This window comes from Mus caroli, unplaced genomic scaffold, assembly GCF_978045245.1.
Source record: "Mus caroli unplaced genomic scaffold, Mus_caroli_1 scaffold_8, whole genome shotgun sequence".
NCBI classification, from domain to species: Eukaryota; Metazoa; Chordata; class Mammalia; order Rodentia; family Muridae; genus Mus; species Mus caroli.
This window is the reverse complement of record NW_028227263.1, coordinates 122,351,778-122,423,866: the sequence shown is the minus strand read 5'-3', so window position 1 is coordinate 122,423,866 and position 72,089 is coordinate 122,351,778. Positions and strand designations below refer to the sequence as shown.

At 43.0% G+C, this 72,089-nt stretch overlaps 2 protein-coding genes and 1 pseudogene across 3 annotated transcripts; 2 read left to right on the top strand and 1 right to left on the bottom strand.

Annotated features, from left to right (window-relative positions):
• The first annotated feature begins 21,011 nt into the window (after positions 1-21,011).
• Positions 21,012-59,644, top strand: LOC147003412 (NACHT, LRR and PYD domains-containing protein 5-like). The gene is made up of 16 exons (XM_085842469.1): positions 21,012-21,081; positions 21,690-21,767; positions 24,386-24,466; positions 25,077-25,154; positions 26,182-26,259; positions 27,286-27,363; positions 30,671-30,721; positions 34,568-36,143; positions 38,665-38,835; positions 41,748-41,915; positions 44,558-44,728; positions 47,767-47,937; positions 51,639-51,809; positions 53,546-53,716; positions 55,693-55,863; positions 59,482-59,644. Exons 1-16 carry the CDS (start codon positions 21,012-21,014, stop codon positions 59,642-59,644), a joined length of 3,447 nt encoding a protein of 1,148 aa, XP_085698595.1.
• Positions 59,645-64,230: 4,586 nt separating this feature from the next.
• Positions 64,231-65,204, bottom strand: LOC147003411 (uncharacterized; annotated as a pseudogene).
• A 3,317-nt stretch (positions 65,205-68,521) lies between these two features.
• On the top strand, positions 68,522-70,596 carry LOC110288423 (vomeronasal type-1 receptor 4-like). Of its 2 annotated transcripts, none has more exons than XR_015047764.1 (2): positions 68,522-68,548; positions 70,437-70,596. XR_015047764.1 is itself a non-coding variant. In XM_085840986.1 (2 exons), the coding sequence occupies exon 2, from the start codon at positions 69,422-69,424 to the stop codon at positions 70,349-70,351; it is 930 nt and encodes a 309-aa protein (XP_085697112.1). In that variant the 5' UTR covers positions 68,531-68,548; positions 69,296-69,421. The 2 variants fall into 2 exon arrangements, 1 of the variants encoding a protein (XP_085697112.1); XM_085840986.1 differs by lacking the exon at positions 70,437-70,596 and adding an exon at positions 69,296-70,351 and having other exon boundaries at positions 68,531-68,548.
• Positions 70,597-72,089: the final 1,493 nt, after the last annotated feature.

The window sequence follows — 72,089 nt, the reverse complement described above, 5'->3', positions numbered from 1 at the left end:
CAGACACTACCTCAGAGTGAAAGGCTGGAAAAAAATTTCCAAGAAAACGGTCCAAAGAAGAAAGCTGGAGTAGCCATTCTAATATCGAATAAAATTGACCTCCAACCCAAAGTTATCAAAAAAGACAAGGAGAGGCACTTCATACTTATCAAAGGTAAAATATACCAAGATGAACTCTCAATTCTGAATATCTATGCTCCAAATACAAAGGCTACCACATTCATTAAAGAAACTTTAATAAAGCTCAAAGCACACATTGCACCTCACACAATAATAGTTGGAGACTTCATCACACCACTCTCACCAATGGACAGATCCTGGAAACAGAAGAGACACATGGACACTAACAGAAGTTATGAAACAAATGGATTTAGTTGATATCTACAGAACATTTTATCCTAAAAGAAAAGGATATACCTTCTTCTCAGCGCCACATGGTACCTCCTCCAAAATATAATTGGTCACAAAACAGGCCTCAACAGATACAAAAATATTGAAATTATCCCATGTATCCTACCTGATCACCATGAACTAAGGCTGATCTTCAATAACAGCATAAACATTAGAAAGCCAATATTCACATGGAAACTGAACAACACTCAATGATTCCTTGGTCAAGGATGAAATAAAGAAACAAATTAAAGACTTTTTAGAGTTTAATGAAAATGAAGCCACAACATACCCAAACTTATGGGACACAAATGAAGGCAGCCCTAAGAGGAAAAAATCATAGCCCTTGAGTGCCTCCAAAAAGAAACTAGAGAGAGCATACACTAGCAGCCTGACAGCACACCTAGAAGCTCTAGAAGTAAAGGAAGCAAATTCACCCAAGAGGAGTAGACTGCAGGAAATAATCAAACTCAGGGCTGAAATCAACCAAGTGGAAACAAAAAGAACTATTCAAAGAATCAAACAAACCAGGAGCTGTTTCTTTGAGAAAATCAACAAGATCGATAAACCCTTAGCCAGACTAACTAGAGGGCACAGGAACAGTATCCTAATTTACAAAATCAGAAATGAAAAAAGGAGACATAACAACAGAACCTGAGAAAATCCAAAACATCATCAGATCCTACTACAAAAGGCTATACTCAACAAAACTAGAAAACCTGGTTGAAATGGACAAATTTCCAGACATATACCAGGTACCAAAGTTAAATCAGGATCAGATTAATAATTTAAACAGTCCCATTTCCCCTAAAGAAATAGCAGCAGTCATCAGTAGTCTCCCACCAAAAAAAGCCCAGGACCAGATGGGTTTAGTGCAGAGTTCTATCAGACCTTCAAAGACCTAATTCCAACTCTTCTCAAACTATTCCACAAAATAGAAACAGAAGGTACTCTACCCAATTTATTGTATGAAGCCACAATTACTCTGATACGTAAACCACACAAAGATCCAACAAAGAAAGAGAACTTCAGACCAATTTTCCTTATGGATATCGATGCAAAAATACTGAATAAAATCCTTACAAACCGAATCCAAGAACACATCAAAATGATCATCCATCATGACCAAATAGGCTTCATCTCAGGGATGCAGGGATGGTTCAATATACGGAAATCCATCAACGTAATCCACTATATAAACAACCTCAAAGAAAAAAATCACATAATTACCTCAGGTGCTGAGCAAGCCTTTGACAAAATACAACACACCTTCATGTTAAAAGTAATGGACAGATCAGGAATTCAAGACCCGTACCTAAATATAGTAAAAGCAGTATATAGCAAACCAAAAGGCAATATCGAACTAAATGGAGAGATACTTAAAACAATCCCACTAAAATCAGGGATAAGCCAAGGTTGCCCACTCTCTCCCTATCTATTCAATATAGTACTCAGCGTCTTAGCTTGAGCAATAAGACAACAAAAGGAGATCCAGGAGATGCAAATTGCAAAGGAGAAGTCTAGGTATTAGTATTTTCAGATGCTAGGATAGTATACATAAGCAACCCCAAATATTTTACCAGAGAACTTTTGCAGCTGATAAACAACTTCAGCAAAGTGGCTGGATATAAAATTAACTCAAACAAACCAGTAGCATTCCTTTATATAAATGATAAGCATGCTGAGAAAGAAATTAGGGAAACAATACTCTTCACAATAGTCACAAATAATATATAATATATTGGGGTAACTCTAATCAAACAAGTGAAAGATCTATATGACAAGAACATCAAGTCTCTCAAGAAAGAAATTAAAGACCCCAGAAAATGGAGAAATCTCCCATGCTCATGCAATCCCCACCAAAACTCCAACACAATTTTTCAAAGCCATGAAAAAAACAATTTCATATGGAAAAACAAAAAATCCAGGATATCGAAAACTATTCTTAACAATAAAAGAACTTCTGGGAGAATCACCATCCCTGACCTCAAGGTGTAGTGCAATGCAATAGTGATAAAAAAACAAACAACAAAACACCACATGATATTTGTACAGAGACAGACAGGTGTTTCAGTGGAATAGAATTTTATACCCAGACATAAACCCACACACTTATGGACACTTAATCTTTGACGAAGAAGCAAAACATATACATTGGAAAAAAGCAGGCATCTTTAATAAATGGTGCTGATCTAATTGGCAATCGGTATGTAGAAAAATTAAAATTGATCCATATTTGTTACTATGCACAAAGTTCAAGTTCAAGTGGATCAAGGGCCTCCACTTAAAACCAGATACACTGAGTCTAATAGAAGAGAAATTGGGAAAGATCTTCAAACTTATGGGCACGTGGTGGTTGGGAAGTTTCCTAAATAGAACTCAAATGGCTCAGGCTGTAAGATTAAGAATTGATAAATGGCACCTCATGAAACTGAAAAGCTTCTGAAAGGCAAGGGACACAGTAGAACAAATAAAGCAACCTACAGATTGGAGAAAAAAAATCTTCACTAATCCCACATCCAATATAGGGCTAATACCCAAATTTATAAAGAACTCAAGAAGCTAACCTCCAAAACAAAACAAAACAAACAAACAAACTAACAAACAAATAAAGCAACCATCCAACCCATGTTCCAAGTCCTTAGTGATTAGGGAAATACAAATCAAAATGACCCTGAGATTTTTACCTTACACCAATCAGAATGGCTAAGATCAAAACCTCAAAACCTCAGGTGACAGGACATGTTGGTGAGGATGTGGAGAAAGAGGAAAACTCCTCCATTGCTGGTGGGATTGCAAACTGGTGCAACCACTCTGGAAATCAATCTGGTAGTTCCTCAGAAAATTGCAAACATTTCCACCTGATGAGCCAGCTATATCACACCTAGACATATACTCAAAAGATGCCCTAACATATCACAGGGATACGTGATCGACTATGTTCATAGCAGCCTAATTTCTAATAGCCGGAAGCTGAAAACAACCCAGATAATCCTCAACCGAAGAATGGATACAGAAAATTTACACAGTGAATACTATTCATTTATTAAAAACCAGGATATCATGAAATTTTGCAGGCAAATGGATAGAACTAGAAAATATCATCCTGAGTGAAGTAACTCAGACCCCAAAGAACATGCATAGTATATACTCACCAATAAGTGGAGATTAGCTTAAAAAGTACAGAATACGCAGGATACCATCCACAGAACTCAAGAAGGTTAACCAGCCAAAGGGCCCAAGTGAGGATACTTCACTCCCACTTGGAAGGAGAAGAAGGTAATCATAGCAAGCAGAGGGAAGGAAGGACCTGGGTGGGAGAGGAGAGGGGAGAATAGGGGAACATGATCAGGTATTGGAGGGGGAACAGGAGAGAAGTTCTGAAGTTCTGCTCAATGAATGGAGACATGCAACCTCTGGGGGTGGGAGGTGGGAGGTAGAGGGACCCTGTAGAATGTATCAGAGATCTGGGAGGTGAGAGACTCTTAGGACTCAAAGGGAGGACCTTAGGTGAAATGTGCAACAATGGGGAGAGGGAACTTGTAGAGTCCACCTTCAATAGAAAGATAGGGCATCAAGTGGAGTGATGGGGTTGCCGTCTCACTGTCAAAAACTGACCCAGAATTGTTTCTGTCTAAAAGAATTGCAGGTACAAAAATGGAGAAGAGATGAAGGGAGAGGAGTTTTAGTGACGGACTCAACTTGGGATCCATCTCAAGGGGAGGCTCCAAGGCCTGACACTATTACTGATACTATGGTGTGCTTATAGACAGGAACCTAGCATGGCTGTCCTCTGAGAGGACAACAAGCAGCTAACTGAGACAGAGGCATATACTTACACCCAGCCAATGGACAGAAGCTGGGGATCCCTATGGTTGAATCAGATAAAGGCTGGAAAAAGCTGAGGAGGAGGGTAACCCCTTAGGAGGACCAGCAGTCTCAACTAAAACAGACCCCTGAGATCTCTCAGATACTGAGCCCCCAACCAGCATACACTAGCTGGTCTGAGGCCCCCTACACATATACAGCAGAGGACTGCCTGGCCTGGCCTCAGTGAGGGAAGACACAGGCACCTAACCCTCAAGAGACTTGAGGGCCCAGGGGATGGGAAGGCCTGGAGGGGGGCGGGGGGGGAGGGAGGGGTGTCCTCTTGGAGATATGGGGGCAGAGGAATAGGATGAGGAACTATGGGAGGGCAGAATGACTGGACTATAAAATCATAAAAATTATGTATATGTGTATATGTAATATGCTGTAAAGATGGCTCAGTGGTTAAGTACTCACTGTTCTTGCAGAGGACCTGGTTTCAGTTCCCATCACCCACGTGGCAACTCACACAACCATCAATGGCTCCAGTCCCAGGGGATTTTAAAGTCTTCTGGCTTCCATGGGTACCATGCACACACATGGTACACAGACACACATGCAGGCAGAACACGTTCATACATATAAAATAAAAACAAATAAATTCTTTTAAAAAATAAATAAGAAATGGGCATGGTGGACCCTGCCTTTAGTTTCAGCATTCGGAAGGCACAGGCAGGCTGAACTCTGAGTTCCAGAAAAACCTGGTCTACAGAGTGAGTTCTACGACAGCCAGGGCTACACAGAGAAACCCTGTCTCAAAAAACAAATGAACAAAAACAATAAGGTGAACACACACACACACACACACACACAAATTATATTTCAACTCAGGACTCCAGAGGCTGGCAGATCTCTGAGTTGAAGACCATCCAGATCTAAGGAGTTAGTTCCAGGACAGCCAGGGCTACCTTCCCAACTCCCAACCCCCAAAAGATTTTAAAATTTTCTAAATATCAAATTCTCCCCCAAAACATTTAAAATGATATGTAGCTTAACATAGTCATTCCACAGTGAATATATTTAATTTCGTTTTTTGGAAGCCATACATACATAGAATTATAATGGGTCAGCTTGTAGTAAAAATTCTTTTAAAAATTAAATGCCAACGACTACTTCCTGGCTAAACTTTTAAAATGTAAGGACCCTGAATCTATATCAGCAACACCAGGTGGGAGATGTGCTAGGTCCTACTACACCTGACAGGAAGTAGGGTCTTTGGCTAGAAAGACGGCTCACTGGTTATGAGCACAGAGTCTAGCAGAGGACTAAGCACCCGTATTAGGTAGCTCACAAGAGCCTGATGCAACTTCAAGCGATCCCATGCCCTCTCCTGGCTTACATACACACATAATTTTAATTTTTCTAATCTAAAATATATTAAGAATACAATCTAATTAAGGGGAGGGGCGGTAAGAGAGGATGAACCTCCCCTGTGCAGCTGCAGGTCGAGTGGCTGGTTGCCAGTATTGGGCGCAGCTGTTTCCAGTCTACCGGGGAAGGGCTACTCAGAACTTGCAGCCAATGGGCACTAAGCTCGTGCTAGCTGAGAGTCCTCAAAAGCTATCAGCCGCGTGTGGGGTAGAGACAGAATTGGCTCTCTTTTTGCGGTGGTCACCGGTTTGCAGAAAGTAGGATCTGCACTTAGAGGTGAGCTCCTGGGTAATTTCTGTCTTATTCCCACCTGGATTTCTTGGTTGCCTTCTCTTCACTAGCTACAACCTCTTTTTCAGGCCAGTTAATATGCACGAAAATTCCACCACCCTTCCCTCCCCAACCCCTTTCTCTTTAGACCAGTGAGAGCTAAGGAGGCAAAGATTCTCGTGGAAAAAAATAGTCACCCCTATCTTATTTTTAAAATAAGTGAATCTGAGAAAGTATGTATTCAGGGTCATTTAGGAAGGTCCCTCACCTTTCCCAGACTTGGATGTTAGCGTTAGACAGGGAGCAGAGGACACAATGATAGAAACCTAGGGTGCGCCGATGTCTAGGCCACATTTTGTGGGAGTGTGGATATTGCTGTGTTACTTGGGTGGCTCATAAATTACTGACTGTGGTCGGTGAGATGCTATATGAGCTGCAAGATTGTGAGTTGCAGTTGCCAAATGAGGAAACTGAGTCAGGGGTCATTTATTTACCTACAGAAGCAAGCGGCAGATTGCTTCTACCAGTTTGAAAGAGGGTGAGATTTGAAGCTCTGCTTTTTCTCTGTGTGCAGGTTCCGGTATGGCACCTTGGGGAGGTCAGGGGACAGCATGCAAGAGATGCTTCTCCCCTTCCAAAGTGGGTTCTGGGGATCAAACTTGGGTCCTCGGGCTTGGTGGCAGGTCTTTTTACCCATTAGGCCCTGCAGTCTTGGCTGTTTCTATCAAATCATTCTGCTTCTAAGAGCGGGATCAAGGGCTGTCTCTGTTGCCTGCCTTTGGGATTCCTTTCCCCTTAACTGGGCAGCTTTGTCTAGCTTCCATAGGAGATGCATCTAGTCCTACTTTAACTTGATATCCTAGGGCAGCTTAGTATCCATGGGAGGCTTCCCCTTCTCTAAGGAGAAAAGCAGAGGAACATAGGGATGGGGACTGGGAGAAGAGAAGGGAGAGCAAGCTCAGATCGGGATGTAAAGTAAATAAATAATGAAAAAAATCATATGCTTGGGAATATGACACTTGAGGATAAACGGTGTGTGAGACAGGGATGGTGGGGAGCAGGAATGAGAGTGGAATGATAGGCAAAATTGCTGGGGGGGTTGTTTGCACTTTGCTTTTTCTTTTTTTTTTTTGTACACTGATTTTCAAAAATCAGTCCTCAGCTGCTTGCACTTCCCTGACCCCCTCCTACCCTCAGATTTACTCAACAGCTCTCAGCTGAATCCCTCTTGAGTCTTGGTTTGGGGGAGTTGATGCTTCCATTCTGATATATTAGAGAGTCGGGAATGTTCTAAAGTGCTTTAGCCCAAGACATAGTTTTTGACTTCCCTGAACATCAACTTTGGGACCTGAATAAAAGGACCAAATTCCAGTTTTTCAAGTGGTTAATGTGAAATTAAATGAGATCCTGTAAACACTCCTCCAAAACAAAAGAAAACCCCAGCAAACAGTCTCCTCTCTGGGAGATTTTGTTGATTATTTTCTTTAAAAAAAAAAAAAAACAACTTGCCTTCCACACTGATAATGTATTTACCCAAGAGCTTAGTCTCTTGGTTCTCCAGTTTCTTCAACCCTTCAGAGGAATTGCCCAGGGCAAGATGCTGAGATTAAAGGCTTGCCGCCACCATATCCAGCTATATATATATTTTTTTTTTCTCCGTAGTTAAATTTTTTCTACAGAGTGATGCATGGGAAAAAGTTTACTTCTTCTAGCCTTCCAGGGGGTCGTTAGGTTTCACTTTGGTTCTTGTTTGGTCTCATCTGTTTTGGCTTTTACAGACAAGGTGCTGTGTGAAACACAGAACCCACCCTGCCCCTCCCTGGGTCAGGGGATTACAGGTGTGAGCTACTGCCCACATCTGACCTTCAGCTCTGACTAGCCAGCATCAGTGTTGGATGGTCAAGATGATCAGTGGATTGCTCCTTCACATATAAGCATGGATAAACCGTCTTGGTGAAAAGTGTTTATTTCTAGTAGTATCTACTAAAATGGTGGTTAAAATTAGTTTTCAGAACACATCCTATCTTGGGCTTGTTTTTCCCTATGCCCTCTACCAGGTGTATGTAGCCCAGGGGTGCTCTGCTCACCTGCATTTGGTTATTTAGCTTCTGACGCCAGAGGTTCCTCTTTCTGTTAATTGCTGTGTGTTGCAAGGGTGCAGAGCCTCTTCAGGGTTGAGTGAACTCAGGTGTCACTGATCAAGTCCTAAATAGTGTTTGCTGTTTTCAGCAAGGCTGGTTGTCACATTTGCATTTATAAGACTTAAGTATTGCCCGGCTCCCTAAGGGAGTGATACTGTTTCCCTTTCCAGTGAAATAGTGGCTCCTCTTCACAGGGGGCCACAGCAGCTTTGTCTAATGCAGCATCAAAGATACTCTCAGCTTGGTATGTCAAAAAAATCCCCAGGATCCTTAATAATGATGTCAAATTCAGTTGGAAGCCACAGATAGTTGTTCAGGCGGCTCAATCCTCTGCTTATTTTAAGAAGTTGAACTGTTGGCCATTTTTATGGATTAGTTCAAAGTGTGAAGGTATTCTTTATCCTATGTCTCAAATTTACTAGCTCCAATTCATTGTTTTAAAAAGTTTGTTTTTGTTAGGGGGTGTATTGGGGGGATGCAGAGCCATCTCACCAGCCTGCACACTTCTGTTTATTCCCCCGAGGGAGCTTTTAAAGTTCAGTGACCTTTAATTCATATTTTTAGAATGAAGGGAGTGAGTGGAATTCCTGTAAGTTGTCTTGTTCGAACTATTAGATGGAGATGCTGGACTGGTGATACAATTGAGAGTTTGTCTTGAGCCTCTACCTTGTAATTAAGCAGTAGGATCAGAAGGTCAAATATAATCTTAGCTCCATATCATGTGCAAGCCCAGCTTTCGATACATGAGGTCCTGTTTAGAGAAAGAAAATTTCTGATGTTAATGTTGAATTTCATCTGAGTAGTTTTGGGTTTAGATATAAAGAAATTTTTGCATGCAAACATTTTAAACTCGAGTGCAGCAGTTCTCAACCTGTGGGTTGTGACCCCTTTGGAAGCCAACACTTTCACAGGGGTCACCTAAGGCCATTGGAAAACACAGATATTTACATTAGGATTCAGAACAGTAGCAAGATTATAGTTAATGAAGAAGCAACAAAAATTTTATGGTTGGGGGCCACCATAAAATGAGCTCTGTTAAAGGGTCTCAGCAATAGGAAGGTTGAGGGCTGCTGCTTTAGTTCATCTGCTGTCTTCAACTTTAAAAGTACAGCCACTCTTTAATGATTTTATTCTTTGAATATTTTACATATGTCTGCTGTGTGTTTTGATCATATTTACCCCCTACTACCTCTCTCCGTGTCTCAAGGCTCTGCAATCTGTCTCCCTTTCAACTTGATGTCTTTTTTTTTTTTAAACAACTAGTTTTGTTTTGATTTTTCTCTGGTTGTTCTGAAACTAGTTGTGTAGTCCAGCTGACTTCAAACTCTCAGAGGCAGCCCACCTGCCTCTGCCTCCCGAGTGCTGGGATTGAAAGGTATGCAGCACCACACCTGGCCCATCAGACCCTTGACTCCTGCTACTCAAAAGTGACACCTGCTCCTGGGCTGATCTTGTTTTTCCTCTCTGCCCAGGAATGGTATTTCTAGGCTTTGAGATTGGTTGATTCCAATTTTCTGAGAAATGGCCATATTGATTTCCACAGTAGCTGTACCAGTTTACAGTCCACCAGCAATGGAAGTGTGTCGTCCTCGTTCCACATCTCACCAGCATGAGCTGTCACTAGTGTTTATCTTTGCTATTCTGACAGGTGTAAGATGGAATGTCGGTCATTTTGATTTGCATTTCCCTTATGACTTAAGATGATGAACATTTCTTTAAGACTTTTTGGGCCATGTGAGATTCCTCTGTTGTGAATTCTGTTTAGATCTCCACATCATTTTTAATTGAATTACTTGGTTTGTTAATGTCTAGTTGAGTTATTTTATATTTTGGAAATTAGCCCTCTTTCAGATGGGGAGTTGGTAAAACTTGCCATTCTACAGATTGCCATTTTGTTCTATTGATAGTGTCCTAGGTCTTACCAAAGGTTTTCAGTTTCATGAGGTTCCATTTATTAATTTTATTGCGTGTGCTATTTATTAGTGTTCTGTTCAGGAAGTTGTCTCCTGTGCCAACGTGTTTGGGGCTATTCCCCACGTTATCTGGTTCAGCATATTGTGTTGAGAACTTTGATCCACTCAGACTTGAGTTTTGTGCAGGGTGATAAATATGGATCTGCATTCTTCTTTGCATTTTTATGTCTGGGTCTTCAGTTTGATCCCATTGATCAACCTATGAGTTTTTATGCCAATACCATGTGCCTTTTACTATAGCTCTGTAGTAAACCTTGAAATAAGGGAAGGATGACACCTCCAGAATTACATTTATTGTAAAGGATTGTTATAGCTATCCTAGGTTTGTTTTTCCATATGAAACGGAATACTATTCTTTCAAGGTCTGTAAAGAAGTGTTGGAATTTTTGAGTATTGCATTGACTCAGTAGATTGCTTTTGGTAAGATGGCCATTATTACTATATTAATCCTACTAATCCATGAGCAGGGGAGATCTTTCCATCTTCTTATATCTTTAGTTTTTTTCTTCAAAGACTTGAAGTTCTTGTCATACAGGTTTTTCACTTGCTTGGTTAGAACTACACCAAAATATTTTATATTTCTTGTAGCTATTGTGAAAGGTGGTGTTTCCATGATCTTTCTCAATCCATATATTGTTTGTATATAAGAGGGCTACTGATTCTTTCGTTAATCTTGTATCCAGCCACTGTGCTGGAAGCATTTATCAGCTGTAGGAGTTCCCTGATAGATTTTGGGGTTGCTTATGTATACTATCATATCATTTGCAAACAATGATATTTTAGCTGCTTCCTTTCCAACTTCTTGTTGCTCTAGCTAGAACTTCAAGGAAAATATTGAATAGATATGAAGAAAGTAGAAACTCTTCTTGTCCCTGAGTTTGGTAAAATTGTTTTGAGTTTCTCTCCATTTAATTTGATGTCGGCTTACTGTATATTGCTTTCATGGTATTTAGGTATGTCCCTTGTATCCCTTATCTTTAAGTCTTTTTTTTTTTAATTGGATATTTTCTTTATTCATTTCAAATGTTATCCCTTTCCTGGTTTCCCCTCTGAACCCCTCCATCAGTTCCCCCCTCCTCCAGCTCACCAACCTACCCACTCCCACTTTCTGACCCTGGCATTCCCCACACTGGGGCATATAGCCTTCATAGGACAAAGGGTCTCTCCTACCATTGATGTCTGACTAGGCCACCCTGTGCTGCATATGCAGCTGAAGCCATGAGTCCCACCATGTGTGCTCTTTGGTTGGTAGTTTAGTCCCTGGGAGCTCTGGCAGTACTGGCTAGTTCATCTTGTTCCTCCTATAGGGCTACAGACCCCTTCAGCTCCTTGGGTTCTTTCTCTAGCTCCTTAATTAAGGACCCTGTGCTCAGTCCAATGGACAGCTGTGAGCATCCACGTCTGTATTTGTGAGGCACTGGCAGAGCCTCTCAGAGAGCTATATCAGGCTCCTGTCAGCAAGCACTTGTTGGCGTCCATAACAGTGTCTGGGTTTGGTGATTGTAAACGGGATGGATCCCCAGGTGAGTCAGTCTCTAGGTGGTTATTTCTTTAGTCTCTACTCCACACTTTGTTCCCCCCTTCTAAGATGGATCGAAGTATCCACACTTTGTTCTTCCTTATTCTTGAGTTTCATGTGGTTTGTGAATTGTATTGTGGGCATTCCAGGCTTCTGGACTAATATCCACATATCAGTGAGTGCATAACATGTGTGTTCTTTTATGACTGGGTTACCTCACTCAGAATGATATACTCAAGATCCATCCATTTGCCTATGAATTTTACAAATTTATTGTTTTTAAATAGCTGAGTATTATTCCATTGTGTAAATGTACTACATTTTCTGTATCCATTTCTCTGTTGAGGGACATCTGGGTTCTTGCCAGCTCCTGGCTATTATAAATAAGACTGCTATGAACATAGTGGAGCATGTGTCCTTATTGCATGTTGGAGCATCTTCTGCGTATAGGCCCAGGAGTGGTATAGCTGGGTCCTCAGATAATACTATGTCCAATTTTCTGAGGAACCAACAAACTGATATCCAGTTGTACTAGCTTGCATTCCCACCAGCAATGGAGGAGTGTTCCTCTTTCTCCACATCCTCCCCAGCATCTGCTGTCACCTGAGTTTTTTATCTTGGCCATTCTGACTGTGTGGTGGAATCTCAGGGTTGTTTTGACTTGCATTTCCCTGATGACTAAGTATGTTGAACATTTTTTAGGTGCTTCTCAGCCATTTGGTATTCCTCAGTTGAGAATTCTTTGCTTAACTCTCTGCCCCATTTTTTGATAGGGTAATTTGTTTCTCTGGAGTCTTAACCTCTTGAGTTCTTTGTATATATTGGCTATTAGGCCTCTGTTGGATGTAGGATTGGTGAAGATCTTTCCCAATCTCTTGGTGGCCTTTTTGTCCTTTGCGTTACAGAACCTTTGCAATTTTATGAGGTCCCATTTGTTGATTCTTGATCTTGCATTCCAAACCATTGGTACTCTATTCAGGAAAATTTCCCCTGTGCCCATATGTTTGAGGCACTTCCCCACTTTCTCTTTAAGTTTTTCTATAAGTTTCAGTGTATATGGCTTTATGTGAAGGTCCTTGATCCACTTGGACTTGAGCTTTGGACAAGGAGATAAGAATGGGTCCATATACATTTTTCTACATGCTAACTGCCATTTGAGCCAGTACCATTTGCTGAAAATGCTGCCTTTTTTTCCACTGCATGGTTTTAGCTCCTTTGTCAATGATCAAGTAATTATAGGTGTGTGAGAATATTTCTGGGTCTTAAATTCCATTCCATTGATCTACCTGCCTGCCACTGTACCAATACCAATACAGTTTTTTATTACAATTGCTCTCTAGTACAGCTTGAGGTCAGGTATGGTGATTCCCCCAGAAGTTCTTTTATTGTTGAGAATAGTTTTTGCTATCCTGTTTTTTTTGTTATTCCAGATGAGTTTGGAAATTACTCTTTTTAACTCTTGAAGAATTGAGTTGGAAATTTGGGGATTGCATTGAATCCCCAAAAAATGGCCATCTTGCTTTTGGCAAGATGGCCATTTTTACTATCTTAATCCTGCCAATCCATGACCATGGGAGATCTTTCCATCTTCTGAGATCATCTTTGATTTCTTTTATCAGAGATTTGAAGTTTTTATCATACACATCTTTAAGTTACTTAGTTAGATTCACACCAAGGTATTTTATATTGTGACTATTGTGAAGGGTGTTGTTTCCCAAATTTTTTTTCTCATCCTGTTTATCCTTTGTGTAGAGAAAGGCCACTGGTTTGTTTGAGTTAATTTTATATCCAGCTACTGCACTGAAGCTGTTTATCAGGTTTAGGAGTTCTCTGGTGGAATTTTTAGGGTCACTTATATATACTATCATATCATCTCCAAATAGTGATATTTTGACTTCTTCCTTTCCAATTTGTATCCCTTGATCTCCTTTTGTTATCTAATTGCTCTGGCTAGGACTTCAAGTACTATATTGAATAGGTAGGGAGGAAGTGGGCAGCCTTGTCTAGTCCCTGATTTTAGTGAGATTACTTCAAGTTTCTCTCCATTTAGATTGATGTTGGCTACTGGTTTGCAGTATATTGCTTTTATTATGTTTAGATATGGGGCTTGAATTCCTGAAATTTTCAAGTCTTTTATCATGAAGGGGTATTGGATTTTGTCAAATGCTTTCTCAGCATCTAATGAGATGATCATGTGGTTTTTGTGTTTGAACTTGCTTATATAGTGGATTACATTGATGGATTTCCATATATTAAACCATCCCTGCATCCCTGGGATGAAGCCTACTTGATCATGAAGGATGATTGCTTTAATGTGTTCTTAGATTTGGCATGGGAGAATTTTTGCACTGTGAGTAATTTTCCATTGATATTTATGAGGGAAATTGATCCGAAGTTCTCTTTGTTTTTTGGGTCTTTGTGTGGTTTAGGTATCAGAGTAATCATGGTTTCATAGAACAAATTGCGTAGAGAACCGTCTGTTTCCATTTTGTGGAATAGTTTGAGGAGAATTGGAATTAAGTCTTCTTTGAAAGTCTGATAGAACTGTGCACTAAACCGATCTGGTCCTGGACTTTTTGGTTGGGAGACTATTAATGACAGTATCTATTTCTTTAGGGGATATGGCACTGTTTAGATCATTAGTCTGATCCTGATTTAATATTGGTACCTGGAGTCTGTCTAGAAAATTGTTCATTTCATCCAGGTTTTCCAGTTTTGTTGAGTATAGGCTTTTGTAGTAGGATCTGATTTCTTGGAATTTCTTCAAATTCTCTTGATAACGTCTCCCTTTTCATTTCTGATTTTCTTAATTAGAATGCTGTCTTTGTGCCCTCTAGTTAGTCTGGCTAAGGGTTTATTCATTTTGGTGATTTTTCTTGAAGAACTAGCTCCTGGTTTGGTTGATTCTTTGAAAAGTTTTTTGTTTCTACTTGTTTGATTTCAGCCCTGAGTTTGATTATTTCCTGCCATCTACTCCTCTTGGGTGAATTTGCTTCTTTTTGTTCTAGAACTTTTAGGTGTGTTGTCAAGCTGCTAGTGTATCCTCTCTCTAGTTTCTTTTTGGAGGCACTCAGAGCTATGAGTTTTCCTCTTAGGACTGCTTTCATTGTGTTCCATAAGTTAGGGTGTATTGTGGCTTCATTGTCATTAAACTCTAGAAATTGTTTAATTTCTTTATTTCTTCCTTGACCAAGTTATCATTTAGTAGAGTGTTGTTCAGCTTCCATGTGTATGTGGACTATTTTTTAAAAATGTATTTATTTTTTATTTTTTTAATTAGGTATTTTCTTCATTTACATTTCAAATGCTATCCCAAAAGTGTCCCATACCCGCCCCCCCCCCACTCCCGCTACCTATCCACTCCCACTTCTTGGCCCTGGTGTTCCCCCGTACTGAGGCATATAAAGTTTGCAAGACCAAGGGGCCTCTCTTCCCAATGATGGCTGACTAGGCCATCTTCTGATACATATGCAGCTAGAGACACGAGCTCCGGGGGTACTGGTAAGTTCATATTGTTGTTCCACCTATAGGGTTGCAGACCCCTTTAGCTCCTTGGGTACTTTCTCTAGCTCCTCCATTGGAGGCCCTGTGTTCCATCCAATAGCTGACTGTGAGCATCCACTTCTGTGTTTGCCAGGCCCTGGCATAGCCTCACAAGAGACAGCTATATCAGGGTTCTTTCAGCAAAATCTTGTTGGTGTATGCAATGGTGTCAGCGTTTGGAAGCTGATTATGGGATGGATCCCCAGATATGGCAGTCTCTAGATGGTCCATCCTTTTGTCTCAGCTCCAAACTTTGTCTCTGTAACTCCTTCCATGGGTGTTTTGTTCCCAAATCTAAGAAGGGGCAAAGTGTCCACACTTTGGTCTTCGTTCTTCTTGAGTTTCATGTGTTTTGCAAATTGTATCTTGTATCTTGGGTATTCTAAGTCTCTGGGCTAATATCCACATATCAGTGAGTGCATACCAAGTGACTTCTTTTGTGATTGGGTTACCTCAGGATGATGCCCTCCAGGTCCATCCATTTGCCTAGGAATTTCATAAGTTCATTGTTTTTAATAGCTGAGTAGTACTCCTTGTGTAAATGTACCGCATTTTCTGTATCCATTCTTCTTTTGAAGGGCATCTGGGTTCTTTCCAGCTTCTGGCTATTATAAATAAGGCTGCTATGAACATAGTGGAACATGTGTCCTTATTACCAGTTGGAACATCTTCTGGATATGCCCAGGAGAGGTATTGCTGGATCTTCCAGTAGTACTATGTCCAATTTTCTGAGGAACTGCCAGGCTGATTTCCAGAGTGGTTGTACAAGCTTGCAATCATATGTGGGCTATTTTTTTTATGTTATTGAAGATCAGCCTTAGTCCGTGTTGATCTGATAGGATGCATGGGATTATTTCAATTTTCTTGTGTCTGTTGATGCCTGTTTTGTGACTGATTATATGGTCAGTTTTGGAGAAGGTACCATGAGGCGCTGAGAAGAAGGTATATCCTTTTCTTTTAGGATAGAATGTTCTATAGATGTCTGTTAAATACTTTTGTTTTATAATTTCTGTTAGTTTCACAGTCTCTTTTCAGTTTCTGTTTCCATGATCTGTCCACTGATGAGAGTGGGGTGTTGACATCTCCCATTATTATTGTGTGTGTTGCTATGTGTGCTTTGAGCTCTAGTAAAGTTTCTTAAATGAATATGGATTCCCTTCCATTGGGAGCATAGATATTCATAATTGAGAGTTCATCTTGGTAAATTTTACCTTTGAGTATTAAGTGTGTGTCCTTTTTTGATAATTTTCGGTTGAAAGTTGATTTTATTCCATATTAGAATGGCTACCCCATCTTGTTTCTTGGGACCATTTGCTCAGAGAATTGTTTTCCAGCCTTTTACTCTGAGTTAGTGTCTGTCTTTGTCACTGAGGTGGCTCTCCTGTATGCAGCAACATGTTGGGTCCTGTTTATGTAACCAGTCTGTTAGTCTATGCTTTTTTATTGTTGAATTGAGTCCATTGATATTAAGAGATATCAAGGCCAAGTCATTGTTGCTTCCTGTTATTTTTGTTGTTAGAGTTGGAATTCTGTTCATGTAGCTATCTTTGTTATCCTTAGATTTGTTCTTATTGTATCCTGAATTTCCTGAATGTTTTGGGTTTGAATATTTTTGCATTTTGATTGTTGTGTCAATGTTTTCTATGGTATCTTGTGCACCTGAGATTCTCTTTTTTTATTCTCTTGGTGATGCTTGCATCTATGGCTTCTGACTTCTTTCCTAGGTTTTCTATTTCCAGAGTTGTCTCCCTTTGTGATTTCTTTATTGTTTCTACTTCCATCTTTAGATCCTGGATGGTTTTATTCAATTCTTTCTCTTGTTTAGATGTGCTTTCCTGTAACTCTTTAAGGGATTTTTGTGTTTCTTCTTTAAGGGGTTCTACTTGTTTACCTGTGTTCTCCTTTATTTCTTTAAGTGTTATTTATGTCCTTATAGTCCTCTATCATCATCATGAAACCTAAGTTGAAGATGACAGTCCCCCAGAGGACTCTCCACTCACCAGGTGCCCTAGCATGCCCAGGATCTTAGGATCACTGGTGAGTGGAACACAACATCTGTTCCAACACAACTGGGAGTGTCTGGGACCAGGACACAGGAGCCCTGTGTCCCTGCTCCTGCTGGTCCCAGACTGTCATCTTCAACTTTTTTTTTTTTTTATCATGAAGGGTGTGTTGGCTTTTTGTTAAAGGACTTTTCAGCATATAATGAGGTAATCATGTTTTTCCCCCAATTCATTTATCTGGTAGATCACACTAATAAATTTTTGTATATTGAACCATCCCTGGACCTCATGTCATGATGGATGATTTTTTTGTTATGTGTTCTTATATTCAATTTGAGTATTTTCTTTTTAAGATGGGGTCTCACTATGCAGTCCTGACTGGCCTGGAATTCTCTATGTAGACTAGACTGGACTTGAGTTTACAGAGATCTGCCTACCTCTGCTGGGATTAAAGCTTTATATAAAGAGAAAATGTATTTTTTTTCAATCATGCAATAGATTATTTGGGACTATGTTTAATGAATGAATGAAGAAGACTGTAAATTAAATCTGCCCTCTTGTGGTCTCAGCAGGCATAGCCTACACAGGTTACAGAGACATGTATACAGGCAAAGCATAATTAAAAAAAATTATTTAATCTTATTTTTTTATACTCCAGATTTTATCCCCCTCCCAGTCCTCTGACTGTTTCACATCTCATACCTCCTTCCTGCTTTGTCTTCACTGGAATGGCTCCACCTCCCTATCCCGGACCCCACCATACCTTCCCACTCCCTGAGGCCTCCAGGTTCCTAAGGGTTAGGTGCATCTTCTCTGACTGAACCCAGACCCAGAAGTCCTCTGCTGTATATGTGTTGGGGGCCTCATATCAGCTGATGTATGCTGCTTGGCTGGTGGCCCAGTGTTGAGAGATCTCAGGGGTCCAGGTTAGTTGAGACTGTTGGTTCTTCTACAGGGTCCTCCTCCTCTCGCTCCCCCTCCTCTCGCTCCCCCTCCTCTCGCTCCCCCTCCTCTCGCTCCCCCTCCTCTCGCCCCCCCTCCTCTCGCCCCCCCTCCTCTCGCCCCCCCTCCTCTCGCCCCCCCTCCTCTCGCCCCCCCTCCTCTCGCCCCCCTCCTCTCGCCCCCCCTCCTCTCGCCCCCCCTCCTCTCGCCCCCCCTCCTCTCGCCCCCCCTCCTCTCGCCCCCCCTCCTCTCGCCCCCCCTCCTCTCGCCCCCCTCCTCTCGCCCCCCCTCCTCTCGCCCCCCCTCCTCTCGCCCCCCTCCTCTCGCCCCCCCTCCTCTCGCCCCCCCTCCTCTCGCCCCCCCTCCTCTCGCCCCCCCTCCTCTCGCCCCCCCTCCTCTCGCCCCCCCTCCTCTCGCCCCCCCTCCTCTCGCCCCCCCTCCTCTCGCCCCCCCTCCTCTCGCCCCCCCTCCTCTCGCCCCCCCTCCTCTCGCCCCCCCTCCTCTCGCCCCCCCTCCTCCCGCTCCCCCTCCTCCCGCTCCCCCTCCCCCCTCCCGCTCCCCTCTCCCCCTCTCCCTCCTCCCCCTCTTCCTCTTCCTCCTCAGCTTCTTCCAGCTTTTTCCTAATTCAACCAGGAGTCAGCAGCTTCTGTCCATGGGTTGGATATAAATATCTGCATCTGACTCTCTCAGCTGCTTGTTGGGTCTTTTGGAGTGCAGTCATGATAAGTCTCTTTGTGAGCGCTCTATAGCCTTAGTAATATTGTCAGGCCTAGGAGCCTCCATTTGAGCTAGATCCCACTTTGTGCCTGTCACTGGACCTTCTTTTCCTCTGGCTCCTCTTCTCCATTTCATTCCTGCAGTTCTTTCAGATAGGAACAATTATGGGTCAGAGTTTCTGACTATGGGATGGCAATCCCCTCTCTCATTTGATGCCCTTCTTTGTGCTGGAGGTGGGCTTTACAAGTTCTCCCTCTGTAGGGCATTTCATCTAAGATTCCCTCCCTTTGATTGCTGAGAGTCTCTTACCTCCCAGGTCTCTAGTACATTCTGGAGGGTCCCTCTACCTCCTACCTGCTGAGGTTGCCCGTTTCCATTCTTTCATTTGGCCCTCAGGGCTTCAGTCCTTTTCCCTGATCTAATTCCTGATTATGTTCCCCTCTTCTGCTCTTAGTTTCCTTTTACACCCAGTTCCCTCCATCCCTCCCCCCTACTGTGATTGCTTTCTTCTCCCTCCCAACTGGGATTGAGGCATCCTTACTTGGGCCCTTCAGCTTGTTAACATTCTTGAGTTCTGTGGATTCTATCTCAGATATTCTGTACTTTTTTCCTTTGGTTAATATCCACTTACTAGTGAGTACATACCATGCATGTCCTTTTGAATCTGAGTTACCTCACTCAGGATGATATTTTCTAGTTCCATCCATTTCCCTGGGAAACCCAGCATGTCATGGTTCTTAATAGCTGAGTAGTATTTCATTGTGTAAATGAATCACATTTTCTGTATCCATTCTTCTGTTGTGGGACATCTGGGCTGTTTCCAGCTTCTGGTTATTGGAGGCAAGGCCACTATGAACATAGTGGAACACATGCCCCTGTGGCCTGGTGGGGTATCTTTTGGGTATATTCTCAAGAGCGGTATAGCTGGCCTTCAGGTAGATCAATTATCTGAGGAACCTCCAGAATGATTTCCAGAAGGATTGTAGCAGTGGAGGAATGTTCCTCTTTCTCATGGCTGTCACATATTGATCTTAGCCATTCTGATTGGTGTAAGGTGGAATCTCAGGGTCATTTTGATTTGCAAGTTAACTAAGGACTTTGAAAGTTTCTTTAGGTGATTCTCAGCCATTCAAGATTCATCTGCTGTGAATTCTGAGTTCTGTAATCCATATTTTGATCATGTTGATTAGTTTTTTTGGTGGTTAGCTTCTTGAGTGTTTTTTTAAAATATATTTTGGATATTAGTCTTCTATCAGATATGGGGTTTGTGAAGAATTTTTCCCACTCTGTAGGTAGGCAAAGCATTGTTAAGTAAAGATAAATATTTAAACATAAAGATGGAGAGTATCTGAGAAAGACAAGAAGTCAAACTCTGGTCCATGTATGTGCACACAAATGTGCATATGTACTTGCACACCTGCATGTCTCCAAAGAGAGAGCTCTGACAACCAAGGAGATGATGAGCTCCCACAGAAAAGTGACTCCAACTGCTAACAGATCCTCAGGAACCCCTACCCAATCTCTGATGCAATTTTAAGTGTCTTGATGTAGCATAGGTGTCGAAAGCTGCATGGCTTCATTTGCCCAACAGCTTTATCATGTCCAGAGAACAACAGTTCAGATCTCCTTCCGATCCTCTGTTTCTTAAAAGTTGGGGGATTTGATACAAAATGGTATCTCATCTTTGAGCAAAAAGCAAAGTCATGTTCCTTCAAGGAACCCACATTCACGTGGCTCAGAGCTTAAAAACGGTTCCACAGAGTTTGCTGTCTTCTTCTGGCCTGCAAGGGCACATGCATACATACATAAACATGTACAAAAAACGTATTTTTTTCCTAAAAAAACCAAGTAGGTGTCTATAGAAGAACATGGTTGACACCTGTGCACCCACATGAACACACACAAAGTTGAAGACCACTCTAATCACAAGTATCAAGGGAATAGCTGTGTACACAGGTATGAAATCTGAAGGCATTGAAATAGACTAATGATGATGAACTAACCCTTTGTGCCTGTGACCCAGCACCTCATTGTGTCACCTACTAAGCTACACAGAAAGCTAGTGCAGGATGCACTTTTTAGGTTCCAAATGGTGGGCATCTTTGACTGCCTATCTCTGCTGGTTTTATAATTCAGAGGCAAAGGGCTTGACATCACAGACAACTAGGGGCATAAAATAAGCAGAGGCTTGCCTTAAGCCCCTCTGTAGATTAGACAGCTCGAGTAATAAGACTGACTGACTTATTAACTCTTCCTCTCTGTTGCAGAAAGCACAATGGGTCCTCAAGAAAAAGACAGTAAAGCAATCTTGAAAGACCGTGGATTGGAAGAGGAACAGAAGTCAGGTTTGCAGGCTGGGTGAGGGTGTAAAGATGTGTACACTTAAAGCCACATGTTTTATAGGCTTTGATCTGAGGAATTATTACCCTGAATCCTAATGGGTGTCCATGCAGGATTGGAGTTTGGTTACCCACATCAGGTTCTCAGAGCTACATGTAATTCAGGCTCCACGAAATCCCACACATCTGTCCTCTGCTGGCACACACAAAACCGAAGACACCTGTAATTACAAGTTTTATTTACAAACTCATTACATTCTAATAGCAAGCTGCTAGCACAGGTCTGAAATTTGAAGGCTTTGAGATGACTAACCAAGGACAACCCTTAATGCCTATAACCCAGCACCTCATAGTCACACCTATCCTAAGGCACTCAGAGGAATTAGTGTAGAATGCATGTTATAGGTTGCAAATGGGAGGAGCATCTTTGCCTGCCTATGCCGACTGTTTTACTGAACTTTTGAGGCAAAGGACCAAATATCACAGACTACATGGAACATAATCAGAGCAGGCACTTACTTGCCTTAATCCTTTATGTAGTTTGGACATGAAGCATTCTCATACCAAGCAGAGGACAATGAGACTGACTTATTCACTCTTCCTCCCTCTTGCAGAAAGAAAAATGACTTCTCCAGAAAATGACAGTAAATCAGTCCAGAAAGACCAAGGACCAGAGCAGGAGCAGACATCAGGTTTGCCAGCAGGGTCGGGTGGAAAGATGGGTACACATGAAGCCACATGCTCTATAAATTTTTATCTGAAGAATTAGACCTTTGAATTCTTATGTATGTGCATGCAGTTTTGAAGTTTGGTTACCAGCACCCACAAGTAGTTCTAAAAGCTACATATAAGTGCTCGGACCCTAGAAATCCAACACCTCGGTTCTCTGCTGGCACATGGCTCATACATACGACACATAGACATGTAATTACAAGTTAAAAATAAGTCTTTGTTTTAGTAGTGGATATTTTCTGAGGAAAGAAGCCTAAGGTTGATCTCTGGCACCCACATTTACACACACACAAACACACACACACACACTTAAGACTGATTGCATACCACACAAATATGTACATGAATACTTATACAGTGTCGAGGTAGATGTCGGGAAGGGTTATTTGGGTTTCTGAGCCCTAGTGGACTGTTCTTTATGCCTGTCCTCATACAGCTATTCCCTACTTAAATGTTTTCTTTCAGGGTATATTACTGTATTTGTCAGCAAGTTTTGGGGGATGGGGTTTCTTGGTTCAAATGATTCTGTCATGAATTTTAAAATAACCTTACAAATTTCTTGGAGGTAAATGATCAGCTATGCTCTTTATATTGACTGCATGAAGTTGCATCTGTGTTTGTGTATAAAGCTGTTATTAATAAGGTTGTATCTTGAGGCTTGTCCAGTCATAGAAAGGTTTCCTGCACTCGAGGACCAGAGTTCAATTGCCAGGCTATCTAAATATGCCTGCTAAAGAGGTTGTGCCAATAATACCACCACTGAGAAAACAGAGACTGGAAGATGATCACTTGGCCACTTTTCTGAAGAACCCAGTTTCAGGTTTAAGCTACCACTTGCGAGCTTATATCTTTAAGTAGTTTCAGGGAATCTGCCCTCTTGTGGTCTCAGCGAGCATAGCCTACACAGGTTACAGGGACATGCATACAGGCAAGGCATTTTAAAAAAAATTTTAAGATATTTTCTTTTTATATTTTTGAAATGCTATCCCCAAAGTTCCTATACTCTCCCTCCGCCCTGCTCCCCCACCCACCCACTCCCACTTCTTAGCTCTGGCATTCCTCTGTACTGGGGCATATGAAATTTGCAATATCAAGGGCAGGCAAGGCATTCTTAAAGATATAGACCTCTTTAAACATTAAGATTGTGAGTGAGCAAGAAAGACATGGAAAGTCAAACTCTGGTCCATATGTGTGCACACAAATGTGCACATGGACTTGCTTGTCCACACAGAGAGAGCTCTGATAACCAAGCAGAGGACAAGCTCCAACAGAAAAGTGACTCCAAATGCTAACACTTCCTCAGGAGCCACTACCCAATCTGATTCAATTTTAAGTGTCTTGATATTGAAAAAGGTAGCCATGGCTGAGTGTCTTCATGTGCCCAACAGCTGTATTATGTCCAGGGAACAGCAGTTCACAGCTCTTCTTCCTATCCTCTGTTCCCTAAGGGTGGGGGAGCTGATAAAATGGTATCTCTTCTTTGAACAAGAAGCAAAGTCATGTTCCTTCAAGGAACCCACATTCACATGGCTGAGAGCTTCCCTTAAAAACGGTTCCACATAGTTTGCTGTCCTCTTCTGGCCTGAAAGGGCACATGCATACACACATAGACATGTACAAATTAAAAAAAAAAAAACAAGTAGGTGCCTACAGAGGAAAGAGACCATGGTTGACACCTGTGCACGCACATGACACACACAAACTTGAAGACAGCTCTAATTACAAGTATTAAGCGAATAGGTATGTACACAGTTCTGAAATTGGGTGGCATTGAGGTAGACTAATGAAGATGAACTAACCCTTAAATCCTGTGACCAATACCTCATTGTGTCACCTAAGCTATGCCACACAGAAAACTAGTGCAGGGTGCATGTGTTCTGTTCCAAATGGTGGCTATCTTTTTGCCTATCTCTGATGCTGTATCCTGTCCTGCGGGATTCAGTTATTCCTGGGTGCAAGGGGGACCACAAACCTGGAAGGAAATGGGAGGAAGGGAAGGAGAGGCAGGAGACCAAGAAGGGTACCTATCAAGGTCTCGTTTATTAGGCTGAGGTGCCTTGTTTTAAAGCATACATCTCAGGGAATAGGGAGGGGTCGAGGGGGAATTTTATAAAGAATAAAGAAGTGGGAATCTGCTGACATGAGAGCTAAAGTCAGGCGGCGGGCACTCTGCATCTTAGCTCCGGAACCTAGATCCTCCTTGACAGCCTTGGGTGTCAGGCCAGGTTCAGGCTTAACTCGTGTCCTTGGATTGCATGGGAGTTCAGGAAGAGATAGGGGAGAGGGGACTATAATTCAGCTTTTACAGCTTCTGGTGCCAGGAAGGGAATAGGGAGGAGTGAGTGATAACCAACTCCTAGCACGGGGCCATTTGGCCTATTAGGGAGATTGTGAAGGGCTCGTTTTCTCACGGGATGGTCTCTGAGAATGGTGCTTTTGTACTTCTGAGGGAAAGGGCTTGACATCACAGACAACTAGGGGCATGAACTAAGTAGAGGCTTGCCTTAAATCCCTCTGTAGATTAGACAGCTCGAGTAATTAGATTGACTGACTTATTAACTCTTCCTCTCTGTTGCAGAAAGCACAATGTCTCCTTCAGAAAATGACGGTAGAGCAAACCTGAAAGACAGTGGACCAGAAGAAGTGGAACAGACTTCAGGTTTGCAGGCTGGGTAGGGGTGTAAAGATGCGTACACTTAAAGCCACAAGTTTTATAGGCTTTGATCTGAGGAATTATAACCCTGAAATCTAATGGGTGTCCATGCAGGATTGGAGTTTGGTTACCCACATCAGGTTCTCAGAGCTACATATAGTAATTCAGGCTCCACGAAATCCCACACATCTGTCCTCTGCTGGCGCACACAAAACCGAAGACACCTGTAATTACAAGTTTTACTAACAAACTCATTACATTCTAATAGCAAGCTGCTAGCACAGGTCTGAAATTTGAAGGCATTGAGATGACTAACCAAGGACAACCCTTAATGCCTACAACCCAGCACCTCATAGTCACACCTATCCTAAGGCACTCAGAAGAACTAGTGTAGAATGCATGCTATAGGTTGCAAATGGGAGGAGCATCTTTGCCTGCCTATGCCGACTGTTTTACTGAACTTTTGAGGCAAAGGACCAAATATCACAGACTACATGAAACATAATCTGAGCAGGCACTTACTTGTCTTAATCCTTTATGTAGTTTGGACATGAAGTATTCTCATACCAAGCTGCGACAATTAGACTGACTTATTTACTCTCCTTCTCTGTTGCAGAAAGCACAATGTCTCCTTCAGAAAATGTCAGTAAAGCAATCCTGAAAGACAGTGGATCAGAGCAGGAGCAGACGTCAGGTTTGCAGGCTGGGTTGGGTGTACAGATGGGTATACTTAAATAAACATTTTATTGGTTTTGATCTGAGGAATTAGACCCCAGAATTCTTTTTTTAAAAACAATCTTTTATTAGATATTTTCTTCCTTTACTTTTCAAGGGCTATTCTGAAAGTCCCCTATACCCCCCCCCCACACCCCCGCTCTGCTCCCCGTCCCACCTACTCCTGCTTCCTGACCCTGGCATTCCCCTGTACTGCGGTATATAATATTTGCAAGACCAAGGGGCCTCTCCTCCCAATGATGGCCAACTAGGCTATCTTCTGCTACATATGCAGCTAGAGGCATGAGCTCAGGGGGTACTGGTTAGTTCATATTGTTCCTCTTATAGGGTTACAGACACCTTAAGTTCCTTGGGTACCTCTCTAGCTCCTCCATTGGGGGCCCTGTGTTCCATCCAATAGACAACTGTGAATATCCACTTCTGTATTTGCCAGGCACTGGCATAGCCTCACGAGAAGACCCCAGAATTTTAATATGTGTGTATGCAAGATTGGAGTTTGGTTATCCACATCAGGTTCTCAGAGCTACATGTAATTCAGGCTCCATGAAATCCCACACATCTGTCCTCTGCTGGCGCACACAAAACCGAAGACACCTGTAATTACAAGTTTTATTAACAAACTCATTACATTCTAATAGCAAGCTGCTAGCACAGGTCTGAAATTTGCAGGCATTGAGATGACTAACCAAGGACAACCCTTAATGCCTACAACCCAGCACCTCATAGTCACACCTATCCTAAGGCACTCAGAGGAACTAGTGTAGAATGCATGCTATAGGTTGCAAATGGAAGGAGCATCTTTGCCTGCCTATGCCGACTGTTTTACTGAACTTGTGAGGCAAAGGACCCAACATCACAGACTACATGGAACATAATCTAAGCAGGCACTTACTTGTCTTAATCCTTTATGTAGTTTGGACATGAAGTATTCTCATACCAAGCTGCGACAATTAGACTGACTTATTTACTCTCCTTCTCTGTTGCAGAAAGCACAATGTCTCCTTCAGAAAATGTCAGTAAAGCAATCCTGAAAGACAGTGGATCAGAAGTGGAACAGACGTCAGGTTTGCAGGCTGGGTTGGGTGTACAGATGGGGTATACTTAAATAAACATTTTATTGGTTTTGATCTGAGGAATTAGACCCCAGAATTCTTTTTTTAAAAAACAATCTTTTATTAGATATTTTCTTCCTTTACTTTTCAAGGGCTATTCTGAAAGTCCCCTATACCTCCCCACACCCCCGCTCTGCTCCCCGACCCACCTACTCCTGCTTCCTGACCCTGGCATTCCCCTGTACTGGGGTATATAATATTTGCAAGACCAAAGGGTGTCTCCTCCCAATGATGGCCAACTAGGCTATCTTCTGCTACATATGCAGCTAGAGGCATGAGCTCAGGGGGTACTGGTTAGTTCATATTGTTCCTCTTATAGGGTTACAGACACCTTAAGTTCCTTGGGTACCTCTCTAGCTCCTCCATTGGGGGCCCTGTGTTCCATCCAATAGACGACTGTGAGCATCCACTTCTGTATTTGCCAGGCACTGGCTTAGCCTCACGAGAAGACCCCAGAATTTTATTATGTGTGTATGCAGGATCGGAGTTTGGTTATCCACATCAGGTTCTCAGAGCTACATGTAATTCAGGCTCCATGAAATCCCACACATCTGTCCTCTGCTGGCACACACAAAACCGAAGACAACTGTAATTACAAGTTTTATTAACAAACTCATTACATTCTAATAGCAAGCTGCTAGCACAGGTCTGAAATTTGCAGGCATTGAGATGACTAACCAAGGACAACCCTTAATGCCTACAACCCAGCACCTCATAGTCACACCTATCCTAAGGCACTCAGAAGAACTAGTGTAGAATGCATGCTATAGGTTGCAAATGGGAGGAGCATCTTTGCCTGCCTATGCCGACTGTTTTACTGAACTTGTGAGGCAAAGGACCCAACATCACAGACTACATGGAACATAATCTAAGCAGGCACTTACTTGTCTTAATCCTCTATATAGTTTGGACATGAAGTATTCTCATACCAAGCTGCGACAATTAGACTGACTTACTCACTCTCCCTCTCTGTTGCAGAAAGCACAATGTTTTCTTCAGAAGATGACAGTAAATCCATCCTGAATGACCAAAGATCAGAGCCGGAGCAGACATCAGGTTTGCCAACAGGGTGGGGTGTAAAGATGGGCACAGTTAAAGCCACATGCTCTGTAGGTTTTTATCTTAAGATTAGTCCTTTGAATTCTTACGTATGTGCATTCAGGTTTGGAGTTTGGTTACCAACATCCTCATCAGATTCTCAGAACTATGTGTAACTCTGGGTACAAGAAATCCAACACCTCTGTCCTCTGCTGGCACAAGACTCTGATACATACCCACACATAAACATGTAATTACAAGTTAAAAATAAGTCTTTAATAGTGAATTTTTTTTGAGGAGGGAAACCTAAGGTTTATCTCTCATATCCATAGCAATATGCACACACATGCTTGAAACCTATGATATATCTCATACCGTATATACACAAACAATCCTTTCAAATTTACTAGATAATAATGTTGAGTGCTTCAGCCCCAGTTGATTGTTATCTGTGTCTATCCTCTTACCACTATCCCCACTGGCTTTAATGTTTATTTCATGGTATATGGCTCTTTATATTTTTCTACAAGGTTGGAGGTGAGGGATTTCTTGGTTCCATTGATTCTATCATGAATTTAATAGCTCCTTGACAACTTCTTTTTGAGGAATGATCAGTGAGGCTCTTGATATTGACTGCATTAAATTGCATCTGTGTTTGGGTACATTGGTGTTACTAAGGTTGAATCTCGAAAAGACAATAAAATAGTTAAAGAAATGTTTCCTGCACTAGAACCAAAGTTCAATCCTCTAAATATTCTGGTGGGAGGAGCATGTGGCTATAATACCACTACCAAGGAGGCAGAGACAGGGTGACCTCTGGTGATGTCTGGTCAGCCCATTAAACCATGGTGAGATCCAGGTTTAGTGAGACTCTCCAAAACTAAGATTGGTGACCAGAGAGGCAGCTCAGAGGGTAAGATCACTTGGTCGCTTTTCTAGAGAATCCAGGTTCAGTTTTCAGCTTCCACATGGCAACTGATATCTGTAAGTCAGTTCCAGGGGATCCTGTGCTCTTGTGGTTTCAGCAGGCACAGGTTACAAGGGCATACATACAGGTAAAGTGTTCTTTCTTTCTTTTTTTTTTTTTTCAATTTTTTATTAGATAGTCTCTTTCTTTACATTTCAAATGCTATCCCGAAAGTCCCCTATACCCTTCCCCCCCCCCACTTGCTCCCCTACCCACCCACTCCCACTTCTTGGCCCTGTACTGGGGCAAATGAAGTTTGCAAGACCAAGGAGCCTCTTTTCCCAATGATGGCTGACTAGGCCGTCTTCTGATACATATGCAGCTAGAGACACGAGCTCTGTGGGTACTGGTTTAGTTCATATTGTTGTTCTACCTATAGGGTTGCAGACCCCTTCAGCTCCTTGGGTACTTTCTCTAGCTCCTCCATTGGGGTCCCTGTGCTCCATCCAATAGCTGACTGTGGGAATCCACTTCTGTGTTTGCCAGGCACTGGCATAGCCTCACAAGAGACAGTTATTTCAGAGTCCTTTCATCAAAATCTTGCTGGCATATGTAGTAGTGTCTGTGTTTGGTGGCTGATTATGGGATAGATGGGGTAGTCTCTGGATGGTCCATCCTTTCATCTCAGCCCCAAACTTTGTCTCTGTAACTCCTTCCATAGGTATTATGTTCCCCATTCTAAGGAGGGACGAAGTATCCATACTTTGGTCTTCCTCCTTCTTGAGTTTCATGTGTTTTGCAAATTGTATCTTGGGTATTCTAAGTTTCTGGGCTAATATCCACTTATCAGTGAGTGCATATCAAGTGACTTTTGTGATTGGGTTACATCACTCAGGATGATATCCTCCAGATACATCTATTTGCCTAAGAATTTCATAAATTCATTGTTTTTAATAGCTGAGTAGTACTCTATTGTGTAAATGTACCACATTTTCTGTATCCATTGTTCTGTTTAGGGACATCTGGGTTCTTCCCAGCTTCTGGCTATTATAAATAAGGCTGCTATGAACATAGTGGAGCATGTGTCCTTATTACCAGTTGGAACTTCTTCTGGGTATATGCCCAGGAGAGGAATTGCTGGATCTTCTGGTAGTACTATGTCCAATTTTCTGAGGAACCGCCAGAATGATTTCCAGAGTGGCTGTACCAGCTTGCAATCTCACCAGCAATGGAGGAGTGTTCCTCTTTCTCCACATCCTCGCCAGAATCTGCTGCCACCTGAATTTTTTATCTTAGCCATTCTGACAGGTGTGAGGTTGAATATCAGGGTTGTTTTGATTTGCATTTCCCTGATGATTAACGATGTGGAACATTTTTTCAGGTGCTTCTCAGTCCTTCGGTATTCTTCAGTTGAGAATTCTTTGTTTAGCTCTGTACCCCATTTTTTAATGGGGTTATTTAAATTTTTGGAGTTGAGCTTCTTGATCTCTTTGTATATATTGGATATTAGCCCCTATCAGATTTAGGATTGGTAAAAATCCTTTCCTAATCTATTGGTGGCCTTTTTGTCTTATTGACAGTGAGGTCCCATTTGTCGATCCTTGATCGTACAGCACAAGCCATTGCTGTTCTGTTCAGGAATTTTTTTCCCCTGTGCCCATATCTTCGAGGCTTTTCCCCACTTTCTCCTCTAAGTTTCAGTGTCTCTGGTTTTATGTGCAGGTCTTTGATCCACTTAGACTTGAGCTTTGTACAAGGAGATAAGAATGGATCAATTCGCATTCTTCTACATGATAAACGCCAGTTGTGCCAGCACCATTTGTTGAAAATGCTGTCTTTTTTCCACTGGATGGTTTTAGCTCCCTTGTCAAAGATCAAGTGTCCATAGGTGTGTAGGTTCATTTCTGGGTCTTCAATTCTATTCCATTGATCTACCTGTTTTTCGTTGTACCAGTACCATGCAGTTTTTTATCACAATTGCTCTGTAGTACAGCTGGAGGTCAAGCATGGTGATTCAAGACATCTTTAAACATTAAGATTTGAGAGTAACTGGGAAAGACATGAAAATGTCAAACTCTGGCCCATACATGTGCACAGAAATATGCACACAGACCTGTCTACTGGCATGTACACACAGAGCCTTGACAGCCAAGTAGAGGACATGCTTCTACAGAGAAGTGACTCCAAATGCTGACACTTCCTCTCTGGTGCAACTTTTAAGTGTCTTGATCTTGCACAGATAGCTTTAGCTGCATGCTTTCATGTGGCCAACAGCTGTATCATGTACAGAGGAGAGCAATTCATAGCTCTCCTCCCTATCCCCTGTTCCCTAAGAATGAAGGTAGTTCACAATATTGTATCTTTGCTTTGTACAGGAAGCAAAATCATGTTGGTTGGGTTTTTTCTTCCCTTTTCCAGAAACCTTACAATCTAAGGAAGATGATGAAGTGACAGAGGCAGATAAAGAAGGTGACTAAAATTCTTATTTGTGGTCAGTCTATAGGGAGGCTCAGTGACAGCAATGTAAGGAATTTAGATAGAAGTGTAGGGTCCTGGTCTCACTAGTGTCTCTGCCTGAACTTTCCCTGTGAGTCATGGGGATAAACATCACAGACAGAGCCATGTGGCTCACTGAAATTTCTGTTGGGGTTCAGCTTATGGAAATTTCAAATAACCCATAAATCCAGCAAACTGACAACACAAGCCCAAGCCCAAGGTTGACTAGTTCTTAACACAGCTGAGAGTAGTTAACCACACTGATAAAATTTAGAGATTTTATTAGGTTTCAAATTAGCAAACAATGAGAATTTGGTTCTTTTTCTTAGTGGTTTTACTACCATAGATTATATATAACGAGTTTCCCTTTGGTATTTTTGTTGTTGCTGTTTTGAGACAGGGTTTCTCTGTATAGTCGTGGAACTCACTCTGTGGTCCTGGAACTCACTCTGTAGACCAGGCTGGCCTCGAACTCAGAAATTTGCCTGCCTCTGCCTCCCAAGTTCTGGGATTAAAGGCATGTGCCACCACTGCCCGGCCTCCCTTTGATATTTTTGTACAGCTATTCCTACCTCCGCTTTGATTTGTGGTCACCCAATGTGTTAATTGAGTTGCTTACACGAGCATGGGAGAAAGGTTAATTACAGAGGCATGGGCACCTTACCAGTGGATATACCTCAGAAGAAAGTCTCATTTCCCCACCAACCAGTAACTGATGATGGATCCTCAGGCAGTGGCAGGAACTCATGTATTCTAGGCTGACCTCAAACTCTTTATGTAGTTGAGGAGGATCTTGAACAATTAAAGCTCCTGAGTGGTAGAATTCCAGTTGTGTGTGTGTGTGTGTGTGTTTTGTTGTTGTTGCTGTTTTGAGACAGGGTTTCTCTGTATAGTCCTGGAACTCACTCTGTAGACCAGGCTGGATGTAGAACACATCCAGTTTATATGGTGCTAGGGGTTTAACACCAAGGCAAGTGACTCTATCCACTGAGCCACCTCCCCAGACCCACTGTGTCATCGCCTATGTAGTTTCTTCTAATTTGTCATCATCTTCCACTTCCAGCCTCTGCCCTCCACCCCATAGCTCACCTTCTGCTCTCATGTCACATGCATTGTCACCCTCTTTTTCCTTTTCTCCTCTACTCAAGATTTCTTCTCCCTTTCTCCAAGATCTTTCTACTTTTATGGGGTATGTATGTTTGTGTGTGTTGATAAACAAAATAGAGGAGAAAACAAGCATTATTTGTCTTTCTGAGTCTGGCACATTTTGCCTAATGGCAGTTGCCAATTCCATTTGTTTTACTGAATAAATAGAATTCCATTAATATAGACAGATGGTAGTGGCTCACACCTTCAATCTCGGCACTCAGGAGGTAGAGACAGGTTGCTCTCTGTGAGTTTGAGGCCAGCCTGGTCTACAGAGAAACTTCCAGGACAGCCAGAGCTACACGGAGAAACCTTGTCTCAGAAAAAACAAAATCCATTGTAAATATCATTATTTTTTCATTCCTTGTGTTGCCTTGCAATATTCTATTATTAATCACAGCACTCGAGGCAAAGGAAAGTGGATCTGTGTAAGTCCCAGGCCATTCAAGTCTACATAGTGAAAAATAAGTAAATACATTCCATTGTAGAGCTGGAGAGATAGTACCATGGTTAGAGTACTTGCTGCTCTTGTAGAGGTCTGGGGTGCAATCCATAGCACTCATTGGGCAGCTTGCAACCATCTATAACTCCAGTTCCTAGAAATTTGAGGCTACCTCTGACCTTTTCAGACACCAGACATGCATACCATATGCATGCATACATACACTCATAGAAAATGCTCCCTACACCTACAATTTTTTCAATTTATTTTTTATTAGTTATTTTCTTTATATTTCAAATGCTATCCCCAAAGCCCCCTTAAACCCTCCCCCTGCCGTGCTCCCCAACCCACCCACTCCTGCTTCCTGGCCCTGGCATTCCCCTGTACTGGGGCATATGATATTCACAAGACCTAGAAGCCCTAATGCATTGCATGAGCAAGCTGCTCTCTATTTCCCCACTAGTGGGATTTTTCCCTTGTTCTTTCTTCATTAGTGGTTAATCCAGCTCTAAGCATATGATGTCCACTGAGGCAGTGATTAAAAGCAGTGATAGGACTTGGGTGAGATATTTACATTGTACACTTGCTTAGTAGAACTGAGGATCTGACCACCTCGGACAAGAGTCCAAACTGCATCCCACTTTGCTTCAAGAGCCTGATGGGAGGCAATGCTGGGAGCCATGACTCTAGGCCTGTAGGTCACGACCCCTTTGGGGGTCAGACAACCCTTTCACAGGGGTCACATATCAGATATCAGATGTTTATATTGTGCCTTACAAGAGTAGCAAAAGTATAGTTCTGAGGTAGCAATAACTGGTTGGAGCATCACTACAACATGATTAAAGAATCACAGCTTTGGAAAGGTCGAGAACCACTGGTCTAGACTGCAAATGGGGCCTGTATTTATCCATGTTGAAAAACTGATATTTTGAAGTGCCTTCTAAATTCGAATCCATGCTATTTTGTAGGAGTAAGGCTTCAAGACCAGGGTTTCTGTCCTGGAACCAGTTTTGTAGACCAAGCTGACCTGAAACTTGCAGAGATCCACCTGCCTCTACCTCCTGAGTGATAGAATTACAGTTGTGCACCACCTCTGCCTGACTGGAATCTATACTATTAAATATAAATATTGATGGCATCTTGAGCCATTCACTATGGGCCAGGCACTGTGGTGCAAATAGTATCATTGTCATGTCACTTGTTCAAAACTACCTTGTTAAAGAAATTCAAAACTACCTTGTTAAAGAAATTTATATCTGTCATCAGGGTTTTTATTGCTACATTAAAACACCATAACTAAAAAGTAAGTTGGAAAGGAAAGGATTTATTTGGCAGTCTGGAGCATGGGTGTAATAATTAAGTCTGTAGGTGGGGGGGGGGAGCAAAGCCAGGTAGTCTTAGGTTCAACTGCAGGCTGCCTTCTGACACTCTATGCAAACCTAAACATGTTAGCATGGCTAATGTTCAATATAAAGATAATGCATTGGTCTAATTCAGCAAATAGAGATTAAGATCTTGTATGCATGAAGGACTGAGTTTAGGACCCCAGAGTAACATAAAGAGTTGGGTATGATGGCAGTGTACTTATAGTCACAGATGGGATGGAGAGAAAGGCAAGTCTCTACAGCTTACTAGTCAACGATAGCCCAGTCTACATGGATTTCATAAGAAAAACATGGCTCAGAAGAAGCTAGACTGAATTATGGATATGACTAAGTTGGTGGAGTGTCTTCTAACATGCATAAAGCCATGGGGTTCAGTCCTCAGTGCAACATAAAACTAAGCATGGTGGTTCACACCTGTAGTCCTGGGAGTTGGGACATAGACAGGAGGATCAGAAGTTCAAAGCCATTGTTGTCTACATAGCAAAGTTGAGGCCAACTTGAGTTATGAACCTCTTCTTTCAAAACAGGTAATGAAGTAGCAAGAACATTGTATATAGCTATCTGACTTAAAACCAAAGAGTGTGTGTCAACTCATATTTGTATGTATTCAGTACAACATATTTTGATTCATTATAAATATATTTGTGGTCAATTAAAAGCAATTAGCATATTAATCACCTTAAACTTCCCCTATCTCTTTATGATAAATCCATTCAGATTTCCTCCCATCTGTCTTGAGATGTTTTAAGCCATTGTTAATTATACTCATGATGCAGATATACATGTCAGTTTCACTAAAAATAAGACTTTGTTCAGTTTTTCTTATGTCCTCTTATCTGACTTCAGATAATGGAGGTTACCTACAAGACTACAAGGCCCATGTGATAGCTAAGTTCGACACAAGTGTGGATCTACACTATGACAGCCCAGAGATGAAATTATTGTCTGATGCTTTTAAACCATACCAGAAAACCTTCCAGCCTCACACCATTATCCTACATGGAAGACCAGGAGTTGGGAAGTCAGCTTTGGCTAGAAGTATTGTTCTTGGCTGGGCACAGGGTAAACTCTTCCAAAAAATGTCGTATGTCATCTTCTTCTCTGTTAGAGAAATAAAGTGGACAGAGAAGAGCAGTTTGGCACAGCTGATTGCTAAGGAGTGGCCAGACTCCTGGGCTCCAGTGACAAAGATCATGTCCCAACCAGAAAGACTCTTGTTTGTCATAGATGGCTTGGATGATATGGACTCTGTCCTCCAACATGATGATATGACACTATCCAGCAACTGGAAGGATGAACAGCCCATATACATCCTGATGTACAGCCTCCTGAGGAAGGCCCTCCTACCCCAGTCCTTTCTCATCATTACCACCAGAAACACAGGCTTACAAAAACTCAAGTCAATGGTTGTGTCCCCCCTCTATATACTGGTTGAAGGACTGTCTGCATCAAGGAGATCTCAGCTGGTCCTCGAGAACATCTCCAATGAGTGTGAGAGAATGCAAGTCTTCCATTCTCTGATAGAAAATCACCAGCTGTTTGACCAATGCCAGGCCCCCTCTGTGTGCTCCCTGGTGTGTGAGGCTCTACAGCTACAGAAGAAACTGGGAAAGAGGTGCACCCTACCCTGCCAGACTCTCACTGGTTTGTATGCCACGTGGGTGTTCCACCAGCTCACCTTGAGAAGGCCTTCCCAGAGCGCTCTCAGTCAGGAAGAACAAATTACTCTAGTGGGTTTGTGCATGATGGCAGCTGAAGGAGTGTGGGCCATGAGGTCGGTGTTCTATGATGATGACCTGAAGAACTATAGCCTAAAGGAGTCTGAGATCTTGGCCCTCTTTCACATGAACATCCTTCTCCAGGTTGGCCACAACAGTGAGCAGTGTTATAGTTTCTTCCACCTCAGCCTGCAGGATTTCTTTGCTGCCTTATATTATGTTTTAGAAGGGCTGAGGGAATGGAATCAGCATTTTTGCTTCATTGAAAACCAAAGGAGCATCATGGAGGTGAAGAGAACCGATGACACTCACCTCCTCGGGATGAAGCATTTCTTATTTGGCCTCATGAACAAGGATATCTTGAAGACTCTGGAGGTTCTGTTTGAATGTCCCGTGATTGCAACTGTTCAGCAGAAGCTCCAACACTGGGTCTCTCTGATAGGTCAGCAGGTCAATGGCACCAGCCCGATGGACACCCTGGATGCCTTCTATTGTCTGTTTGAGTCTCAGGATGAAGAGTTTGTTCACAGGGCTCTCAACCGCTTCCAAGAAGTGTGGCTGCTGATTAACCAGAAGATGGACTTGAAGGTCTCTTCCTACTGTCTCAAGCGCTGTCAGAACTTGAAGGCAATCCGGGTGGATATCAGAGACCTCCTCTCCATAGATAATACTCTCGAGCTGTGCCCTGTTGTTACTCTCCAGGAGTAAGTATCAGATAATTTTTATCCAAAGCCAGTTAGTGATTTTTGTATATTACTATGCTTAGACATGACCTTTGGAAATATTTAGGATACTAGAAGGTACTTAAAAGATGACTCCTTACTAACGGGACTTGACCTGAGTCTAGTTTGCCATTATCTAGAGGAAAAGCCCTTTTAAAACGGAGTACCATTCTGGGGATATAGCTCAGCTGGTAGATATATTTCAGCCAGTTGAGTGGTTGCCTAGCATGAATGAAGCCTGGGGTTCAATCCTAGCACCACATAGACTGGGTACATACCTGCAATTCCAGAACTTCGGGTGACAGACGTGTCAACCTAGGTTCTACCACTAAGCCTATTAGAACAGCCAAATTAATAATGCAGAATAGAATCATTCAATGAGGCCACAGTAGAAAGAGGGGCAGAGTTCAAAGGTCAATAGGTCTACCTTGACTCCCCTCCCCATAGCCTATCTTTTGTCACTTCATGACATTACAAGTTCAGGGACTTGCATGTCTTAAGTAGTTCTGAGTGAAGTGCATGAGCCCTACCCATCATTGCCATGTCATCTGGACTCCAGTCTCTCTAGCAAGGTGGGCTGCTCTGTGTGGAATTGCTTTCTAGGGGGACAAGTTATCCTCTGGCTGACACCAGGCTCCAGCCTTTCCCTTCTAAAAGGCAATTTCTAGAGATTGGCAGCAGCTTTGGCGCCCATCATTTCCAAAATCTGATAGTCAGAATGATGGACAGATTAACAGACAAAAGTAGGCAGAAGAGGACTCAGTGATTATGAGCATGCACTCCTGTTCCAGAGATCTAGATTTTGGTTCTCACCACCCAGTGGAGTGTCTCACTACCTACAACTCCGTGTCCAGGAGCTCCAGCACCTTCTTTTAGCCTCCACAGGCACCTGCATTTTATGCACATAGTCCTAGGCACATGACTTGCAATACACATAAATGAAAAATAATATTAAATATTTTTAGGATGTAATTATTATATACAAGTACACTGTAGCTGTCTTCAGACACACCAGATGAAGAGGGCATCAGATCCCATCACAGACGGTTGTGAGCCACCATGTGGTTGCTGGGATCTGAATTCAGGACCTCTAGAAGAGCAGTCAGTGCTCTTAATTGCTGAGTCATCTCTCCAGCCCAAAATTTAATTTTTTTTTAATAATAAAATACCTTCATCTCTGTAAGCTGGTTACAGAGAAAGGATCGATGTTCAAGTTTTAAGATCACTTAGCAATTGTAAGTATATATGAAACATGTTAATATCATTAATCACAATATAATAATTAAAACACAATGTGCAGATCTAAGTTTGTTCCTTTTGATTGACTCTTTGAGTTTCCTTTCCCCTCCTCCCAGTCTCAGGTGTCATGACCATCCCACTATCTACTTCTGGAGAATTTTGTTTTTAAACAAGGTTCCATTTTAGTGTGTGTGTGTGTGTGTGTGTCTGCTGTCTATTCTGTGTGTGTGCACAGGTGTGTGCATGTCATGACATGTGTGGCGATCAGAGAACAACTAGCAGTAATAGATCTTTCCACCGCAGAGTTCTCTGGGTTTGATCTCAGGTACTCAGGCCTCACAGCAAAGTCCCACCTCACATAGATAATGTCCTCATGGGAGCTGTCATGGAGACATGTTTTCAATTATCCACTTCCATGTATATTCTAGCATCCTCCAAGATCACTTGCAGCTGAGGGAGGACAAGGAGTCAGAGTTGGAGTCTCATGTCAGGGGTCCTGTAACCTTCCTCTTGCCACTACTAGAAATTAGACACACTTCCTTTACCATATACTTGGCTTTTCCTGTACTGTTTTTGTCCAGGTAGTTGCCATAACTAACAGGAAGTGGTAACATCTACTCCAAGATGGAAATGGAATGATCATATCTCCAGAGAAAAAATAAAATCCAAGCTAAAGAGATGGCTCTGTAGTTAAGAGCACTTACTGTTCTTCCAGAGGATGTGGATTTGGTTCCTAGCATCACTTTGGGTGGCTCATAGTTGCCTATAACTCCAACTCCAGGGAGATTTGATGCCTTTCTCTGGCCTCCATGAACACATATATAGAGATACAGAGACATGAAGACAACACACAGACACACACACATACAGACACATACATGCACAGACTCATGCACAGATGCACACGGTTACACAATTTTAAAAATACAATCATTTTTTAGTGCCATACAACACAGCCATACCATTTCACCATTAGTGAGCTAGAATTTAAGTCAACAGATGACTGGAAGGACTGAAGGCTCCTCTGATTGGTCTAGCATATCCCCGGGGAATATTGAAGTATCAAAGGAGTCTGACTGTAGGGCTGATCCTGTAGATCATGTACCAGGTAGTTTCCACTGAGCTGGCTTTATTTCCTCAGCTGTCCCGTGCTCCCTTACAGTCTAGTCTCCCTCCTGTGGCTGGCCTTGCTGTGGCAGTCACTCATGTTCAAATCTACCTGTTCAATCATATTTTCTCTCACTTCTTCCCCTCACTGACACAGGACACAATGTAAGCCCCTCCTCATGGAGTGGTGGGGAAACTTCTGCTCTGTGCTTGGCAACCACCGGAACTTGAAGGAGCTGGACTTGGGTGACAGCATCCTGAGTCAATGGGCCATGAAGATACTGTGCCTCGAGCTGCGGAATCCGTCCTGCAAAATACAGGAGCTGACGTAAGTGCTACCCAGCCTGGGGTAAGCAGTCTTTGCCGGGGCTTATCCTGCCAAGGCAAGGTTCTTCTGTAAACCCTGGGGAGATTTATTCTGAAAGGATAAATGCTATAAAAGATCTCTTGCATGAACCAAGTCTCCAGAAGCATGAAATGGGAGCTGAGCAAAAGACCTTCTAAAAAGAGATACATGGGTTTGAGGCGAGTTTCATTACTGTGGATTTTGAAATATAAGTAGGAATTGGTTAGAAAGGAAGAACAGGAGAGGAGGACTTTGGGGCCAATAATATAACATGAGGTAATTGTTCAAGTTATATGATTTATATTGTTCCTTGATCACTCTTTGATAACTCTAAAACTGTACAAATATGTGACCAGCTAATGGTTAAATACAACAGGGGTAACAGCAGTCAGTCTGGGAAGAAGCTGACGTGATTCCCTTCAGAAGAGGCAGTTGGATGGAAGGAAGAGCAGAGTTTACAGGAACAATACAATGGAGAGAGATCCAAACATGATGAGGCCTTTAAAATGGAGAGATTTTCCTTTAAACCCTGGAGAGCAGCTTTATTAAGAGAGAGGAGGAGGTAGAGGGGTGAGAGGGGATAGCTAGGTGGTTAGTGGATCAGCTGCTTTTGCAGAGGACTCAGGCACTGTTCCCAGCACCCACATGGTAGCTCACAGCCTCTCTAACTCCAGCTCCAGAGAATCCAGTTTCCTCTTGCCACCTCCATGGGCCCTGGCATGTATGTGGTGCATGTACAGTCATGCACACACATACACATTAATGAGAGAGTATGCTCAAGTCATCCCAAGAAGGATGTTGGGCTTGCGTCAAAGGACGGCAATCCCTTCATTAACACATCTTGGCAAATCCCTCTGAGGAGTCTCTGGACCAAATCCCCAAAACATAGAAGTTTGGTTTTTAGGAGTAGTAAGAAGTTTCCCATCACATGATTTAGTTCAGTTAGCATATGTGACAAGGAGCATGAAGAACCCAATTGAGAGCTGTCAAGTCACAGCATAGACCATTTACCTCTGTCCCAGTGAGAGCTGCAGGAAGGGACATGGCCTGTTTGCCTCAGGCTATGGGATCTGACCTGTTGTAAGAAACACTAACCTTGAGAGTCAGCCTCACGCTGTAACACTAATACAAATCTGAGCCTACTACAGATGCCAGGTATCTTGGGGAAGGAGGATAAATCCCCAGCTCTATTTTAGACAAGAAGCTCACTCTTTTTTTTTTTTTTTTTTTTTTTTTTTTTTTGGTTTTTCGAGACAGGGTTTCTCTGTGTAGCCCTGGCTGTCCTGGCACTCACTTTGTAGACCAGGCTGGCCTCGAACTCAGAAATCCGCCTGCCTCTGCCTCCCAAGTGCTGGGATTAAAGGCATGCGCCACCACGCCCGGCTAAGAAGCTCACTCTTTAACTTGTCCTCCCAAGCCAGGGAAAATCCACATGGCATCCAGCTTGGGGCTGGTCAAGTTCTCAGTTGCTAATGCACACTGGGTTCCTGCCCTGACTTCCCTAGATGATAGACTACAAGCTGCAGTGACGGAGTTTTATCACAGCAATAGAAACCCCATCTGAGACAATGACTAAAAGCTACATGGGGAGAAAGTTTTCTTCCATAACTCTCAGGTCATATTGTGTCTTTGAGGTAAGTCAAAGTACAAACTGCAGAAGTCATGGAGGAATGCTACTTAACTGGCTTGCTCCCAATTGAATGCTCAGCCTGCTTTTTTTATACACACAGGACTACCTGTCCAGGGGTGGCACTGCCCACAGTGCTCTGGTCCCTCATACATGAATCATTAATTAACCAAAAATGCCCTTCAGGTGTGCCATCCTCCCCAGAGTCTAGCTTTATCAAGTTGACAAAAAAAAAAAAAACCAACAAGGCAAAACAACAAAAATGGGGACAGCAGGTAGGTGTGGCCACGCCCAGTAATGAAGCAAAGTCTTGTGTTTGATGCTATCTGGTATCCCTGTAAACAAATGGTTCTCAACCTGTGGGTTGTGATCCTTTGGGGATCAAATGGCCCATTCATGAGGGTCACATATCAGGTACTCTGCATATCAGATAGTTACATTACAGTTCATAACAATAGTAACATTGCAGCCATGAGTAACAATGAAAATAATTTTATGGTTGGGGTTCACTACAACATGAGGAATTATGAAAGGATCACAGCACTAGGAAAGGTGAGAACCAGCACTCTGGAGAGAGCTCTCCAAAAACAGGATTGCTTAATGTCCTGTTCCTGGGGCCTCTGGCACACTGTGGGATGCTGTACAGTTAAAGGCAATTAGAGCTGAGGGGAGTGGCTTAGTAAGTAGAATTCTTGTCTGGCATGCAGTAAGGCAGACTTCAACCACCAGAATCACGTAAACTATACATGAGGGCACAAGCGTATAATCCTAACACTTGGGGCAGTGCTGGCAGGTGGACCTGAAGTCCAAGGTCAGTAGCGTCTTGCAGAAGACCAGAGTTGGGTTCCTAGCCTGTAACTCCAGCTCTGATGAGCTATTATTGCCCTCTGCAGGCCTCCATGGGTACCGAATACACATGCGCACAAAAACCTTTAAGATTGTTAAAAAGCTGTTCAGCATCATCCACAGCTACATAGTGAGTGCAAGACCAGCTTAGGATAAATTAGAGCCCATCTCAGAAATGGCGAACTTAACTGACAGGAGTGTTCACACAGGGACGCAGTCCCAGCACTCGAGTAACAGTTTCACACGGTATAGGCTACGTCTCAGAAACTCTGTCTCAGAAACAAACGGTATGCAAAGAGCTACAGCTTTGAGAGCTGGCAAGATGGGTAAACAGAAGAGTGTTATTGATCAAATGTGATTAATAACTAAATGAACAATTAAATATGACCATTCTCTCTCTCACCTCCTCCCACTTCTGCAGGTTTAAGAGTGCAGAGGTAGTGTCTGGCCTGAAATATCTCTGGCAGCTCCTTTTTAGCAATCAAAACGTAAAGTACCTCAATCTAGGGAACACTCCCATGAAGGATGATGACATGAAGTTAGCCTGTGAAGCACTGAAACATCCAAAGTGCTCCCTGGAGACTCTGAGGTGAGTGTGTGACTTTTTACTTTGAAATTTGGAATGATTTCCAGGAAGTTGAAAAATACAGCAACTTGTGGGTGGTGAACTGGGGGTTAAAAGGTGGCCTGCATCCACTCTGCCCCAGGGCTCTGGCTACTAGTGGAAGTGGGAGACAAGAGTCTTAAATCTGTTTGAAATGTTCAGTTTGTTGGCATGTAGCCCAGTCTTTTGTCTTGTCTCCCATCCCTACTATTGCATTGCCAAATCACTATGGCCCCCGCCTCCAGAACTTCTCCATTTCTAACTCCCTAGAGCAGTGGTTTTCAACCTTCCTAATGCCGTGACCCTTTAATACAGTTCAGCTATGAAGTACGCTTACCCCTTGCTAGTGCTGGGCTGGTGTTGGCTATGTGAAGACGCTGGACACTACTCCAAAGGTGGGGGAGCATAGTCTGAAGTCTCAGGGACTGCTGGAGCTGGCTCAGGAATCCCCAGGCCTGCACAGAGGCTGGAGCCATTAGGTTCTCAGACTCTTGGGCAACCAGACACCACTGGGAGCTGCAGAAGAGCTGAGAATGGAGTTGGGGACCCATGGGCTGGATCTAGCCCAGGGCCAAAGAGGAAAAGAGGGGAGAGCTCTGGCTGAGTCCTGTGGGAAGGAGAGTCCTTGGCTTGCTCAATGGGGGCTTGGCTTGGTGGAAATCATGGCTGGGAGCACTGAAAGGCTTTGTGCAAGAGACTTGGTGGCTGGCTCTTTAGATGAAGGCCTGCTCCATTGCTTCTCACAGTGAATCCCAATGAAAAGAGACAGTCCATGTTTTAAAGACATTTATTGTCATGGTGGAGAGTGGCAATGAATAAAAACTGTACCCCACTTTCTCAGGGCAGGCCTGAGGTAAAATGTTTTGCAGGGAGAAGTGTCTGGGAAGGGGAGTTTATTAGCTAAGCTCTTCAGACCTTTAAGTGCCTCATCAAAATGGAGATCTGTCTTGAGGCTAGGTGGTCTGTGGTCATGTCCTCTACCTGTGGACTGGCTTGGGGTGTTGACCTTATGTGACTGATGGCCGCAGAATTATTATGGAGAGCTGCAGCCTCATGTCAGGGGTCTGGTGTTCAGGAGTGTGCCAAAAATGCCTATTGTCTCTTCCATGGTTATCCCCTGAGGGGTCACCTGCGGGGTCACTGGGGTTTCAACCCTAGTTCAACCAGAAACCAGACTGCCGTTCACGGTCCCACAGTGAACCCTTTGGGGCTCATTTATCAGCTATCCTGTGTATCAGATACTTACATTGTGATTCAATAATAGTAGAAAACTTAGTTATGAAGTAGTGACAAAATAACTTTATGGTTGGGGATCATCACAACACAAACTGTATTAAAGGGTCACAGCATTAGGAAGGTTGAAAACCACTGCTCTAGGGAGTTAGAAATGGATAAGTTCTGGAGGCGGGGGCCATAGTGATTTGGCAATGCTATAGTAGGGATGGGAGACAGGACAAAAGAATGGGCTACATGCCAACAAATTGAACATTTCAAAAAAATTTTTATGGTATAAATATTGCATCTATGTTTATAAAAATTCAGTGTTTTGTAAGCACTTAAAACAGGACCAGGGGATAAAGGATTTTGCCACCAAGCCTGATGACCTGGGTTTAATTCCCAGACCCCCCATGATGGAGAGGGAGGGGGGGGGTAGGGAGGGAGGAAAGAGAAAACAGGAACTCCTAAAAGTTGTCCTTTGACCACATGCCCTTTATGGCACATGTGTGTGCACACATATACAATAAGAAATATAAAACGAGTATATACCTGTAACCTAACACTGTTGTTGCTGAGTCATGGGGATGGCAAGTTTGAAGCCAACCTGCTCTAGCTAGATAGCCTGTTTTTAGAAAAAGTAGTGGAGGGTGGTAAAATGGTAGGGGTAGAAAGGCTCAGCTAGTAACAGGCTCATCATAGAGCATACAAGAAGCACAGGGTTCAGTCCCCATAGGTGCACAAATCCAAGCATAGTGCTTAAACCTATAATTCCAGTGCTCCAGAGGTAAGGGCAGAAGGAGTGGATCAACCTCAGCTTTTTAGCAATATGGAGGCTAACCTGGGCTAACACAAGGCCTTGTCTCAAAAAAAAAAGGTCACAAGTAACCTCAGGCAATTTTTGAATGGTTATGTAACTATGGTGAACTTTCTCAATGAGAACTGACACAGGCCATCTTGTGAAGTGTTCCCTATCAAGACATGTTAAGGAGCTGACACTTTGGTTTGCTTATTTTTTAAATTAGATGTGTGTGTGTGTGTGTGTGTGTGTGTGTGTGTGTGCGCACACACACATGTAGCATGTATGGTTAGAGAACAACTCGGAGCAATGTGTTCTCTCCTTGTACCACTTGGGTCCTGGCTCATACTCAGGTTTTCAGTATGTGTGATGAGACACCTTTATCCACTGAAAACTTGCCAGCCCATGCTTTTCTTTTCCATTTGGCAAATATAGATGGCGTATTGCATCTATGGGGGTGTGGTGTGCTGGTTGACAGTGTTGACGGGCTGCTATAAGGAAGAGAGAAGTAAAACTTTGTGTGAGCAGTCTCTTCCATTTCCTAAGGAGCTAAGTAGAGAGAGGGTTACCAAAGAGGGACAAGAAAATAATCTTGTGCTGCCTCTCTCTTCAGGTTGGATTCCTGTGAGTTAACCCTCATTGGCTATGAGATGATCTCCACGCTTCTTATTTCATCCTCCAGCCTAAAGTGTCTCAGCCTGGCCAAAAATACAGTGGGAGTAAAAAGCATGATATCCCTTGGGAATGCCTTGAGTAGCTCAACGTGTCCACTGCAAAAGTTGATGTGAGTTTCCCTTCCTCTCATCCCATGACTCTATTGCATCTGAGATGCCCCAGAGGTGGGTGGGGCTGGGGAGTGTTTCTCCAGAATGAGGATGGTAGCTATGGCCTCATGGGAATGCCCTGGTGTTGGGACATACAAGAAACCCCATTCACTCAATCATGGCAGCCCTTCTGTTGAAATGGAGCCTAGTGGGTATCAGTCAAAGACCTATGTCTTAACAAAGCTCTTTTAGAGTGTGATACCTATATGAGCTAAGTGGGTTAGTTCACACTTGACTCCACAGTTATAGTTATCCACTTGTTCAGTGACCAATGACTTTCTTCTTGGTTGTTCAAGCCCAAAGCAGAGCATGTACATGGTTGGCACAGTTATATAGTTAGAATACCCAACAGGGTATAGTTGTATATGACTAGAACCCAGGAGGCTAAAAAAGAAGGATCATAGCAAGTCTGAGGTCAGCCTGGGTTACACAATGAGTTCTTGCCTTCTCTCTCTCTCCCCCTCCCTCGCTCTTCCCCTTCCTCTCTATTACACATAACACAAACCAGAAAGAAGTTTTGGGGAGATGACTGTTGAAGAAGCCCTGTACAAGCATGAGGACTAGAGTTCAGATCACCAGAAGCCCTGTAAATGCTAGATGGGCTTGGTGGGTTACATACAGCACTGAGGAGGAAGAGGGGATCTCCAGCGCAATCTGGCTTCTCAGACTAGACAAACTGATGAGCCTTGGGTTCAGTCAGAGAGACCCTGCCTCGATGAAAAGATGGAGATTGAGCAAGGAAGATACCCAATGTCAACCTTGGGCTTCAAGCATGCGTGCAGAGACATTTGCACCTGCGCATACATGTGCAATCACAGACATACAAATATACACACATGCATACACTACACATGCCCAAAAGAGGAGGAGGGGTCCTAACAGAGGGATCATCTTGAATGCCAGATAACTCTGACCTGGGGAGACAAAGGAGCCAACAGAGAAGAGACAAGTCTAAGAATGTTGTTTTATAGACATGCTTCCACATGGAAACTTGGGCCAGTTGTTACTGTCCATTTGTCCTGTGTGCAGAGAGGAGAGTGAAGAGGTAATAATTGTAGAAACCACCATTTAAATTGAAATGAGATTTACCAGCTCTCATCAGTGCCTGCTTGCCTGCCTTCTCCAAACAGCTATGGAGTGGCTCCATCTTTAGTCTCACTGGTAAGCAAGGAGGCAAGTTTAGGCTAAGTCACTCATTCATGGATGAACTATTATCAATGGGCAAAACAGAAACTCTGATCCACAGTCACCATTCAGAGCTGTGTGCTGGCACCTGTCATAGCTCTAATTAACGTCACCGAAAACACACAGTACAAGTCGCCCTTTAGAGGCCAGAAGCAAGGCTGGAAAGATAGCTCTGACTTAAAGGCACTTGCCACTGGATTGGATTCCAAGCACCCATATTAGATGGTTCACAACTACCTGTTACTCCAGCTTCAAGGGGCTCCAGTGCCCTCCTCTGACCTCTGTAGGCACTGCACCTGCATGCACATACACACATAAATAAAAATCTTACAGGCCAGAAACAGAAGAAATGACAATGTCAACGTGGTTTCTGGACATTGGACCAATCCAGCTGATTTCTTTATTCACTATTAGTGATACTGAATAACAGGTACATGCAACAGGCCATCTTAAGAATTCAGGTTTGTTGGAGTGGTTAGTTTGGCCACAGCCTTATGAGAAAGGGTCTATAAAGCTTTGTTTTCTAGTCTGACAGCTTTCCTTTGAATGGCTAAGTATGAGGTAATCAAATAGATTTCGCATTGGCAAATATGTCAATTACTTCAAATATGTAATCAAACAGTTTACATAATCTATTGTCACACATAGGAGTTTCCTCCCATAGATTCATAGTGGTATTCAGTGAGATGGACAGGAACAAAGAAATCCTAGGCCAGTGAGATGGCTCAGTAGTTAAAGAAAGTTTCAATGAATGTTTTTGTGTGTTCTTACTAAGATCTCTATTTTGTGGGTGTCTGTGTGTTAGTGCAGTACTTGGGGAGGACAGAAGAGGGCATAAGATCCTTAGGAGCTGGAGTTACAGGTAGTTGTGAACCACTCAGTATAGGTTATGGGGACTGAACTCTCAAGCCCTTTGGAAGAACAGCAAGCTCTCTTTACCATTGAGCTATCCATCCAGCCCCTATACATGCACATCCTGTATGTTAACATAACACTCATGCACAGATATTCTCCTTTCTCTCACCCATGTGCCCACCCACTATCTCCTTTTATTCTCTGGACACATTCTTTTCTATTTTCCTGATGTTTATATGTATACAATTGTATGTGCACATAAAATCATGGGCTGGCTGGCGGGATCAGTACCAGGCCTTGGCAATCTTAGCCTAGTACTTGAACCCACATAGTGAAAAGTGACTCCTTTCAGTTGTTCTCTATGTGCACATGTGCGTGTACATGCTCATGTACTCCTGTACTCACCCTCACACTGTACCCCATGCAGGCACATAATAAATCCACTTTTTAAAAGTGTGAGGCTGTAGAGATGGCTCAGCAGTTATTAACACTTGATGCTCTTCCAGAGTTCTGAATACCCACATCGGTCATCTCACAATCACCTGTAACTCCAGCTCCAGAGAATTTAGCCCCTGCTTTGGCCACTCACATAACATGCAGATAGATATATACAGACTTGCACAAATACACATAAACATTTTTAAATAATAAAAAATTAAGTCTAGGAACCACAAATGAAATTGGCTTGATTCCCTTAATATGCTTGTCTCTTGTTGCCTCCATTTCTCTACAAATGGCAACTATCGTACTTGTGAAGGCTGGAAAAATATTCCATTAATATTCCATTAACTGTATATACATTTTCCATATAAATTATTCTGTTGCTGGACACTTTGGTTGGTTCCATAGTTTAGCTGTTATGAGTAGTACCATAATAAATGTTGGAATGCAAGTTCAGAGGAGGGAAACAAGAATGGACCTCATTGTTTTCTCTGGGGTTATGGGGTTCTCCTTGCAGACTGGACAGCTGTGGCCTCACACCTGAGAGCTGCCACCTTCTGGTCTCAGCCCTTTTCAGCAACCAGAACTTGACTCACCTGTGCCTGTCAAACAACAGCCTGGGGACTGAAGGAGTGCAACTGCTGTGTCAGTTCCTGAGGAATCCAGAATGTGCTCTCCAGCGGCTGATGTGAGTCTGGTTAGTTTCTTTGGGAGGCCATCACAGCTTTCAGACTAATAGGTGTGTGTGTTCTATAAGGGAAAGATGTGGGTGGGAGGTTGGTGTGTGGGAGTTAGAGTGACGGTATGCGGTACAGTGGAAGCAGCTTCCCCCAGTGTATTGGATACTTTTCTATTGCTGTGATGCAACACCCTTACAAAAAGTAACTTTAAGAAGAAAGGGGGTTGTGGTTTGTTTTATCTCATGTTTCCAGAGAGAGGGATTCCAGCTCCATGGGGATGGCGTGGCGGTAGTCAGGAAAAACAAAATGGCAGGAGCAGGAAGCCGCTGAGCACATTTTTTTTTTTTTAAACACATGGTAGGAAGCAGAACAGGAAGTAAGATGAGGCTGTAACCCTCACAGCCCACCTCCAGCTGTGCACTTCCTCCAGTAAGGCTCCACCTCTTAATGGTTCCACAGTCTCCCTAGGGGGCACTACTAACGGGGAACCAATTGTTCAAGTTGGGGGCGGTTCATAGGCTCATATTCCTCTCAGCACTCCCAGTATGTTTAGGGCTCCGGTTCTTTGACTCTCATTAGTATGAAACCTTTTTGATATTGCTACTTGTGTATATGTTTTGAAGATGATTCTGGGCTTTTATTACATGATTATATACAGGGATGAGTACAAATGCCACAGCACTCACATGTAGGTTGGGAGGACAACTTGCAGGAGTTGGTTCTCTCCTTCCTACCCTGTGGGTCTTGGGGGTCAAACTCAAATCACTGGGCTTGGCTGCAAGCCCCTTTACCCACTATGCCGATTTTTTGTTTTGTTTTTCCAGCCCTCAAGATTCTTTCCAAACACAACCTTTGTTTTATAATTTGCTTGTGTATGTTTATGGGGAGAGGCGGTTAAGAGGATGTGTATGTGTGTGGGTACAGATGTGTGTGCATGTGGAGGCTGAATGTTTGCTGTTTTCAGTCACTTTCTGTCTAGAGTCTAGCTTGAACCCAGTTGTTAATTCATCTATCCCAGCTAGCTAGCTCAGTGGACCTATCTCTGCCTCAGAACCACTGAGATTATAGGAGGTCACTAAGTCTGACCTGCATGTCTATGGATTCCTAGGATGTGAACTCAGGTCCTCTTGCAAACAACTTTACCCAGTCATCTCAAGTTCTACGGTATTTTTCAAAAATATAAGATGGTGTATTTGCAATATCCTGTACACATTTCTCTGCACACACTATGCCTTCTAATGACAAAGTGAAGTATATATGGTATGTAGTCGTATTACTGAATATGGACCACAAAACTGCTTTATATGTTTATTTCAGGCACAGCATTTTTTTTGTAATGTTTGATACAGATATTGTTGAATACACAGGTGTAGGGTAGCCATCTGGGCTGAGTCCTGTCCCTCTCTGTTTCTGTGCTTTGCTCTGTCCTTGTAAATCCTATCTGTCTTTGTTTTCTTGTAGTGGAAAAGGTTTCCTTCAAATATAGTGGAGCTGTATTCCCTAAGTATCCTTGACTGCCCAGTCTGAAGCTGTTATTCCTGGTGACACAGGCTTTTCTTCCTGGGATCTTTGATTGTTCTTTCATCAGCCACTCAACTCTGACTTTGTGTTTTCCATGGAACAATGCTTTCCTTCATGTCTACTGTGGATCCAGCTACAGTGGCTTGTGCCTGACAAGTGTTATCTAGAACATCACAAGGGATGTCCTAGCCTCCTGGTGCTTAGCAATACTGCAGTCACTTTCTAGTTGGGGTGTTGGTGTATCAAGGAGGGGGTGAACATTCACATGTGGGACACCCATCCATGTGAGTACAGAAATGTGCATGCCACACTGAGGACAGCCTTGGCCACTGAGTCTCACTTTCCACCTTCTTGAGCTGGGGCTCTCTGTTGTTTGCATATGCCAGACTAGCCAAATCGGCAAGCTAGCTAGGTTCAAGGAAGATACTTTGCCTCAGTGTAATCAGGTGGTGGAGATCCATCAAGGAAAACACCAGCAGCCAACCTTCTTGCTTTAAGGCACTCCCATCTACCATTCATGGTGCGGGGATACAGATATGTGCTGGACTCTAGGGATCCAGACACAGGTTAGACAATTGTCTAAGAGGCAGTCTACCCACTGAGTCATCCTTCCAACCTGAGATTTCTGAGAGCAGGATCTTATGTAGCCTCATGAGACTTGTGATCTCATTTGAGGAACAACTGTCAAGGGCCTACACACACATGCACACATGGACACGTACCTAGGAAAATATTTTTTTAGGAGGCAGCAGTTGGCTCAGGGATAAGACCACAGATACATGGTGTTGGAAGCTCCTAGGAGCACCACTTGTGCAGGCCACAGTGGGAAGACATTCTCCTCAGCTGCTGTGTAACACTTGTCCCATGTAAATGTTTTAAAAACTAAGTTACCTTCAACCATAAATCTTAAGTCTGACAAAGAATGAAATTCTTGTTAACACTGATTAACGCAAGCTGTTTATTCTGGTTGGGGGTGTGGGGTGCTTCTTCTTGTTCATTCCCTTTGCTTTAAGGGAATTAAATTAGCCCACTAATAATTAGCCCACTAATAACTTCTTGTGAATAAAACATATGAGGCAGCTGGTAAAGGAAGTTGCAGCCAAGCTTGATGACCTGAGTTCAATCCCCAGGACCCATATAATGGAAGGAGAGCTGAGTCTCACAAGTGGTCCTGTGGCACATCCTTGCTGATGCACATACCTTCATTTCAAAAATGTGAAAATATGTGTTCAGCATGTCTGAATAATCCAGGAAGTCTGTTAAAGGATATAAGCTTAGCTGCATGGAGTCACGCTTACTTGTAATGACAATATTCAGGACGTGGAGGTAGAAATTCTAGGTTATCCTCATCAACAAAATGAGTTCCCAACCAGCCTAGCCTACCGAAGATCCTGTCTCAAAAAATATATAAATAGGGGCTGGCAAGATGGGTCAGTAGGTAAAGGCACTTGCTGCTAAGGTTGACAGTCTGAATGTGATCCCTGTGATTGCACAGTGGACGGAGAGAACTAACTTGAACCAATTATCCTCTGACCTCCTTTCATGCACCATAGCATAAGTACAGTCCCACATATATACAATAAAATTAATATTTTCATCCTATTAAAAATACAGGAGGACTAGAGGTTCAGAGGGTGTGTACATGCATGTGCCTGTGTGTGTGCCTGCACAGCAGGCATATGGGTGGCCTACCCATATAAGATGGTAGGAGTCAGTTATTTTCTTCCACCATGTAGTTCCCAGAGAACGAACTCAGGCTGACATTCTCGGGCTTGACAGCAAGCACTCTTTTTTTTTTTGGTTTTTCGAGACAGGGTTTCTCTGTGTAGCTCTGGCTGTCCTGGAACTCACTTTGTAGACCTGGCTGGCCTCAAACTCAGAAATCTGCCTGCCTCTGCCTCTCGAGTGCTGGGATTAAAGGCGTGTGCCACCACGCCCGGCTCTGACAGCAAGCACTCTTAACCTGTTAAGCCATCTTGCCAGCCTGGTCAGTTTGAGACTCTTCCAGTATGGCCTAAGGCTAGTAACTACCAACTTCTTTAATCACCTCCACTTGAGGCTGACAGCAATGGGCAATATAAATAGGAGTCCCATCCTACAGAAGGGTAAACTGAGACCAAGAGGAGTCTCTTATCCAAGGTCATAGGAAAGAACAGTGGTGATCTTTCTCTCCCATTTGTCTCCACAGACTGAATCACTGCAACATTGTAGGTGATGCTTACGGCTTCCTGGCATTGAGACTTGCAAACAACACAAAGCTGACGCACCTGAGCCTGACCATGAACCCTGTAGGGGATGATGCAATGAAGCTACTGTGTGAAGCTTTAAAGGAACCTACTTGTTACCTTAAAGAACTGGAGTGAGTGAACAGTGGGGGTTAAGGGTCATCTCTGCTGCCAGGTTTTTGGAGAGCAAGAGATGGATAAGGAGATGTGAGAATCAAAAACCAACTCTAGGGTCAAGTACTCCTCTTCCTGGCCATCACAGTAGATAAAGTGAGGAGCTGAATTCACAGAGTTGAAGGAAAGAAGGAATTACTATGAACAGGGACCCCAAGGCAAAAGTAGTTCTCAGTCATCCTTGATCCCTAAAATCTGTTCATGGCTTCAGAGATTTTTTTTTTTTGAGTGGGGTGCTGTTTGAGGTACTCCAGGAGTGCAACCAAGATCGATGCATATACACTATTACTGAGCCACACTCCCCAGGCTCTCACTGAGGGATTCTAGGCAGGTGCTCTATTACGGAGTCACACCCCCAACCCTAGGGTTAGCCCCAAAATCTAAATGTAAAGAGGATTTATATTTCATACATTCCTTAAACATAGAGTGTAAAAGTGGTTTCACACAGAGCTTCAAGTGCAGATATGTTATAGCCATGAGCTGTCACATGAAGTTAGATGTAAGACTTTTCCCTTGTGGGCATCAATGTGATACTAAATTTTCGTGGGTGTCTGGGTTTAGTACAAAATTTTTGAGAATCTTTGAATTATCAAACTCAAGCAGCCAGGCATAGTGGCACATGCCTTTAATCCCAGCACTCAGGAGGCAGAGGCAGGAGGACCTCTGAGTTGAGAGGCCACATGATTTCTACATGGTGAGTTCTAGGACAGGCAGGGATATATAAAATAGACTCCGACCATCTAGCTGTTCTTGTGGTGTCACTCTCCACTCACCCCACTCTGCAACAGAAGCACAAGGTTCCACTTCTTTGGGAAATCCCAGCTTCTGTTGGTATACTACAATGAGTTTCTGTGTCCTTTCCTCTCTGTCCTGGCATTCTGTAGTAAAATTTACTTCTTCAGTCCTTGCCTGTCTCTCAGCCTGTGGACAACTTTGGCCCCTTCTGTATCTGAGACTCAATTGATATACAAGTTATTTTTTCAAAGATGCCTCTGTTCAACCACTGCATTTTCTTCCCCACTGCTATCCCTCTCCCAGGATAACATCTACTCTGTACCATTCATGAGAATAGGTTAGAAAGGCTACCTCTTGGGACTGCAGTTAGCTTCCTGGATACAGAACGTGCTGAGTAAGCATGAAGACCTGCATTCAGACTCACATAATCCCCATAAAAGCCTCCAACATGAGCCTGTAAACCCAGCATTAGGGAAGGAGGGCCAAAAAGATCCCAGTGGCTCACTGGCCAGCAAGTCTCTCTAAAATGGCAAGCTTAAGGTACACGGAAATGAAGTGTTTCTGTTGATTGTATTGAGGCCAATCTCTGGCCTCCAAACACATGTGCACAGATGTGACTACCCCTACACTCCCATACACATATGCACCCATGTGTACACCACAGAGAATAAAGACCATCTCTATTTAAATTATATTTAATTTTGGGTGAGAGCCTTTATTGCAACAGGGTCAGAGGACAATTTGCAGGAAACAGTTCTCCCTTTCGACCATATGTGAATCTAGGGTATCAAACTAGAGTCAGCAGTATTGGTGGCAAGTACCTCTATCCACTGAGCCTTCTCACTGACCCCAAGACATTCTATTAAAAGGAAATAAAGGCATATGTGCTGAGTGTTTGCGAATGTTACTCTTGCTGTATTTGTTCCCCACTGAAGATGTGGGTCCTCTGTGTCTCTTGCAGACTAGTGGACTGCCAACTCACACAGAACTGCTGCGAGGACCTGGCCTGTATGATCACAACAACCAAGCACTTAAAAAGTTTGGATCTTGGTCACAACGCCCTGGGTGACAAAGGAGTCATAACCCTGTGCGAGGGACTGAAGCAAAATAGCAGCTCCCTGAGGAGACTTGGGTAACTTCTTGGGATCACCTCTTTGAGGGGCTGGGTTTAGTGAAGGTGAGAGGACCTGAACATGAAACCAGGGTGCTGTTGTCATGTTAATGACTTCATAAAGTCATACAGTATTAACCTCGGGGTCATGGGTCTGGGTGTTCCTGATCTTCAAGTGGGGAACCTTCAGATAGATGCTCATTGAACTTCGCCCTTGGTGCTGGAAATACAGAAACTAATACTTTGGTGGTCCAGCACATTTAATTGAGCAGGAAGAATGAATACAGAACAACTAGGAACAGTGGTGGTTCTTAAGTCTTTAGTCATCATGTCATCCACCTGGGAGTCTGTTAGACCAGAGTCCTACCCAGGTACGGTGGCTCACACCTGTAATTCCAGCACACAAGAGGATGAAGGAGGATCATCTTGGGTCTGATGCCTGGGCTACATTGAGTTCTGTGAGATCTAATTCATGAGTGTGCATGTGTGCACACTCACACATGCACTCATACACTCCCACAGAATCACACAACAGACATAAATAGAAATAAAACTAATTTATCTAATTACTAGATTATGGGCCAGTGAGATGGCTCAGCAGGCATCCAACAATGTGAATTCTATCACTAGGTTGAAGGAGAGAACAAGCTATAAGTTCTCATCTGACCCCCCCCCCACATGCATATATACACAGAACAAATAATCGTAACTTTTAAAGTATCTGATAATACCATTATCAACTGATTCGCCCTCGCCCCTTCGAGGTGGAGTCTCTCCATGCAGGCCAAGCTTACAATCCTTGTGTCTCAGCCTCTTCAGTGTAAGGATTATGGGAGTGTGCTGCCATGCCCAGCTCCATGGTCACTTGATCTTTTCATTTAAAGTTTATTGTATAAGTGTGTGTTTGCGCGCACATGCCTGCATCTCTAGTTGCATCACATGCATGCTTGTACCCACAGGAGAGGTCAGGAGAAGGCATCAGATCTCCTGGAGCCAAAGTTAATGGGTAACTGTAAGCTATCTGGTGTGGAGCTGAGAGCCAAACCAAGTCTTGTGCAAGAGCAGCAGATGCTTTTAGTCTCTGATTAATTGTTCCGGTGCCCCTTGTTAATGATATTCTCTCTGGCATGCTGCTCTTAGGATAAAGTCCTAAATTTTTACTACATACATTCATCCTACATAGTATTGGGTTTCACAGGTACACTTTCACACAAGTATATAATATACATTGACAAGTGTGTCTCTCTCTCTCTCTCTCTCTCTCTCTCTCTCTCTCCCCCTCCTTCCCTCCCTCCTTCCTTCCCTCCCTCCATCCCTCCCCTCTCACACCCCTCCCCTCCCACCCTATTAGTTTGCTTTCATTCCCCTAGAATCAGCTTCACATCTTCTTTAGTGGCGTATATTTATGTATATATGTACATCATATCTACATATGACTTTATGTACCTACTTACAATCTGGGTTCCACGAACAAGAGAAAACAATGCAATATTTGACTTTCCAGATCTGCCTGACTTCACTTCCTATGCTAACTGCCAGTTTCATCCATTTTCCTAAAACCCTAAACCTTTAAAGTCTTCAGCTTTATCTCCTATGTCATGGTCTCCAAGCTCTGACCTCCTAGGTGTGATAATCTCTTAAGAGCGCCCTCAACAAGAGCAGTACCCATGCAACTTTGTACCATGAGCATGTCCAGACTTCATGAAGCTCCCCACCCTACTGAGTATTTGGCGCAGTATCAGCAAGTGTTTCTGTATTTCTTGTCATATTCCTGATTTCAGTGTAGCTGGGCTGTTTCACAAAGGCACTTTGAGGTACTCAGCAGCAATCAGAGCCAGAACCAGAACTTAGAAATGAGAATGTTGGGCTCTCTCCAAGAGCAATTAAGTCAGGCTCTGCATGGAGTCCCTCTCACCTGTAAGCACGTGGTTGAACTCTTAAAGGCCAGCCAAGTGGAGGGTCCATCATTAATGGATTCCTTCTTGGTCTTCTGGTAGGTTGGGGGCATGTAGGTTGACTTCCAAATGCTGTGAGGCATTGTCATTGGCCATCTCTTGCAACCCTCACCTGAACAGCCTAAATCTGGTGAAGAATGACTTCAGTACATCAGGGATGTTGAAGCTGTGCTCTGCGTTCCAAAGCCCTGTCTCTAACCTGTGGATAATTGGGTAAGTTCCAAATTGTCTCCTGAGACATAAACTCAGGCACTCTGACACGTTAATTGGAGAAACAGAAGCAATTGAAAGTAGTTGAGACCGTGGCTTGGCAACTGTCTTTATCCAGAGCAGTGGTTTTCAACCTTCCTAATGCTGTGACCCTTTAATACACTTCCTTGTGTTGTGGTGACCCCCAACCATATAATCATTTTGTTGTTACTTCATAACTTATTTTGCTACTATTATGATATGTGAGCCCCCAAGTTGGGAGGCTCTGGATCCACAGGTTGATAACCACTGTCAGAGAAAGTTCCAAGACAGCCAAGGTTACACAGTGAGACCCTGTCTCAAAAAACATGTGTACATATATGTTCTTAGTGGCAGTTTTCAAGAAAGGGAGTTTGATGTGTGCTCCTACATGAATAAACCACAATGACTTTAAGTGAAGTCAGTAGTCACAAAAGGCAAATGCTGTGTGATACTATTCATATGAAATTCCTAGGTGGTAGACTCATCATGACAGAAAGACGAAGTTGCTAAAGGATACAACAAAGAAGGTTAGAGGCTTAAAACTCCAGAGAAGAGCCCTTTTTTTTCCGCATATATAAAGTCCTGGGTTCCATCTGTAGCACTGCCAAAATAATTTAAAAGGGAATGGAAAATTTAGAGTTGATATTTATCATCTACAGGCTTTTCAGTTTGAGATGATGGGAGAGTTATGAAGAAGGTGGTAGCACTACATGTGTGTAATGCCACTAATACATCCAAATAGTTAAGATGGTTAATTTTGCCAAGTGTTGTGACTCATACCTACAACTGTAGTCCTTGTCAGACTTAAGACAAAAGGAAGGCCATAAATAAGTGATCATTTTTGACTACATATAGTGAGTTCTAGGACAGCATAAATCTCAGACCCTACCTCAATCAAAAATAGACAAGTTTGTCATGCATGTTAAATATTGAAAGTAGCCACTGGTGAGTTCCTGAGTCCTGATAAATGGTGCCTCCCACTCATTATTAAATGGAGTGGGTTAAAATGGGGTTGGAAAATGGCTAGATAACTTTAAAGATTTGCTAATCTTGCAAGGGAACTGAGTTCAGTACCCAGAGCACACTTGGTGGCTCATAACAGCCTATATCTGAGTTTTCGTGTTTTAATACCCTCTCCAGGTCTCTGGGCACTGCAAGTGCATAGTAGAAATAGGCACATATAGACACATACACATACATTTAAAAATACTAACATTTATTTATGTGCATATGTGGAGTCAGAACAACTTGAAAAAGTCAGTTTTCTCTTTCTTGATTCTGGGGATAAAACTCAATGTGTCAGGCTTGGCCATCAAGTATTTTTATCCATTGAGCCATCCCACATGCCCAAGTATACTTATAATCCAAGAAAGTAATTTGGGTGAAGCACTGAGCAAGGTGGTGCGTGTCTGTAGTCCTGCCTTTAAGGAAGCAGAGACAGGAAGATTGCTGCAAGTTTGAAGTCAGGCATACCTAGTACATTCTGGACCAGGTATTCTTGTGTAACAAGACTCTGCTCCAAAAATAAAAACAAATAATTTGGCTAGAGAAGATTGGGCAAGCAGCCCAGGTGAGGCTGATGGTGAAATGACTGGTGAGTAAGTTCTCCAGATAATAGCCATGATTTATCCAAAGTGAAAATTTCAGCACATGGATATAAGTGCAAAAGGCCCAGGAGTGACTTATAGGGATGGAGTATCATTGAAGACAGACAGGAGGGAATGGAGGGTTGGGAATTCTGGCTGAGTGAGGTTGGCAATCTTTACATAAGTACATTACAAGGTACACGCACAAACAAGAGCAAAAGGCAGAATGTTGTTTAAAAGAGCCAGCTGTAACAATGAGCTACAATGCACAGTGATGAGAATGGACTTAGCAATTGGTACAGTCTTGGGGATATTGTTCCTCCTGTAAAGTGCTTCCCACACAAGCTTGAGGACCTGAGTGCTGGTCTCTAGAACCCATATAAAAGCCAGCTGTGGTGGTGCACATACCTGCAGTCTTAGCACTAGGGAGGCAGAGACCAGAAAGATGCTGGAGTTTGTAGGTTAGCCAGCCTGCCTAGCCTATTGGCAAGCCCTGGATTTGGTGAGTTTGTCTCAAAGTGAAGAGTGATGGGGAAAAGGCACCCAATGCTGGCCTCTGTTCTCTGCATTCTTGCTTGTATTTGTTGTCCCTCTCCCCTTCTCCCTCTCCTCCTTTCTCTCCTTCTCTCTCCCTTTCTCTCCCTTCTTCCCCCTCAACTCTGCACTCCCACACATGTGCCCCCTTCCCTCCTCCTTCCCCCCTTCCTCCCTCTCTGGGTCCCCGACCCACCCCCCAACTTTCACCTGGAACACATCCATACACCCACCCCCACACACACATTTTTCCCCTCCCGAGTGCTGGGATTAAAGGCGTGCGCCAACACGCCCGGCTACAGACCTAGATTTTTACCAATTTATTTGTTACAGGCAAAATGGGATTTCTCTGCAGCAATTTAAATCCTTGCATACCCTTCTCCTGGACTGGAATGGGTGGGACTTTGCCTTACCCTTGTCCTTGCCGTTGCCCATCACTGTGCCTCAAATCTGGGACAAGGCCCAACACAGAGTAGATCCCTGTGCATTTAGGACTTACTATTATATGTGTGGATTCTGTGGCTCACATGCATATGTGTGCCGGTATATGTGAAGGCCAAGGGGTTAACCTGAGAGGTCTCAGAGTATCTATCCGTCTTGGACGTTGCATGATGGGTTTGTTTTTTGTTTTGTCTAAGACAGAATCTCACTGTATAGTTCTGGCTGCCCTGGCATCAGCCTGGCCTCAGACTTACAGAGATCTACCTGAGGGATTAAACCTGTATGCAACCTCACCTGGCCCAGCTTGGGTTATGTTTTGTTTCTATGTTTTAGATATTTTTAATTTATGGGTGTGAATGTTTGCCTGAATGTATGTTTATATACTACTTGTATGCAAAGCCCACGGAGGCCAGCCACTCCTCTGGGCCTAGTGGTTATGAGCTGCTGTGTAGGTGCTGGTAATAGAACCCATGTCCTCTGGAAGGGCAGCCAGTGCTCTTGACCTCAGACTGTGCTGTCTCTCCAGCCTGGAAGCCTGGCTTTTCCATGTGGTTTAAAAGCAGTTTCTGATGCTTTCATGGCAAGTACTTCATAAACTGAGCTCATCTCCCCAGTCCTTTTATTTTGTTAAATAATGTGCTTACTCTTTGAAACTTTTATACATCCATATCACATCTTTTGATGATATACACCTGCCACTACTTCCTCCAGATCTTCCCATGGTACTCCAATATATCTCTCTCACAACTTAATTTTTTAAATTAGTTTAATAACCCACTGCCTCCAACTATTGAAGTTCATAGGCACAGGGGTATGGTGTCATTCCCTGGAGCATGAGAAACCTACCAGGTCTTCAAAGAAATGAAAGTGATTCTCCTTCTTCCATTAGGGCTGGGGCCTTGGAAGTCCCTTCCCTAGACTTTTTAATCTATGGGGGTGGAGTGATGTACTATGTTCATTGAGAGTTCTCAAAAAGGGTTGTAGTCTTGATATGGCTTCCAGGACAGTAGGTCCTAGCATGAAATCTCTTTCTTCCCAGCCTGTGGAAGCAGGAGTACTATGCCCGAGTGAGAAGACAGCTGGAGGAAGTGCAGTTTGTCAAGCCCCACGTGGTGATTGATGGTGATTGGTATGCTATTGATGAAGATGACCGAAACTGGTGGAAAACTGAAGACATGAGTCCCCTCTCCTTCACGTCCTAGCACTGCAGTATCTGTGAAATGTTTGTCTCACCTCGGAGGATGTAGTGGGAATGAAATAAACACAGCATTTAGAAAAGCATTGAGGTCACATCATCAATCCATGTGGGTGTGGCGTAAGGGCAGAGATGAGATGGGGGGCAGTGACTCAGTTAGTAAAGGGCTTATCATGCAAGCATGAGTGTCTGAACTTGATACACACAACCCATATAAAAAGCCAGGTGTGGGTATATGCTTGTAATCCCAGTGCTGGGAGATTGAGAAAGAAAATATTCTCACAGAATCAACTGAAGGGAGAAATGGCTCCATGTGCACATTCACACAGAAGCATGGGGACCCACACATATGTATACACGCGTCCGAAAATATGCATATACACACATAGATACCACACATGAAAAATGGACTCTTCACCCCTCTGGACCATCTCCTTGCTGTGCTCCTGTGATGCATGCATGTACAGACCTTCATGACACCTAAGATGTGGGTAGCTTATACCCATCTTTCAAGGATTTTGAGGCATGGGGTGCCTGAGCATTCCCATAGAGTAGATGGAAAAGCCATCATTCAGAGTCGGGAAATCTACTCTGGATGCCATTGCTATCCCTGGAGCACCAGGGAAGCATTCAGCCGCTCCCATGGGCCTCCGACCACTTTTTTTTTTTTTTTTTTGGAGCCTCATAATGCAAACAGCATTTCTGAAGCCAGAGAATGTTCTAGGCTTGTTACTTGTGAAAGCACAAGTTTCCATGTGTAGTGGAACACATCTTTATTCCAAGCACTTGGGAGGCAGTACAACTTGGTGGCACATAAAGTGGGTTCCAGGACAGCAGAGCCTACATAATGACAGCCTGTTTTGAAAAGAAAGCCTTAGAGTCAGGTAGTCACCTGACTACCCTGCCAAGTCTCCTCTAATGAGAATGAAAAGCTTGTTTCTAGGAGCAGAACATGCATGCACATGCTCCTTTTATGGGGATGGGTTCCTGAAGTGGCATTGATAAGCTGCAGGGAGTCAGAAACGAATAATAACTGAACCACTTAAATCCACACACATGTTTGGGTGCTATTAAAAGGAGTGATGGGAGTGGAGCTTGTGGATTAGTTGGTAGCTTACATACCTAGCATGTGGAAAGCTGTGGATATCCCTAACATCACTTAAAAACCACAGAGTGGCAAATTTTGTGATCCCAGCATTCAGCAGGTGGAGGCAGGATGATCGGAAGTTCAAGGTTACCCACTGCTATGTAGCAAGTTTGAGGGCTGGAATAGGGAAGGGGAAAGGAGAGTGGGGAAGGGGTAGAGAGGAAGAGAGATTAAGAGATGTGTACCCTCTAGACAATCACAGATAAATGCAGTTTATGGAAACTTAGATGATAAAGAGAAGGTAAATGGAGACTGAGGATGTGGCTCAGAGGTAGTGTGCTTGCCTCAGGTCCTGGATTGGATCCCCAGTAATGGAGACAATTAGGTGGGGTAAACTGGAGACATACAGTTCATATGTGGATGCCAGGTAACAGATGGTGGGTGCTACTAGATGACAGTTATGTAAATGAAAGGTGGTTATGTAGGGCATGCTTACATTGAAAGAGTAACTTGTTACTGTGTGTGAATGTGTTGGGGTGCTCACAGTCATGGGTATGATACAGCTCACATGCAGGTCAGATGGTACCTTTTAGAAGGTAGCTGTCTCCTCCCACCATGTGAATTCCAGGGAGTAAACTCAAGTTGCCAGGCTTCTTTGGCAAGGACTTTCACCCAATAAACCCTCTAGTGTGCTGTTTTCTCATACACACAAACCAGATGTGTTTCTACGAGTGTATGGCATGAAAGCAGAAGGGGGAACTATTTGTAGAGCAAAGAAACTAAGGAGAGGTGGAAGGAAAGGTGGTAGAGGAAGGGAAATATTTTAAAAGTATGAATATATTTGTCATGTTGAAACAAGTCTCTCTCCTCTCTCTTCTCTCTCTTCTCTCCTCTCTCTCCTCTCTCTTCTCTCTCTTCTCTCTCCCTCTCCCTCTCCCTCTCCCTCTCCCTCTCCCTCTCCCTCTCCCTCTCCCTCTCCCTCTCCCTCTCCCTCTCCCTCTCTCTCTCTCTCTCTCTCTCTCTCTCTCTCTCTCTCTCTGTGTGTGTGCCTGCAGAGATCGTATAAACCATCAGGTATACTGGAGTTGGAATTAGAAGCAATTCATGTGGGTGCTGGGAACTGCCCAGGTTCTTTGCAAGAGCAGGATGTGATTTTAACCACAGAACCATCTCTCTGGCCCCAGGAACACAGTTTTCAGCTGAGTGAGGTGGTACACTATGTAGTCTCAGCACTGAGAAGGGAGGGAGGAGGATCAGATGAAGGACATCAACCACACAGCAGGTTTCAGGTTAGCTTGAACTATGTGATACCATGTCTCAAAAAAAATTCTGTTTACAAAAACTAAGCCTAGTTATTGTACTGAGTATGTCAAAAGATGATGAGTTAAGGACTCTGAAAGCTACTATTGGGAAGAGTTGGTAGCATTTCCTCCATAACTTAAAAAAAAAATACTGTGACCAAACACCAATTCTTTGCCCAAATTCTCAGCACAGCTCCCATAATAATTGTATCCATGAAAACAGTCTACATGAGTTGATGAGATGGTTTATCAGGGAAAGGCACCTGCCTCCAAGACTCATGATCAGAGGTTGATCCCAGAATCCACATCTGGAATTTTCTATCCCAGAAATAGAGAATTTCTGCAGATTGTCCTCTGACTACCGCATGAAAATGCATGCACATAATTTTTTTTAAGTCAACAGCTGGGAATATAATATCTGCTATTCCTCTACTGAGAGAACCTGGGCGCTACACTTGGCCTCCTCTGACCTGTTTCCTTAGCTGAAAAATGGGACAGTTCCTCCTAGCAGGGCATAGGTGGGTAAGAGACTAGGATGCCTGAGGACTGAGTGGGGGAGACCTAGGCCAGAGCTCTCAGTCAGGGCGAAGGCATCATATGGTGGCAGAATTTACCACACCAGCACCAAGATGCTCTATGAATGAATCAAGATTTCATGGCCAAAGAAGTTCAGAAAATTGAAGTCTATATCTCAGCTGTCCATGCTCCTCTTCCTCCTCCTCCTTCCATTGTCCACTTCATCAATGGACAGCATCACCCCACCCTATTCAGCCTGCTTTATGGAGAATATGGCTGCATGTCTAGCTGGGAACAGGTTTGGGAGGGGGGTTGTGTGCCATTTTCAAGTCTTCCAAGAGGCACAAGGAAGGGGGAGGGGAGAATTGGCATCAAGAAACATTTCAAGTACTGTTCTACATAGTAAAAAAAACTTGGATCTGGCATGTTCTCAAATTATTTGAGCTGGGGACTGTGTGCCCAAGAAACTCTATCTAACGCTGGAGGTCCCTTCTGATCCTGCAGCTGCAGGGGTTCTGGGGCATGCACTGGACTGGCACTGAGCAGCATCTGGATCAAAGCATGCCACAGCAACTGCCAACATCCTGCTCTCATTTGGGTACTGGATTAAAAATCTACTCCATGTTCCTCCTCCTCCTCCTCCTCCTCCTCCTCCTCCTCTTCCTCCTCTTCCTCTTCCTCCTCCTCTGATCTGCTTTACTGAATAGTAGCAGTCATCAAGATAAGGCTTGCTCTGCAGAGAATGCTGATATATGCCTTATGAGTGATGAGAGCATGGACCAGGGAGGGGTGTGCTATTTCTATGTCCTCCATAAGCCATCCCCTTTCCAGCAGGAACAAACAACCTTCTCAACAGTGACCTTTTACCAGGTCAGCAAGGGACTCCTTGGTAAACATGTCTCTTTCTGGAATTGGTTTGGGACACCCTGGGCCCAACATGCTCACCCCTCATTTAGTGTTTGTCACTTGTGTGCACCAAAGTGAAGATGGCTCCATTTAATCATTCTCTCTTCTCCATCCCAAACTCAAGAAACAGGCAGTGCTGGGACAACTGAATAATGTTATTTATTGTCCAACATCCCTTCTTCCACTGCCAGGACAGGGAAAAAAGCACCCATCCTCCCAATAAGACCATGCTAGGAAGAGGAGGCTACTTCACATCTCTGCTACTGCAAATCCAGGAGGAAGAGCAAAGGCTTCGGCTAGAAAATTAATAAGGACCCATGGGGCAGAAAAGATAATATTGGATGAAAGGGGTCAAAACAGTATGATTAAGAGAGAATTCTAGAATGGAAGAAAGACCCTCTCAATACATAAAGCCAGGATTCCCTCCATTCCTTAGGACACAGCAGCCTGAGACCTGTAGTAGGGGTGGACTTTCCCTTAAGCATCTAGTGCCAATTGATCCTGCAGTTCTCTCAGTCTCTGGCTCTCAGACTAGGAACCTACAAAAGGCAGCTCCCCCAGGCAGTAGGGCAGTCCTGTGGGTCCCCTTACACCCAGAACAGCATGAAGGAAGGAAAGAGAGACAAGACCACTGCTTTCAGTCTGGTTCTCTCTGGACATCCCTTGTGGTCTTGCTCACTTGTAGTCTCCACCAAACCCAAGGAGCCCTGTCCATCCCCCTCCCTGGACATCTCCATCCCTAAAAAGCCTCCCCACCCTGACTCCCTGCACACAGCACAGCAGTCAGTTGGTCCTCTGTCTGCAGTTGCTGCAAACTGAAGGTAACCCAACTGCATGAATCTTCTTGTGTCTCTGCAGCATGGTACAGGAATCCTTCACCACACTCCATGCAGATGTGCACAGGTTCCTCCGCACCCTTTAGCCCTCTAGCCTGTCCCCGTGCTGAGTAAGCTGGTGGGCTAGGAGCCCAGCCCTGTGCCCAAAGCCCTTCCTGCACTCCATGCACATGTATGGCTTAGGTGCCAGCGCCCTGCACATTTGTGTCCCTGTTGCCCACGTCCCCACCCTGGCCAGAGCGCTGCAGCACCATCCCCACCAAGATGATGTCCTCGCCATTGCCTGCTGGGATCGTAATTTTACCTTCTGCAATTTTAACTTCTGCTGCTGTGGCCTTATCAGGTGCCCTGGTGCTTTACACGCTGGCCTCCAGCATCTTAGCTGCTACACCTGGCCCTGACAGCTCTGGGTGCAACTGCAGGTGGGGTGCCAGGCTCTTGGGCTGGCTGAAGCCATAGCCTCAACTCAGGCACATGAAGAGCTTTCGACCACCATGGAAGTGATGGTGCTTGGCCAGGCTGTTGCTCTGTGTGAAGCTGAGACCTCAGTTGGGTTAAGTATAAGGCTTCTTGCCCTTGTGGATGTACTGGTGCTGTGTGTGTTTGGAGCTGCAGCTAAAGCGCTTGCAGCACTCTGAACAGGCAAATGACTTCTTGCCTGTGTGGATGCTCCTGTGCTGCACCAGGTGCAAGCACTGCGAGAAGGTCTTGCTGCAGGTGGTACAAGAGTTGGGACACTTACCTGTGTGCATGCATTGGTGCTGCAACCTGTGAAGCTTAGCCTTTTCCCAGTCAGTGCAGATGTAGGGAGCTGGTGGCTACGATTGCGGCAGGGGCCAAGGAGGAGGTGCAGACTGGGTTGGGGACAGCTTGATATGGGAGAGGGCAGTTGGGAACATTGTTGTCATCCATGATGAAGATATCCACTGCAAAGCAAGAGGGAAGGAGGAGGCAAGTCAGAGGTGGCAAACCCACAAGGAACATCCATGCACAGGCTGCCAATGGATTCCAGCTTAGTGAGGGGCCCAGGGAAGCTCATCCTTTCAAGGTTCCTCCAACCTGGGGACTGCTGGGTTGTACCAATGCATATCCCGTGGAACACCAACCACTCAAGGCATTTCAAGTATTTCTGTGTTCTTAACCCATTCCCCTAATATTTGTTCTCCTTCTGAGTGGGTGTTGTCTCTGCTAGCCTTTCTCTGGGCCTAGAGACCAATGCCTAAGGCTTCCAGGCCCTCATAGAGGTCTACCAACCAAAGCTATAGAGGGCCAAAGTTAGGGGTGTGAGGAGAAGCAAAACACAAATGGCACCTGAAACCCAATCAGGATGGGAGGGCCAGGCCTGCAGGCTAGGAAATAATGGTGTCACATTTGGATAATTGTAACTGCAGGGTGGGAAATAGAAAAGGAGAGACAAGTTGGACAAAGAGGGTAGGATATTAGCTTGGGAGGTGTGCTAGCCCCTCTATCTGGGCATTCGAAGCCCAATCACATAGTTAATATTATAAACTAAGGTAGACTATCCCCACCCCATCACCACCATGGAAAAGTACAGTATAGAAGTATTGGTCTGGACAGCTGGAGACTGAACAAAGAGTAGTTAGAGGATTTTTGTGGGTAAGTTTGTGTCCACCAAGGACAACCTGTCCTGGTTACTGCAGGTGTCTGTTTCAGGTTTCACATTTCCTATTGATAAGAGCCTTATCTGTGGTCACCCTTATAAGTTCTTAGGTGTTTCCTTTGTCCTGGTTTCATCCAGAGATGCCCCTCCTCACCAGTCCCAATTCTCTCTGATTCTCTCCTCCCCAAACTTGGTTACTTATGCTCCCCTCCCACACTCTCTCCCACACAGTTCCCCCTCTTCATTAACTTCCAATATCTATTTTTTCCTCCTCAGTGAGACTCAAACATCTTCCCTTAGGTCTTCCTTGTTACTCAGCTTCTTTCAGTCTGTGGATTGTAGCATGGACATTATCTACTTTATGGCTTCTATGTACTTATGAGAAAAAACGCACCACGTGTGCCTTTTGGGGCTTGGGTTACATCAATCAGGATACTTTCTATTTCCATTCATTTGCCAGCAAAATCCATGGATTTAATGGGTGAATAGTGTTCTTAATATGAATGTACCACATTTTATTTATCCATTCTTCTGTTCAGGACACCTGTTTAGTTTAAGATTCTGGCTTTTATGAATAGGGTGCAGTGAACATAGCTGAGTGAGCATCATTCTGGTAGGACTGAGGGTCCTTTGTGTATACAACCAGGTGGAAGTGGGTTTTTAGGTAGATTGCTTTCAATTTTTCTGAGGAACCTTGCTAATGATATTCATAGTTGCCCAAGTTTTCACACCCTCTAGCAGGAAAGGAGTGTTCTCTTTGCTCCTGAACCTCACAGCACAAGCTGTTCCTTGAGCTTCTTAATGTAAGCCATTCTGACAAGCAGAGTATAGAATCTCAGAGTCATTTTGACTTGTATTTTCTTGATGACTAAGGATGTTGAACACCTTAAGTGCTTCTTGGTCATTAGAGATTCCTTTGTTGAGAAATCTCTTTTTTTGTTTTTGTTTTGTTTTGTTTTTTGATGTCTATTTTCTTAAATTATTTTATTTTCATTTATGTACTTACTTTACATCCTGATCATTGTCCTGCCTCCCAGTTACCTCTCTTCAGTCCCTCCCTACCCCCCCCCCACTAAGGCAGCCCATGTAGAACAATGTATTCCATAGACAGGCAGCAGCTTTACAGATAGCCTCTGCTCCAGTTGTTCAGGACCCAAGTGAAGACCAAGCTGCATATATGCTACATATATGCCATGATACTAGGTCATCCCATGAATAAATACTCTTTTTTTTTTTTGGTGGCTCAGCATCTGAGAGCCCCTAAGTGTCCAGGTTAATTGATTCAGTTGGTCTTCCTGTGGACTTCCTCTTCATTCTAGGTCCCTCAATCTCTTGTCAACTCCTCCATAAGCTCCCCAAGTCTCATCCAATGTTTGACTCCAGTTTCCTGATTCTGTTTCAATCACTTTCTGGGTGTAGTCTTTCAGAATACAGTTATGCAAGACTGCTTTCTACAAGCCTAACAGAGTATCATTAATTGTGTCAGGTGTTGGTGCTTGCCCATGGGATAGATCTCAAGTTGGGCCAGTTGTTGGTTGGCCTTTCCCTCAGCCACTGTTCCAACATTGTCTGTGCATTTCTTGTAGAGAGGATAAATTTTTTGTCAAAATTTGGGGGTGGGTGGATGTCCTTATACCTTCCCTGGGAAAGATAATTGTCTTTCTGTTTCTGGGAAATCTCACACACTGGTTATTTCTTGCCCTACTATTTACCTCCTGATTTTGTATATTATTCTTTACAACTGATGCTATTCTGATCTGTAAGTGCCCCACATTTCATTGATCATCAGTTGATAAGCACCCGGGTTATTTTTACTTCTTGTCTATTCTAACTAGAGTTGCAATAAATATTGATGGTTATATTTATCTCTTAATGACTTGTTCTATCCATCGCCTGTCCTGTGTAACCAGAATTGATTCTTACACTGCAGATTTTCTAGAAATCTAGCAGCAGCTAGTAGGCTTTGCATGTACCCAAGGCTCTATAGTTTGACTTATCAGAAAACAAGCCACAATCTACCTCCAGACAAAAGCACACTGCCATAACCCTAGGATTTATGAGGAAACCTTGGTGTCAGGGGGTAATTTGACATATTAAACATTCTTGTGCAACATGAGGGAATAGGTGGAGTAAAATTACTCCATAGCAAACACCACACACTAGATCACATGTTGATGGTCCTTATGAAATTCCTTGTTGTCAGGAGGATTTTAGAAGAGTGCCACAGTGCTGTAGAGTGTACCTGATGAAAATGCAATAAACAAATACATTTATTCACCCTGGAGTACATTCTTCAATTTCTGACTGCAACAGAGTACAGAACTTCCAAAAGTTTTCCCCTAGGTAACTTAGAAAACTTTTCCTATCTTCTGCTCAGCTACTCATTAGTATCTAGCCAACTGGCAAATATCATCATTAACCATTAGAAGGTAAAAGTAGTGAATTGTCTTGGGGATAAATATTTATCCCTTCATCTTAGATATCCCAAAGTCTCCATGCAGACAATTCCAGTGCTACCACAAATGACAAAGTAATTGACTCTCTGTAGGCTGTTAAATTCATCTATATTGTTATTTTATAAGGTCTGGCAACCTGGGCTCACCTTCATTAACCTTCATAGCATTAAGAAGAAACTAAGGGGCAGGTAAGCATTTCCTTGCATTATTTCATTAGAAAAAAAGAGATCTATAGATAGGTGTTTAATGTATGCTTTTACCTAACAATCCATCCAGTGAATGGATTGAAACTGATTCCTCCTATGGAAAACAAAACACAAGCTTTCAAATCCGAGTTTCAAAATAATCTGTGTGTACATGGGTTAAAGTGTGACAGTGTTAATGTATTTCAGAGTAGCTGAGGGAAGCTGAGTATGATTCACACACCTCCAGCATCTGATTCCATAATAAAAGAGGCAAGATTCATGAAGTTATGAATAAATAATATTATTTAGTCCCCAGAAATGTTTCCAATATACAGACTGTATGTATAAATTGAGGCTTATGTACGGGATAAGAAAACTAGTGACTCTTTTGAAATATTTTATATTTTCCCATTTTGGTTTTCTGAAAATTTGATACTTTGTTTTCTTGCTACTTTATTCATTTATGAAATTTTATTGGTTGCATATAAATGTTATTTTCACATATAATCATATGAGGAATGATTGGATTCTAATTATTGAACAGTATACTCTAATTTTTCACTTTTCACGAATTCACCTGTAAAGCTTGTATTGTGTCAAAATGTCATTATGTTGTTGATCAATAGAGAAATAGTTACAACATCTGTATAAGTTTCTTCTCAAAATAAGAGGAATTCAGTGGCACAAAATCATATTCTGAGTTAATATCCATGCAGTGTTCTCAGGCAAAGATTATCTAATGGAATGTAGTAGTGTCTCCCTTCTGACTAGAAGAAATCATCCCAGATCAACTGATAAGTGTGGACAGTAGACCAGAGTCCTGAGGACAGGCCTGTCCTTCGTGGTCACCCCTCCAGTTGGCACAGAAGCCTTTCAATGTCTTCTCAGAATGAAGCCATGAAAACCACTGAGGAAGTGGCACTTCAGATTGTGTTGCTTTGTCAGTTTGGGATAGGGTCTATGGCTAACATCCTTCTGTTTGTCCATAATTTCTCTCCACTTTTGAATGAATGTCAGCTGAGACCCAAACAAGTGATTTGTACTAACATGGCTGTGTCCAGCATCTTAATTCTATTCATGACTGTGTTTCCAAACAATGTGTTTGTTGCTCAAAGGAATCCACCAAATGACCTTCAATGTAAACTTGAGTACTTCGTATACATGGTAGCAAGAAGCACAAACTTGTGTTCCACCTGTGTCTTGAGCACCTATCAGTTTGTCACTCTTGTTCCTGGCAATTTTGGTAAGCTGATGGTCAGAGGAAGAAGACCCAAGGTCATAAGCTATTTCTGTGGTAGTTGTTGGTTGTTTGGTGTCTTATATAATGTCTACATTCCAATCAAAGTCAATGGTCCACAGAACACAAATAATAAAACCAGCATTAAAAGTAAGTGGGTCTGTTTTACATCCGGCTTCAGTGTCGGCATTGTGTTCTTGTCATTTGCCCATGATGCCATATTTATCAGCATCATGGTCTGGGCCAGTGTCTCCATGGTACTTCTCCTGTATAGACACTACCAGAGACTGCAGTACATTTTCCCTCCCCATCAAGGCAACAGAGGTTATGCTGAGATCAGAGCAACCCATAGCATTGTGATGCTTGTGGTCACATTTGTAAACTTTTATCTTCTACACTGTATTTGCTTTATTCTTCACATTTTTTTTGTAGACTCCCATTGGTGGTTGAGGCATGCAGGTAAAGTTTTATCTTCAAGCTTCCCCACTATTTCTCCCTTGCTGTTGATGTTTAGGGATCCTAGTTATTCTTGTTCTCTGATCTTCAACTATAGAAAGCCAGTCATTTAAAATAACAAGCCCTTAAGACAGCTTATTAACACTGTTGAAAAATTCTACTGAATAAATATATGTTTAACATGTCTTTATGAACCAGGTATGGTGGCTCACTGCTATAATTCCAGCACTATTCCTGCTGAGGTAGTGCAGTTGCTATGTAACCAATCGTAGCACTGAGTAAAGAGGGAGTTCCTGTCCAACCCATGACACTGAGCCCTTGTCCTTGACCTCTCCTCTTACATCAGCTGAAGAATATTCACAATTATAACGTCAAGGTTTCACTTTTGATATATGAAGCAAATACACTGAATGTGTTCTACTTTCCCAATAAACTCTGGCCAGTACCTTCTGAGCTGTCTGAACAAAACCATACTTGTTATTATTTGACTTGTTTCTACACATTTTATCTCCTCTGTGTGAGAATAACAATGCAGATGTATTAGCATATAATTGCCATATTTCTAATCTAAATTTTATTGAAGAAAAAATGCTTTTATACTTCACATAGACCAATATGCAATACCAAAGCAAAAGAAAAAAAAAGTATCTTTTTACCTCTCCTTTGGTCTAGTTTCATTCATCCTAAATCCTGCTATGATGAGCAAGAAAAAATACTTCACAATATATTATTTCTCACACATACTGAAAACATTCTTTGAATCATCTTAAGAAATTTTTTTCTGATGAATGGTTATTAAAATGGTTTATAGAACAGCAAAAAGAACATGAAAGATTTCACCAATACCATATCCAATAGAGGGATCATTTCCAAAATACATTAAGAAATTGAAAACTAGGTATTAAAACACACAACCCAATTACATATGGAAATATAAACTGAAAATTATCAATAGCGGAATGTTAAATGACTGAGAAATATTGAAGAAATGTTTGACATCTTTAGCCATCAGAAAAATATAGAGAAAAAATTATTTTGATACTCCTTATTGCATCTGTAAGAATGGTTAAGATCCATAACTAAAGAAAAGTTCATTGTGCAAGGGATGTGGAGCAGGTAAGTAGTCTATTGTTGGTGGCAGTTGGAGCTTGTACAGTCATAATGGAAACTAACGTGGTATTTCCAAAGAGAACTGGGAACAGATATATTATAACTCAGCTATACAAGTACTGTGAAAGTGCTATTCAATCACCTGCTCACAGTGGCTTTAGTCACACTAGTAGAAGCTGGAAACAACATCGCCCATATCTGTCATAAATTCCATAAAGTTTCCACTGCACCACATTTTCTTAGATCCCTCAGTTAAAGAATGGATAAAAAATATGGTACATATACACAATAGATTATTTCACAGCTGTTACAAGAAGACATAATGAAATTTTCAATTTTCTGAGCAACCACCAAACTGATTTCCAGAGTGGTTTTTACCAGCTTGCAATACCATCAGCAATGGAGGAGTGTTCCTCTTTCTCCACAACCTTGACGGCATCTGTTGTCACCTTAGTTTTTATCTTAGCCATTCTGATTGGTGTGAGGTGGAATCTCAGGGTTGCTTTCATTTGCATTTTCCTGATGGCTAAGGATGATGAACATTTCTTTAGGTGCTTCTCAGCCATTCATTATTTCTCAATTGAGAATTATTTATTTATCTATGTACCCCATTTTTAATAGAGTTATTTGGATCTATGCATATTAGCCCTCTATCGGATGTAGGATTGGTAAAGATCTTTTCCAAATATTTTGGTTGCCCATTTATCACATTGTCAGTGTCCTTTGCCTTACAGAAGCTTT

Excerpts from the sequence above, each read along its gene's own strand:
- LOC147003412 (XM_085842469.1), top strand. The coding sequence starts at position 21,012 with ATGGGTCCTCAAGAAAAAGACAGTAAAGCAATCTTGAAAGACCGTGGA. Across the intron at positions 30,722-34,567 it reads GACAGAGGCAGATAAAGAAG|ATAATGGAGGTTACCTACAA; the intron begins GTGACTAAAATT and ends ATCTGACTTCAG. Across the intron at positions 51,810-53,545 it reads TGTTACCTTAAAGAACTGGA|ACTAGTGGACTGCCAACTCA; the intron begins GTGAGTGAACAG and ends TGTCTCTTGCAG.
- LOC110288423 (XM_085840986.1), top strand. The coding sequence starts at position 69,422 with ATGTCTTCTCAGAATGAAGCCATGAAAACCACTGAGGAAGTGGCACTT.